Source organism: Vanellus vanellus (assembly GCF_965231255.1).
Source record: "Vanellus vanellus genome assembly, chromosome: 4".
NCBI lineage: Eukaryota > Metazoa > Chordata > Aves > Charadriiformes > Charadriidae > Vanellus > Vanellus vanellus.
This window is the reverse complement of record NC_138909.1, coordinates 18,219,528-18,291,616: the sequence shown is the minus strand read 5'-3', so window position 1 is coordinate 18,291,616 and position 72,089 is coordinate 18,219,528.

Genomic DNA, 72,089 nt, shown 5'->3' with positions numbered 1-72,089 from the left:
GACAGGCTGACTCACAACTTTTCAACCTGCACACAGGATGGGAGGGCAGAGAGGTAGGAAGGATTGTCCTCTTCAAGGTCTAGTCCAGTGCCCTGTTTCTTACACAGACAATGCCGTCTGTGGAGGAATCTGAGTAATGGGCACATAGTAAAAAAAAAAAATAAAAATCTGAGACTGAAAGGATTATACTCAGTGAAACGATCTTGTAAATGTGCTTCGTGGTTTTCTTACATTCATTTCACTGTGTGACTGCTATTGGTAGGCACCTTCCTCTTGAATAACCAGCAGGCTAACTCACGGCAATTCACCGTTTCCTGCCATGGGTTCAGCTGAGTGCAGTCGTGTCACTTCATTAAATGTTTGCAGCCAATGATGCCATTTTGACCAGTGGCCAGAAGTGCAATGAAAGTCTTTTGGGTTAATGCTGTATATGTTCCCTAAATGTTCCTGCACATTTGCAGGGCAGCTAGTGCCAAAAAAAACCCACCCCAAAACAGATAAATTGATTTTAAAAAGAAGAAACTTAAGATAGAGAACAATAACTGAATTATATACAAGATGTAATTAAGTTCCAAAAGCAGTCCTGGATTTCTTCATAAAAATTATATGAGAGAGGAATGCAAGATTTTAAGGATCATGGACATCACTGTGTCAGCTCTCTCACAGAAACTGGCAACGATTAAATAGACACTGCGTCCAGAAAGGTCCAAAAGGGCTGTAGTCTCTGATCGCCTATTGTGTTTCCTAGGTACTAAGCCAGATTGTATCTCATGATAACACAGTTCTTTTAAATACTGTCCTGCTAAAGACTTGGTCCTGAACAAGTCTGGAGGACTAGTACCAGTGTGTCTCACTTGGGCAGTTCGGTTATTCACTGGACACAGCTTGTTGTTTTAACTTGGTAGCATGGAGCTTTTCTGTGTGATCAGCTGATGGGAGCCTGAGGGTATTAAAGAGAAACAGAATACGGCAAAGCATGAGGAAAGGTGATGGGGCCTGAATCAATTTGTAACTTAGATATTTCTGCATGGGCATAATAAACATACTTCAGTACACAGGTCAGATGGGCTGTGCATATCCTGTTTTTCAGCACAGCTTCACCGTTTCAGTCATGTATTTTGTTGTGAGAGTAACACCGTCCCTTTTCATGACAACTGCATGCATGTTGTGCAGAAAATAAATGTCTGTTTTTCCTAGAGATTCTCTGTGTGTCTATCTGGCAGCATGGGAGATGCTGCACTGGTGTTATGGGTCAGGTGTATGGTATCATCTTTATAGAATCATAGAATTGTCTAGGTCAGAAGGAACCTTTAAGATCGTCGAGTCCAACCACCAACCTAACACTGCCAAACCCACCACTAAACCATGTCTCTCAGCATCACATCTACCTGTCTTTTAAATACCTCCAGGTAGGGTGATTCTACCACTTTCCTGGGCAGCCTGTTCCAATGCTTGATAACCCTTTCAGTGACAAAATTTTTCCTAATACTCAATCTAAACCTCCCCTGGCGTAACTTGAGGCTGTTTCCTCTTGTCCTATCACTAGTTACTCGGGAGAAGAGACCAACCACCACCTCTCTACACCCTCCTTTCAGGTAGCTGTAGAGAGCGATAAGGTCTCCCCTCAGCCTCCTTTTCTCCAGGCTAAGCAACCCCAGTTCCCTCAGTCGCTCCTCATAAGACTTGTGCTCTAGGTGGGGCCTCACCAGTGCCGAGTACAGGGGAATGATCACTTCTCTAGTCTTGCTCACCACACTATTCCTGATGCAGGCCTTGTTGGCCACCTGGGCACACTGCTGGTTCATATTCAGCCGGCTGTTGACCAACACCCTCAGGTCCTTTTCCACCAGGCAGCTTTCCAGCCACTCTTGCAAAGGAAGACAGGAAATGTTACAATATTGGAATAAGGGAATAACCCTTGGCTTAAAATGTTAAGACTGCTGGAATACCACAAGCAGTCAGGGTGACACTCTCCCACTGAACTAAACATGGGAAGAGAGATTACATATCCCTCTTCAGTGTCTGTGTGCTGGCTGCTGCATCCTTTCAGACCATCACCGACCCAGGTTGTCACTTGTAGAAATCCCAGGGTGGCACATAGGCCTCGCGTTGTTCTTTGTGCCTATTACTTTATTTCAGCCCTTTCTTCTTCAATTTTGGGATTGACATGTGGCTGTGGTGGCGATGTGTAGTGTCATAAATAGACACCCTGCATGCAGACAGTTAGTAGCTTGGGAAATCAGGGAGTCGGGTGTTGCCCTTCCACTCCTCCCTGCTTTGCCCTAGACTGTAAAGCTTAGAGAAAATGGTGCAAGTCCTAATAAGTGAAATTATTTATATATTTCATTATGCGTAAGAATATTATATGTAATCTAGGCTATTTTTTCTTTAAAGATCTTTAAGCAGAGTATCTAAATGGTAGCATTTCATCAACATCTGTTTTAGAGCGTTATGCAAAATGTTTGCAGAGTGAACATGGCTCCCTGAAAAAATACAGTGCTCCAGGCTCTGATGGGCCCCTTCCTGAAAGCCCATCAATAGACACCGAACTTCCCTGGGACTCTTCACTGGCCTTTTTGGAAGCTGCAAGCTAATTTCCCATTGCTTCACAACAGCAATTGGGCCATGCATTCTCCCAGGAGTGAGGAAAAATGCGATGGAGGGGGGCAGATAGAGGAGGACAGAGGTGGGCAGAAAAAAGTAGTGAAAGCAGCTCATCAAAGTCCACTCTTGGCCGCTACCTGTTGATAGTGGAGAGAAGATGAATCACCAGCTTAGATCTCTGACAGGTTTCCTGAGATGAGAAAAAAGGGACCTGGTAAATGCATGCAGCCTTCTCCCATCATCCCTTTAATAACCTGTAATATCGTAGCAGGATATTTTTGTCACACCGAATCTGATTGATGGTCTTGGCTATAAGACATTACAAGTGTAGAGTAAATTGACCGAACACCTAAACATACAAATTATTAAAAGGAGGAGGGAGCGGGCTTGGGCCTCCTGGGGAAAGCAGGCAGGCTTTAGTTAAGATGATCCCATTTCCAAGTGCAATTTATAGTCTATTGACTTGCAGCAGTGTCTTTTCAGATGTGAGGAAATTGTCATACATTGCAAATGAGAAGCTGTTTTGACATCAGGATCGCAGAGAGTGCCAGGAAGAAATGATATCAATGCCTGGTCTGTTAAGGTTAAATGAAGTTGCATTGTTGCCAGCAGATAGGCATTCATTTCCTTTTCTTCCCTGCCTGTCCCTGTGTACAATTACTGTGATTAGGATGAGTAACAACGTGCTTCTGACACCCATTGTATTGACAGCTCGCCTAGTTTTTTCCACTCAAGTGGCACTAGTCATTACTTAAACACTTGGGTATTTTGACAGGGAAGATCCATGCCTGCCAGTCAAGTGTATCAATGACAAGGCGGCCTTAGCCCCTGGACACGTACTGCTGAATTAAAGCAGTCAAAGCCATCGCTGCTGGAATATGATGAACCTTGTTAGAAACAGGGCTCTGGTAAGCCCATAGACGCACTGATGCACTTGGTCCATTCTTTCTGCCTTCTCCAAATATTACTGCTGTTCACGTGCTCGTTTTTTCACATGTACGTTTGTTGTGATCTTTCGGAGGAAAGCATGATTACAAATTGTTATAGAGGAGAAGGGAGTCAAAATGGTTGTGGGCTTTTACATTGGAGGATAGCTTTAATTTGGACTATCCTGGAAAAGAACATCAGTTAGCATAGGTGGGTCAGCCTGAGTGTTGAACAGGCTGATGAAATGGGAAGGTGCCTTGATTTGTTGCTGTGTACCCCCATGGCAGTTTTAGTGTTAGTGGCTGTTGTTTACTTCCTGCAGGCTGCATTTTAAGTGCTGTAGTACTTGGACCCGCTCTTGAAGGAATAAGAGTGCAAAAGAGCTGCATTGCATCTGTATGCCACACGGCTCCTATGGTGTTAATGGTGTACTGCCAGCAGTGGCAAGCAAGCCTTCATTAAGGCTACTTAATGAAGGGCTACTTCCTTGGCCAGCACTCTCCTTTACTAGAAAGGGGAAGGCTTGCATATCTAGATACTGTCAAAGAAATGATAATGTGGGCTCGTGCAAGTAGAAGGATGTATATGTGAGACCAGAAGTCAGCCAGTTGGCTCTTGATGACGCTTTGCAAAGATATCCAACATCGTGCAGGCTGATGTCACACCTAGCACCTTTCCTTTGATTTGGCAGACAGTCTCAAGTTCTCTCTGAATGCCTGGAGAAAGCAGCTGCCCTGAAAAGGCAGCAGGGTGAATGTACATCTTAGTGCCTTAAGTGAAAGCACTCGTGAAATAATAAATTCTGCAACCCGAATATATCAAGTCAGAGAAGAGATAGAGGTTTTTTTTTTTTTCAGTGTGACCTAAGTTATGATAAATATTATATGGGAAACTTTACATATGGTAGATGATCTAACTACAGGTGGGTGATACACTGCATACTGTATGTGGCGTTTGTTATATATGTTGGATTTTACATGCTACCTTCCTCTATTGTGTGCCTTGAGATCTTTTTTCGAATTACATCTTTCATATGTTTCAAAAGCAAATAAATATACCAAGGTTATATAGTTATAGATTTTTTGTATTTTATTTTTGTTACTGTTAGGAGGCTTTGATAGTTTGGGTTCAATTTGGAGAAAAACTTGGGAGGAATAAAAAAATAGCTTTGTGCAGAAGGATTCTGAAAACTGAAAAATATTTGTGCTGTAGTGAGATGACGAAGGGGAAAAACATACATAGAACAGAAAAAAAAAAAAAAAACCCAACAGCTGTGAGGTTTTACCAGGTCTCATTCCAGTGTCTTTGAATACTTGAATAATTGTTGGGTGCACATCCAGTTGCTTAAATACTATTGTGCTTTCAAAGGTCTTTAAGGCTTTGCAGATGTCATTGTTTATGTGAATATATAAGAGCGTGCACACGCACACACAAAGAATTTGACAGGTTATTCTCAGAGCTACTAAACTAGTACTCTGCAACGCTGCTGGATTTTCATAATCCGCTCCACCCCCTGCCCTCCTTGGTGCTGGATGATAATAATAAAGAAAATGGTTTGCAGATTTCTATTGGAATCAGAAAGGAGTCTAAGCTTTACTGGAAAATCAATTATGTAGTAGGCAAAGTACCCCATAATGTTCAGCAGAAAAATATGCTAACATCCAGGTCAGTACATTGAAAAACACATTTATCATGATTTCTGTGATAGCCTCAGCCTAGTGTGTCACAAGAGCAACCTCTGAACTTTCTTGAACCAAATAGTCAAATGGACAACTCTGCATACTTAGCATTTTAAAAATTTGCTTCTCTTCTGAGCCTTGAACTGGAAGCCTCATAAAATGTCAGTCTCCTCAAAGAGGTTTTAATGAACATCTCCTGTAGAGGAGATTTTTTGTTGCCTCACTTGTTTCTTTGACTCAGCTCTAAAAAGGGTCCACAAACTTCTTTTGCCAGTGATTTGCCTCAGGAAATACTGACTGTTAAATGTAATTAAATGTACAGAGCCTTAAATGTATATACTGTCAAATTACAGCTTCTGGTAGTCGCATATGTTTCCTTTAAATGCTTGCTTCTTTTACTCAGCTTGGTATTTCACATTTCTGTTACAGGTTATCACGGAGAAGCTAGCTATGGTCTTAGCAATATTGCGCTAGGTGCTCTACAAATACAGGGCTATAGATACTTAGAGACAGTCCTTTCTCTGAGCTATTTACAACCCAGAAAATATGTGTGTACACCCGATCAAGTTGTTGTGCAGTGATTGCGTGAGAAAACTATAAATGGCTGCACGTCAATCAAAACTAATCTTACCTTTGCCCTTCTGGCACTTCCGAGAGCTAACAGCTCTGCCACAGCTTTGGGACTTGGAGTGCAAAGCAAATTTCCAAATGAAAAAAACAGCAAAGCTCCTGTAGAGCCATCCATGAGGACAATGTATCACAACATGCAATACGGTGCATAGAACAGCTGAAATAACCAAGGTTACCTCCTCCAGTGAAACCAGCCTGTTCAGTCCTCTTCCTCTGAATGTGGCCTACTGAAAAGAGACCTGGGGTTTCACCTAGCTGCCTGTGTGCCAGGGTATATCCAATCATCCTGAGGTATGTCCATTACCCACTTGTCTTTTTCTGCATAGGTTCTAAGCAAAAATTGTCTTTGCTAAGTAGCTATAGTTTCCAGTAGAATACTTGAATACTAGGGGGAGCATTTGGCATCCAAATTTGAATGGCTTGTTCTCTCGACTTTAAAATAAAGTGTGAACGTTGTTAGGCCTTGCTAGACTTTATTTGTAGTGTTATTCCTCTACATAAAACAGGTGCAGTACTGGGACGCAGGTGCACTTGCAGATTCCTTCACTAAAAAGAGTGGAGGATTTACCCCTTTCACTGCCATGATTTTTACCCCAGGTACACTGCTGAACTGACCGGGGAAACTGTATTAAAACAGGGCAGAAGGCACCACTGAAAACAGTCTCACACATTCCTCTGCCCCAGGTGGGCTCAGCGATACTTCTGTCATTCCTGACAGACATCTCTTCAGTTGGAGTTTAAAGATGTCCCTTTCTGGAGGCTTCACAGCCTGCCCAGGTGATCTGTTGGAGGGTTTCATCATCCTTCCCATTAGAAAGCTCTTTCATGTCTAACCTTTTTTCTCTCCCTGCAGTTTATGACTGTTCTTTCTTGGCTTATCCACTGTGAATGTGGAGAACAAGTTGTTCCTTTCCTGTTTGCAGCAAAATTTTAATGTATTTTATGACTGTTAGGTCCCACATCCAATTTAGCCTCCTTCGGCTGAACAACCTCAACTGTTTTGCAGTTGATGGCTTTCTCTCTATCATCTCCCTATGTATCTTGTGAGGTTTATTGATTCATCCATGTGATATTCTTTTCTGCAACGATAAAATTGGTTTGATAGTATTTTTTATCCACTTTTAATGATGCTTAAGCATGCAGAGGATGCAGTGTATCTCTTTCCATAGTCAGAAAAGCCAGTCTCGCCAGCTTTCAATAAAGAACAGAGCTTAGCACAGCCTCATCAACGTGCTGATATCTTTCGCTAGTGGAATTTCGTGACTTTGTTCTCATTGATGGATGGAGACAGAGTATGCATAGATGAAAGGAAAATAACTCAGATCTCTTGTTACTAATTGTGATCTTGAGAATATTCTGTAGCTGCAGGGGGAAAAAAAAAAGGATTTGATGGAATTCTATACATTTTTCTTTTATTCATGACCTAGAATGGACTATTTCCTGTCCTGGCAGTGGAAGAAAACAGCATCAGTCTAGAAAGACAATCTACTTAGAATGACTTTGTAATGAATTTCAGTGTGTGTGGGGAATGGTGTTATTAAAATGTTGCTGCTGGTGTTTCTCTTGGACAGATGGGGTGGTTAACACATTTACCCAAAAGTGGGTCTAAGGCTTAGCATCCTCAGAGGAAAATGGGAACAGAAAAGTCCATCTCTCTTTGCTTTTTGCTTTTCAGTAAAAAGATGATCTCTGTTCAAAAATTATTTTAAGTGTTGGAAGAAACAACAGCATAGCACTTTGTATTGGTGTGAGATGCCTGAAAGGTGACACACACGTGTAAATGCACTTGCCATAAGACAAGCTAACCATGCGGTGAAAGGAGATCAGACTCATAAAATATGCCATATTTTCTTGATATCTAGTAAGAACACAGCTCTAAGGGACAGCCTTGAACTTATAGTCAAAGTTTATCTAAGGATATCATTCACCATGCTTTGAAGCTTGAAAAGAAGGCTGAGCAACAGGAACGGGTGAGAAATCTGGGTGGACTCTTTTGCATGTCAGTGTTAAGTTCTGGGTTAGAAGTGAAGAGACACTGTCTTGCTGAAGTTAAACTGTGGAGGTGATGCTCCTAGAATCTATTATGAAATTTATATATTTTTAATCTTGCAGTTTCTCATAGGGAGATAATTTTTTTGTGTTATGTTGCAGTGCGCTGCCCTTCAAATCTATCCAGACAGGTTTTGGTGTCTTTTCCTCCAAAATGTTATAATCCTCACATTGATTTGGTTGCTGATGTACTAAGTCCTGTAAAAAACTAGCAATGATCTGTGTTCATTGCTCTCTTTTATATGATTGTATAAAATGTGATTTTTTTTCAGCTTACATGTTGAGCTGAGACTTAAATCCTTCCCTGCTAGTCTGAAGGGAGAATGGATAAATAATTTTTTTTATAGTCAAGTTAAGTACCAGCCAGGTCTTTAGATTCTGCAACTACCTCTGAGTGATAGAGTTATTTCCCGGACAGCCGGTAAACAAAGCTGCCTGGCAACACCTAAGGGACATAAGCACTTTTAAGCATTCTTTACATGTCTAGGAAAAAGCTTGACTGTAGCAGTCAACAGTCTTGGGGGAAATGCTAAGCATGGATATCTTCATTACTTTTCAATTAAGCAGCAAGCTTATGGATTACAGGAAACTCTTGAGGGTTCAGCTCTGAATGTAGCTCTGAGGGATCACACTGGGGAGAGTTTATCCCTAGAACAGTATGTGTTTTGGGAAAGGATCCCAAAGATGCAATTTATTGTCTGGAAGGTGGCGAGAAATACCTTGACAATTAGTTTTATCTGACATTCTGTTGACTGATAGGAACAGAAGCAGCAGAGAAACCAACCCCCAGAACTGCTGGTTGTTATAATTTCTCTTACCATGAAAACATCAGTATTTCTTTGAGCTTGTGGTCCCATTAACTCATGTTGTAACTCAGGTTTCATAGTACCCAATATGATTTCATGGGTTTTAGAAACCTTTCACCTTCCCATCCTCCTTAAGAAGCAATTCCTTCATGGATGTGAGGCATTATAGTGGCAAGTTTTCCAGAAACAAAGCTGGATTCCGAAGTAGTTGTGGGGTGCCTCCCAATAAAGCTGGAAGTTGACAATGCTCTGAGTTGGTTAGGGAGAATGATCTGCTCATGGGGAAATATTTACTGTAACATCATTGTTTGTGGAAGGAGAGTGGGAAGAATGTTTCTGAACCCTAGTGTGGTCATTGCAAGGTATGGGGTGTTTTGGGGAGGCTCATTCGTAATGATTGGCTTTGGAGGACATCCTCCAAGTATTGGTGCAGCCACAGTAGAATAAAGTGGCATCTTGTAGAAAGCACTGAGAGATACACTCAGGCTGTCTAACCGCTAGTGAGCTGTTACCAAGACCTGAAAAACACCTGGAAGCCAATCTGACTACTTTCCTGTAAGGCACTGTTGCAACAGTTCAGGAAAGAGGCCCGTGGGTGATGCAACTGGCTGTCCGTGCTTTCCCAGCAAGCTAGAGGGCATGCTGAATAGAATAGCAGAAGTGGGTTGTAATCGCCACAGAGGCAAGATCAACAGTGTCATTATCCTGTTTTGTTCTAGTGTGATTCCTCTAGCTTGTAGCTGGTATTGGAATAAAGGTTTATATCATCTCTGTCAGTTCACAGTAGCCGATTTAGACAATTGTGCTGGTTTTGACTGGGATAGAGTTAATTTTCTTTAAAGTAGCTAGTGTGAGGTTGGTTTTGAATGCACCCATGTTTTAGGTACTGTGAGCAGTGTTTACACAGAGTCAAGGCCTTTTCTGCTCCTTACACCACCCCACCAGCAAGCACGCTGGGGGTGCACAAAAAGTTGGAAGGTGACAGAGCTGGGACAGCTGACCTCAATTGACCAAAGGGATATTTCATACCATATGATGTCATGCTCAGCTTATAAAGCAAGGGAAGAAGATGGAAGGTGGGGGCGTTCAGAGTTATGGCGTTTTGTCTTCCTAAGTAACCGTTACGCGTGATGGAGTCCTGCTTTCCTGGAAATGGCTGAATGATGGGAGCTGCCTGATGATAGGAAGTAGCAAATTAATTCCTTGTTTTGCTTTGCTTGTGCAAGTGGCTTTTGCTTTAACTTTTAAACTGTCTTCATTTCAACCCATGAATTTTCTCACTTTTACTCTTCTGATTCTCTCCCCCATCCCACTGGGATGAGAGTGAGCGAGCAGCTGTGTGGTGCTTAGTTGCTGGCTAGGGTTAAACCACTACAACAATGCTGTGGCATATGTTTGGATGAGACCACTGCATGTCATAGAATCATAGAATGGTTTAGGTTGGAAAGGACCTTGAAGATCATCCAGTTCCAACCCCCCTGCCATAGGCAGGGACACCTCTCATTAGACCAGGTTGCCCAAGGCCAGCCTGGCCTTGAACACCTCCAGGGATGGGGCATCCAGAACTTCTCTTGGCAACCTGTTCCAGTGCCTCACCACCCTCAGAGTGAAAAAATTCTTCCTAATGTTCAATCTGAACCTGCCCTACTCCAGTTTAAAGCCATTCCCCCTTGTCCTATCGCTGCATGCCTGAGTAAAAAGTCCCTCCCCAGCTCTCCTGTAGGCCCCCTTAAGGTACCAGGAAGGCCGCAATAAGATCTCCCCGGAGCCTTCACTTCTCCAGGCTGAATAGCCCCAACTCTTTCAGCCTCTCCTCACAGGGGAGGTGCTCCAGCCCTCAGATCATCCTCGTGGCTCTCCTCTGGACACGCTCCAGCAGGTCCATGTCCTTCTTATGTTGGGGCCTCCAGAGCTGGATGCAGTACTCCAGGTGGGGTCTCACGAGAGTGGAGTAGAGGGGCAGAATCACCTCCTGCTGTCCACACTTCTTTTGATGCAGCCCAGGATATGGTTGGCCTTCTGGGCTGCGATCGCACATTGCTGGCTCATGTTGAGCTTCTCATCAGTCAGCACCCCCAGGTCCTTCTCCTCAGAGCTACTCTCCAGCCATTCCCCGCTGAGCCTGTGTTTGTGCTTAGGATTGCCCCAACCCAGATGTAAGACCTTGCCCTTGGCCTTGTTGAACTGCATGAGTTTGGCTTGGGCCCACCTCTGCAGCCTGTCCAGGTCCCTCTGGATAGCATCCCTCCCCTCCAGCGTGTCTACCTCGCCACTGTCCTGGACCACTGAGTGGCAGTTGTCCTGCAGCTTCTATGAAAGGTTACTCTACACAAATTGAAAAAGGGAAAAATGGAGTAAACGGAGACCATACTTGGTACATCTGCTGACAGTCACAATGGGATGATATATGATAGATGTATGTGCGATATGGAAGCATCACACGGGGACAAATAGGGAAAAGTAAGAACACAAAACACTACACGTTCAGGTGCCTGATAAATAATATCTCAGCTAATGTCCTCTATGTAATAGAAGAAGGCTCACATTGACTTCATTGACCCCACAAAACTAAATGCCTTAAAGGTTAAGGAACAACTATTAAAAATGTGAGGTATCTTCAACTTATATTTCAGAACTTTATACCCATTATAAAACTGAAGATATTTTATAATTATGCCAACAACAATTAATTAACTTAACATCAAGAACTCCAGAATGATTGAATTAACAGTAAAATCATGATAAGGCTCCAGTTCGTCTTAGAGTTTTAGCAAATAATTTATTATCCAGTAAATGCTTAGAGTTAATCACATATTTTAAGAGTCACTATTTTTCTCTCTTGCTTTTCATGAGCTTCAGTCCCAGTCTTGCAGTCCAAGCTGAACTGCCATCTCCTATGCAGAGCTCTGCTGATTTCAGCAAAGCTCTGCTGGAGACTCAGTGTCAGCTTGGGTGGAGTCAATATTAAAACCGAGCCTGTGGGGAAAAAAACCCACATTTGTTTCTACATCACAAACTTTGTGCAATGCAATGCGTACTTGAAGTGATCCTGTGATAAACTACCTTGGACAAAATCAGTTCTGCAGTGACCCTGGTGGCCTTCTCCTTGCCATTGTGGCTTTTGGCACCTAATGCTTTGATCAAGTGGGTAGAACATGTCATTAATGTGATCGGGTAACTTCTGCTCAAATAGAGCCAGGAAAGCCAGAATGCACACAGTGAATTTTCTGTTGGATTATTCTGACTTTCATTTTTTCAGCTCCTTGACATCAACCTCAGTTTAAAAAAAACCAAAAAGTGCCTTGTAATGCAAATGGGCTTATCCTCAGTGCAGTGGAAACCACCCTAGCATTATATCACTTCCAGGTGAAAGTGGTTTGATCCCTCCACGTCCTCGCTTGTTTTCTGTAACTACAGTTCTTTGGGTGTAGAAGTCATTTGGGGTTACTACTGCCAGAACCACAGGGGTGGAACAAGCAGTTCCTTTAACAGGGGAGCTGATAAAGTCTGGCTCTGTGTGGGTCTGTCTCTCAAGAATGTGCTTCTGTGTGGAGTCTCTGAAAGGAGTCCAAGAGCATTTGCATCCCTGATGGTAAGTTTATGTTGCAGCTTTGATCTCTAATGGGGCACTGGCAGAGGCTTGTGCACGCTCTCTCTCTTGTCTTCTAGCCACCCATTTTCCTAAGGCTGTGGGAATTCTATATTGTGCAGAGCTCTGTCTGCCCATCGAAGCTGGTCAGAATGTGTTCCTGGGTTGAAAAGTTATTGGAGAGGGACATCAAGACGGACAGATAGCATGACTGCAAGTTTGGTTTCTTCAGGAAACAAGTTAATTAACAGTCATAACCAAAATAATAATTCTAGACAAAAAAGAGTGTATAGTGCAAGCTTTAATACAAGAAAGAATCAGGCTCAAAATTATTTGTGTGGTAGTCACACTTAAAAAGCCTTTTAAAATAGTAATACATTCAAAATTTAAGTGCAGAATGTAAAGCTACAATATCATCCTGATGTCTCCTTTTTTTGTTCTAGGATTTGTGCACCGACTTAAGATATGATTTACATATCCATAAATAAGGGATAAGTTTTTCCTTTAACTCTACAAAAGACTTTGTATCTCAGCATCAGGATCCTGCCATTCTTAGTCGCAGGAAAAGTTCTTATTCACTAAATCAGATGTGCAGTTTAATTGACTTGGAGTAGGGAATGTAGGGCTTATTACTGTTCAAACCAAATGTACCTTGACTGGGTAGTATTTCATACCTAGCTTGTTTCTTGCATTGGCTTTTACAACTATGCAGGACAATGAAAAATCAGGTTCATACTACTTTCTTAGGCAACTTTTGATAAAACTTCTAAAGATGAAATCTAAATTCTCATTAGCACAAGACTTTGCTACTTCCAAATCAGTTTGAAAAATTCCTTTTCTAAATGTGTGGGGTCAAATTTTGCTGTCTTCACTCATGTTGTTCCCACTTCCTTTCATTTTCTGTAGTCTTTCTCAAAATAAATATGCTGAACTTGAACTTCTGTCTGCACAGCCAACACAAATTTTCACAGACAATGAAAAACTTCTGTCAAGTTCATGGGACGTCTTCTGTTGATTAGCCTCGTTAACCAAGACTTCTAGTGCTCTTGCTTTCTTGGTTTTGAAAGAGGGAAAAGATCTTCATTCCAAAACAGACCACAAGATAAAAATAAGCAGCAGAATCACTGCATTATTAGTGTCCTTCCTTGTGGCTTTCTCTCCTTCAGATTTTTTCTAAGAATTGCTTATTTCTGTCTCCTGATAAATCTTCAGCACTTTAGCACGTTCCCGGTGATTCCTAGACAAATTAGCTTGTCTTTTCATGTCTATTTGTACTGACAGAAAAAGAAAGCATGAATAAAGTAAGCTTTCCACACACCATTCACCGTTTCCTTTTGCATGCAACTAACCTGTTATAGGCCTGTGAGAAGTCTGGCTATATAGAAATATATATATTTACATACTGTATATTTAAGTGCAACTCCCTGCAAACCTCTTTTACCCATTTTCATCCATCTCTTTATTTTTATTAAGTTGGCTCCTTCCAGCAGAGAAATAACACCAGGGTAATTGAACCAAATAGCTTGGATGGCAACAAAGGGACCATCTGAAGTTTAAATGACTACATTGAGAAAAGTAGCACTAAAAGACATGCTACAAATGAGCATGACACACGGCTGTTGTGTTTAAAAGCATCTTTCCTATGGAAGAACCCAAATGGTACTCACCATCAACAGTGACCAAAGGAAAGAGGAGGTGCTTTCTCCTATCTTGACATTAAGATCAGTCTACACCAGAAACAGAAGGTCAGATTGTTTATGGCCTTTACTGTATGAGAAAGGGAGGAGCCATCCCTTTATGAAGAACTAGGACTTTTTACTTGTTTACCACATTTTCTCACTTATACTGGTATAAATCCATTGAATCCTGTCCTAGAAATAGAAACAGTTTAGGTCCTTGCACTTGCAAGTTTTATATGCTGCATCTATTTACCCCGAATTTATACTGCCTGTTCCCCTTCGATGGCACTGTGAGTGGCCATCTCATATTAAATCGAATGTATCGCATTCAGTTCAATGTCTTATTTCAGAAGAGATTGGGTGATTATTGAATGGGTATTCACTGACAGCAGAGGTATGAATAACTCGAGATGAATACACATCTTGTTGAGGAAACAGTCAATATTGGTAAGGAGGGATTTCTGAAAGGACTGCACAGAAGGACATCCTGGGAGGTTGGCAAGTTTCTAGTTTCCACTGCTTGGGAATCAGTTGTATTTTTGGAACTGAGTTCAGACCGGAGTCCATAACAGCATCTTCTGCTGTTACCATTGCTGAAACTCAGTGAGGAAGCTCATCTAGATGAAAAAAACAAACCAGCAAAGAGTCTAGTCTGTTCCAAAATAGAGAGAAAGAGGAAGAGGGATAGGATTTTACAGAAGGGTGAAAATCTTAATAACGGGTATTCTGTGTACAGGGGTTGTGGGCAAGAAGCATTTAACGTGTCATGGGGCCTAGGCAATGTCCCTACATGGAACTTCATCCTCAAAGTGTGACTTGGTTGCTGGTGGTCCTGTACACTAGATGTGGAGAAGGCAAAGTGGCAGGTTGATGTATTCAGTAGACGCTAGACAACTGACACCCATCATCTTTCAGGCAGCACTGGCCAGCGGAGGTCATACAGTACGTTTTGAAATAGTTGAAAAATGTTCTGTGGTTTTCCCATCTCTCTGTTTCCCAAAGGTTGAAAATTGTCAGTTTCTGACCGACAGGAAACATGAGAGAGGTTGCAGTGCTACGGGCACGGGTGTACAGACTGGAACTACTCAGATGAGCGTGCAGCTTAGTGCATTGGGCAAGTGTTATCTTCATTCATCTGCTTAGAACCAACTTCAGGTACCCAGTAAGAGCAGGATTTGCCTCTCTGGATGGAGTAGGCTTACACAACCTTTGGAATAAGTGGCATGTAGCAGTGATGATTATTCTAATTTCAGGAAAAGAATGACTGCGGTGCGCTAGAAAGTTTTGGTTTGCTTTTTAAAAGGGGTGTGTGTGTGTGTGTGTTGCGGGGGGGGGGGGGGGGGAAAGGCTGCCTGTTGAAAACTAGAAGGAAGTGGCTGTTTTTCTCTAGGTGTTTGATCTGACTGACAGCCCCTGTCTGAACTTACTAGTGATTTGCCGTTTCATTAGCTGCCAGGTTTTCAATTTCTGCCTCTTGGAAGTTACACCGCTTTGAACAAGTCCCCACAGTAATTGAATTTGCCACAGAAATAGAACACTGGAAAATTTCATTTTCTTCCCCGCATGAAGGCAAGCAGGCAGACGCATATTCCTGCCGGACTGCTTCTCTTGCTACCCCTCTGCCTCCTCCTGCCCCTTTCCCCCCGCCCAGCGCAGCAATACACTCATGATGGCCCCCACCATCCACACACAGAGTTGCAAAAAAGACCTCCTTTTGAATCGGCTCTGAGTGCATCAGCCTGTCGCTTTGTAATTTTCTCCTAAATGCCTTCCACAAATAATGGTTTTCAAAATGAGCATTAACAGGCTTGATTACATGAAATTGTCCTTTTAATTTACACCAGGATTCTATTGATCACACAAGTGCAGATTAAAGTGTTCAATGAAGCCCATGATGAGGTATTAACCAGCTAAGGGTCCTCCAGGGGCCGCCAGGGACGGCCAGGAATATGCTAGAAGTGTACAGTTATTTCCCCATAATGAAGTGGCACTATGCGAAGGCATGAATCGCTGGCAGGAAGAATAGATCGGAGATGATGAGCTCTTCAAAGTCATTTCTCGCTCACTCATTCAGCCTCATGCCCAGATCCTCTTGCGATTCTTCTGCATTACTTGTCATGAAATGCCAGGATTTACTTAGCCAGCTGATGCAATTTTTATGACCTTATTGCTTTTTCACCATGGTAATAGTTTTGAATCAATTTATCAATCCAGCGGTGCCATCAGACATATTGCCCTGAAGATCAAGTCCAGGTCATTCCATCAATTCACTGCGGTTTACGAAGATAGAGAAAAAAGCCAGGCCGTGTGGGCTATCAACTTCAAATGGCTTAGTAAACATGCTGCTGCTACTTTAACTGCTTCACTTCTGACTCCAGACCTTTTTGCTTATAAAAATCAACCACCGCGCTCTCCTTCTCTCCCTGCATTTTAATTTCAAACATATTCGCCATGCTACAAATAAACTAGGGAAGAACTGGCAGAGGACTATATAGGGATTTCAAGCCTGCCACAAAAGCCTGGAAAAAAAAGCAGGTTTTTAATACGTCTCTCACTATTGCATTTCTAGCTTTGTTAGTTTGTCTGCTGCTTTTTGTGCCTTGTCAAGGAATGGCAACATCCCGTGTCAACAACAACAATAAGGGAACACTAGCAAGCAGAAGGAAAGCATAGCTTCAGGAACAGATAGTTGGATAGCCCTATTAAAAGTTTTGGTTACGGTGCCAGGAAGACATTACCACCCTGTGGAAGTTTGATAGACTAGAACCTACTGCACACTGCAGGAATCAGTGGAAGTTCTACTGGCAGGCAAAGAGTTAGGTTCTGGATGAAACTACTCAGCAAGCATGTCTAAATCACGGTAGAGAAAACCTGGCAAAGAGCTAGCAGGGAATTGTGTCAGGTTAGAGCCAATATTGGTCCTTGACAAAGATTTTAGGAGTAGGGAAATATTTTTACCTTTGTACATTTCCTTTAAGGTTTTGTAAAACCAGTTTCATCCAGTCTGCTCTGTGAACCAATGTCGTCTCCGTAATTTCTTGTCACATAGTTATCTAACTTCATTGTCTCTCTTATAACATAGAGCTACAGAGAATTACTGTAATTACTTATAAGGAATTCTACGTTTGGCCCCAGAATTCAGGGGGGTATTCTGTAAGTGCTGGGAAGAGATGCATCTTCCTTCATCATAGTAAGCAGGGTCTGAGATGTAAATACCATTTTTCCAGTATTTGCATACACAGACTCATGAGGAGAGTCACTGAAAGTCTTTCCCTGCCCTGCTGCAGCTGTCTAAACTCTACAAACACATGTGATTTGGGCACAATTAAAGCCTTTATAGGGAAGTGATGAAACCAGCCAGAAACCATTCACACAACAGCCACGCGTGGTTTCCATATGTCTGGTAATCTGTGGTATACCTTGTTTTCACAAATCTAAGCAATGCCCTACAATAGGAATAGTACGTGTGGAAACATTGCACCTATTGCACCTTGAGACACACGAGTACATATACAAATGAGGTCAAACACATGTGATCTGAGCTGCTTTGAAGCCTGAAAAATCCTTGGGGCCAGAGGACCTAAAGAATATCTTGAAATCTCATCTCCCTACTCCCCATTTATAGCTATTAACATTTATGTCTATTAACAGCTGTGACTCTTGCCTTGTTCTGCTAGAGCAGCACAGTTGCTATAACATTATAACCCAAATATCCTTCAGGTGTATGAAAAGAGCTAGTCAGTATGCATGAGGACATGAGCTGCCAGCTTGTGACTGACATGGCTATGAGATAGGTATGGCACAAATATATATATGTATGTGGTGAACATAGCTGATTGCTTCAGTGACTGTGGTGTTGCAATTTTAAATACAATGGACAGGAAACAAATTTTTTTGCTGGTAGTATGAAAAGCAAGGCCAAAAAGGAAGTGGAGGTGGTGGCTTCAACCGGATGAGTGCTTTCAAACTCAGTGTTTGTGGCCAGTGTCAGTGCCACCTACTGTATATAAACGTCTTATTTTGTTCTGCTTGTTTTAAGATAACTCCTCCTTGATACATGACCCTGATAAATCTAGAGAACTTAACAAGGACAGTGAACATCACCGAAATGCTGGCTTTTTGGTCCAGCAGGCTCCAAATGCCTTCCTCCACTCCACAACACACACTTTAGTGTGCAGAATGATCTTGCCATAAAGACATAGCCTTTTGGTCTCGATGCCAAACTTCCAGCTCAAGACTGCTGGGAGCTCTGCCTTGGCTATATGAGCCTAACAGCTGTTCACATTAGTAAAGCAGGTTCAAATTTATACTTGAAAAAAATAGTGGCTCATAAAAAAGAATATGGAACAATGACAACCATGGGGAAAAGGTAATAATTTAAGTCATGAAAAATTAATCAGGGAGCGATACATTATTTTTTTAAGCAAAATGTGTTGCAGTAAGAAAAAAAAAAAAAAGCCTGTGGCTTTAATTAATTCTGCTTAACATTAATAGAATAAGGTCAGGCACACCAAAAACTGTTGAATAAAGCAAAAACGTGTGAAAGATATATTCTCTGATGTTACTCATAATGAAGAAGGGTTATCTTGTGGTCAATACAGCACCATTATTTTTAAGTTAGAGGTACAACTGCTGAAAATATACAGTGGCCATAACAACTTACCTAACTAGATTGTGAAAAAGGGTTCACATAAAAAGCATTTTATGAAATGATACTCCCATTTAGATGATCACGATTCATGGCTATTTCTAGCACTTAAACAATGCCGATTTTGTTCAGCCCAAAATAGGGAGTTTTCCTAACATGAATGAACTGCACCGTGCATTTGAAATCGGGACAAAATGACAAGAATATACATTTTGGAACAATTTCTTGATAAATGCCCGTGCACCAAGAAATGGCTCTCAGCCCAGCTGTTTTGTAGGTCCGCAAAAGTAGAAACTCTGGGGCAACAACTGTAAACATGTTGCTTATGCTCAGAAACAACCTCGTGTGGTTTTCCTTAGGGCACTGTATGTGACCTGTGGAAACATCAGCTTCCTGAAAAAGGAAAATGCTTTTAAAAATGTAGAGAAACATGTAGGAAACAAACAGGTTCCCAGACAGTTCAAGTTCCATCTGTCTTCCTTGTTTGTTCCTGAGCCTGGACTAGGACTCTTTATAGTATATATGTCACTGGGAGGGAGTCACCTCTGCAAAATTTAGATGTCTGTGCATCTCCTAGCTGCCCAGCTTTAGTTCAAGTGTCTCTGGTAGTTAATCTATAAGTAAACTGATCTTTTCCAGTCATGCAGAGCAATTCTGGAGCAGTCATCCTGTTGTGAAGTTGCTGTAGGTTCCTTAGACCCATTACTGCAACTCCTTTTCTCTATTGAAACTGCCAACAGAGCTTCAGGTGGTGGTACAGATGCCATTTATTTATCCATGAAGTGGACTAACATTTTTGTTCATGTGACGCTTTTGAACAGTGTCTAAATGCCATTTTTATGCTGTGTGTGGTAATAGAAAGACTTCTTATTGCCTCAATTCAGTTGGACCCAGTATAGCCTATGTGTTTCATCACACCAGCACACAGTCTTCAGGCCCAATGGGAGCCGTGGGTAGGATCTCCTTTGCTCACAGTGTGTCATCTCCCAGAGAGCTCCACCTCTTGGCAAGGCTAGCTAGAAAATTCTGTCACTGCTTGTCTTCGTTGTGCTTGATTTCCAGTGCAGTTTGTGACTGTCCTAGGGGTCTGTTGCTTTGTCCAAGTTTCTGCTGCAAATGATAGGGCCTTCCTCACGTTTTATTGACTAGAGGTTATTTCTTTGGCAGAATTTCTGACTAGAAAAAGGAGCACTTGAATGTATGTAGGGACAGGGGAGGAGTGGATACAGCTGGTGTCCTGAGGCTTAAGAGGTTAGCCTGGAATCTTGTCAGGTTCGTGAGATGTGCATGCTCCTTTTATTTTGGGGTAAATAAGCAGAAACAGTTTTTAAAGAGGACAAATCCGACAACCCAGCTTTAGAGTAATTAACCCCCCTCGCCCCCAGGTAAACCTAAAGAAAAAAACAGCCTGAAAGGAAACTCTAAGGCTGTCCTAATGACAGCCTGAGAAGTGCCCTGGGCGCTGACTGTGTGTGCGCTCACCATGCGAGAGCCAGAGCCTGCCCAACCACTCTGTGCTCCAGCCACCGTCCTGCGATGCACCGGTCTTTATTTCTGCTGCCTGCTGCTCAGCCAGTGAGGACGATGACCACGACTTCCTCAGACTGAAATATCTGATGAAAGCTGTGTGCTAATAAACAGTACTCATTCTTAAGGCCTTCTTCTTAAAGCGTCCCATGTGGACTGCTTGCTTATTCCGTAAAGTAAGTATTTTCAGTGTTTCCCTACCATCTTACCCGTTTGATCAGGTTATGGTTCTTTACCTTGTAAATAAAATCTAATAGCAATGGTCTGCTTATTGATTTGCAGCTTGATATTTTTTGTATTTGAATATCCTAAGAGGCATTTCTCTCTAAGAATGGGAATGCACGCGCCCGTGATGCAAACAGGCAAGTAGGACTGTGCGTCATCCTTCTTGGCCGTGAAGGCTGTGACTCTTCAAGTTACTGAAAGAGCAGTTGGTTTTGGTATTACGAGATGGAGCAGTGGAAGCCACCCACTCCAATGGGAAAATGCCTGGTGGGTGGTTGGGATTTTTTTTGGTTGCTTGCTTTTTGGTTTGTTGTGGGTTTTTTTGTTGTTGTTTTGTTTTTTTGTCTTACTCCTGTAGCTTTGAGTTTTTCCTTCTGCTTAGGAAGATGACAAATAGTTACACATAGCGGGACCTTGCATAGGCAGAAATTGTGTTATACAGAGAAATTGTATCTAGGATTTTATTGCTTATACTGCTACTTATTTTGGATAAGTTTAATAGTGTATTAGGTAGGGTTCCTTCATAGTTCAGTTACAACTTCAAATCTGATTTTGAAAAAGTGATTTTTATTTTTTTTTTTAAATCCAGATGTTGCCAAGTATTGGTGTTTCTAATGCTGGATGTGTTCCATAATGCTGAAGTAAAAAGTGGATTTGAAAAGCAGTTTTAAACTTGGATTTCACTTTTCAAAAAGTGACAACCATGTGATTCTTGAGGAAAAGTTTCAAAGTTAAGAAATTGGGGTGTTTTTCTCTGTCTTGAAAAATAGAAGATGAGGAAAATAAACTGCTTTTCTACTGTTTTAAACACTCTTGCTTCCTCTTGGATAGACATTTGGTCTTTGAATGTTGCAGTTGAGTAATATTGAGAGCAATCTGAGACTGAATTATTAACTTCCATCTTTGAGTGACTTACTGGGAGTCAAACAGATTACCTCCCGTGGAATGGCTCATGAACCGATGGGGTCTATGGCACAGCTTATTTCCCCTTCAAATTCACTGCTTGGTTTTTTGGCTAACTTATGGTCAGGTAGAGATTTTGCTTGATGTACTTAAGGTACTGAAATGAATTTTCCAAGTGAGCTGTAACATGCTGGTTTTGCTCTTGCTGAATGTGCGTCCTAGACATTTCAAAGGGTGTTTAACAGTTATTAAGATAGTAGACTTCTACAGTTTTTGGACAAAGTAGAAAAGAAACTTCTCAGACTGTATGTTAGAGAAATTAGTTTATCTGTTGGTAAATATGATGACCGTGGCATCTTTGGAAAAGATAAGTATGATTGTGCACACAGGGGATATCACTGGAAAGCAACTATGCCAAGTGTCATAGACTTAACTCCTGTACTGAGTGCCATTAACGCTTCATTGCCATGAATTGTTTTGCATCTTTCTCTGTCCCTAAATTCCTGCATGTTAAATTGCTATGTGTTGTGTGGATCTCAAACCCAGTCTGCTCTGACACTGATGCAATGTCCTTTTCATGTCTACGTCTGAATAACTAACATGCTTATTCTCCAATGTATAAGGCAAGGTTACCTGTCCATCCAAGGGTATTTTTAATGCTTGCTAACTTTATAAAGCAGTTTAAATATTTAGTGAAGAGTCATTTGAGGCAGTAATACCAATTGAAAAAATTGTTACTGATCATAGGATAAGATATTAGAGAAACTTAATTATCTGCTCCATGAGAAAAATTCAACTCGTGATGGGATGATTGCTCTCCAAGGGGAGATGTGCCATCCTGATGCAGAAGGTGTACAAGCAGTGTGATTTGTGGAAACCCCGTGTTGCCACATGGGTTTTCTTGTGCTTTTTTATTCTTAACTGTCCCTTCCACCTCTGCCCTCTGGATGTAGCACTAGCTTGATTCTTGCTTACCACTGGTGAAATAAAGATTCATTACTGCTGAGCTGACCTCTTTCTACAATATCCTCTTCGTCAACAAAGTAGTGCCCTAGGCCTGCGTTCGCTGACTGCAACCATATTTATAATGAAGACACACTGAATAATTGTGTATTTACCAAGCTCTATTTAACCTCAAGGTTTGAGCCTTTCATCCTCACAATTTGACTGATTTTTCTCTGCAAAGTGAAGAATCACATGATTTTGCTGCTCCTCTAGTGTTTCATTAGCACTGCAACTGTTGCCTTGCTGAGGGCTCTTGTCTAACACTGACAGCCATTGGGAAGGAAGCTCAGTTCGGGGGGGGTGCGAGGGGGGGGGTGTCCAGTGTATTTCATGCTGACAATAGATGACTTTATGCAAAGAATAGAACAAGTGCATACACTTTTTATGGAGTCCCCTTCTCTGGAGATTTTCATGACCTGCCTGGATGCAGTAATGTGCTCTAGGCAATCCTGCTTTGGCAGGGGAGTTGGACTAGGCGACCTCTATAGGTCCCTTCCAACTCTGAAAATTCTGTGATTCCATGATTTTCTTACATGCCATTTCATAGTGTATATATTACCATTTTTTTTGTAGGGTTAATGGAAAGGGAGAAGACTTTTCCAGACAATGTTTTGTACCCAGATACAGTTCTCCAAGCTGGACTTTTTTGCCCTTTCAGTTAGGGAATGGACCTTAAGTGTTTGTGTTACAACTGGAGCGTCTTAAACCCATAGTGTTTTGCTCTTTAAATGGGGGCTGTATTAGACTTTCTTCTCTCCTTTTCTTCATCACTATGCTTTTCCACTGCTACTGCCTCAGGTAGAGAGAAGCTGAATCCACTTTACTCCTAATATTTCTACCTTTGAAGATCCATTAGTCCTGGCTTAGCTTTCCAAAGCAGGTGGTAACACTGATGTTTCTCTCCCAGCTTTCTCTCAGTAAGAAGCTGATAACTGAGACAACAAATCGAGGACTTTCAAGCTTATGGTTTTTTATTTCAGACTGTTAGAAATGAGCCTGGTGCTCGTGACTATTTTTATTTACAATTATCGGCTGCATCATCTTCAAATATATTTGTCTTCAGAAAGCAAAAGACCGTCTCCTGGGCACTGTGTATAGGTTTTGACCCTATTAGACTACAGGTGAACTGAACAAAACCTAATAGCTTCTCCCACTGGTCAGGAGATCCTACCCTATAAACACTGACGCAATGAACAGAAAGCAGCACTGTGTGTATAACTATGCTCTGTTTCTGCATCTTAAAGCAACAGCAAAATAACTTGTTCCCAAATTGTAAAATTAGTTTTACCAAACTCTGCTTAAAGTGAGGTCCTTATTTCATTCCATAGTAAATAGGTTGCCATTGGCTATATGAGTAGGGGCACTCTCAATGATATTCAATGTGGTGTCCGTCCCCCCTGTGTCCCCCCCCCTCCCATTTAATTCATTCACTAACGCCACAATTCAGTATTTCTGACGTCAGACTTAATTCCCATAGAGGCCATTGTGGCCTCAAAAGCATTGAACTGTGGCCTTACTGAATGAATCAGGCAGGAGAAATAGGGATAATCATCAAGGAGGAAAGTGTATATTTATACACGAATTGTCGTAATTGATAATAGCTGAAAGGCAAATGCAGGAGAAATACGTGTTTTAATGAGGATTTTGAGTAGCAGTTCTCTAACTACACTGGAGGAGCAATCACTCATCAGAGCTGTAACTCAGGGATTATCAGAATGCAGTTTTGTGAAAGTGAACGAGAACTCTTAAAAAAAACCAACAACCCGACTCCTTTAATCAGTGTTTCCCTTTGACAGCAGGTGCTTTAGCCTTGCCAAGACATTTTTACTATGAAGTCATTTCAGCATCAAAGATCTAAATGATGCATAGGATTTCATGGCTAGTTCTGTGGTTTAAATATTATGACTGATCAGGGCAGAAGAAATGCCTTTTCATTTCACTGTGATAGTACAGGAAAGTCTCATGTTGTGTGGAAAGAAACTGCCATTTTTTTTTCTATACCCTTTCCTCTTCACCACACATCTAAAGTTTTTCCCCCTACTGTTAAAACAGTTCAGTCTAAACAATAAAGCACCATGGGCAGGCTGTACAAAGATCAGTCCAGTTCCCATGTTTATTAGCCTGAGAGATCTGGGGTTTAATAGTGGCCAAAAGACAGTCTTTCCTTGCAGAGGAGGGGGGCATCAGCAGCCTTCAACCTTCAGGGGTCTGCCTACTCTAATAAATATCCCAGTGGTGGCATTGACCTGTGTGGTTTAAAACTTCACATGTCTTCTTGGACTAGCTGAAAGGAGCAGATGGCAGAAGTGCTTCTTTTCACATAACCTATGCCTCAACCCAAGCTAAAGCTTGAGCTTTAGACTGTGGGGCATTGTGCCCTTTGGGCATGCGGAGGGGATGTGGCCAAGCCTTTAAGTACCCAAGGAGTGTTATGAACATCTACGACAAGGAGAACTGCTCTAGGTACTCTTGAGAAATAATGAAACTAAATAGAACAGGGGAAAATTGGAGTTGCTTACCTGGCACAAAACATTCCTGTATGATATGTTAGATAAGAAGCTATCTCCTTAGCGATGTAGCTCATCACTTCCCTGACTGTGTAGGTATCCTGATCTGGCTGGCATAGGGTTAGTCTATGACAGAGGCCAGTAGAGCAATTAGATTACCATGGGAATTGATTTTTTTTTTTCATCTTTTATTTCTGTAACTTCTAATAGGAATGCATATGGTAGAACGTTGTTTATGTGTGGGGCCTACAGTAAGAGGGGTGTTTGTTTGAATTAGTCGAAGCGGGAAAGATTCATGTTTAAAATCAAACATCTGGGTATGACCGACATGACATTTTCTAACAGAAGATTCAGTGTTAAAGGTATATATTTATAAATACTGGTGAAACCGGGACACGTGTATATCTAGCTCTATTGGATATTTATGAAGTGTCATGGTTTTATTTGGACAGAGGTTTGGTAATTATCAACATTAGAGCCATTTATTAAGTTTGAAAGTAAATCAATAACAAATTGGAATTCCATTTATTTTGTTACCACTTTGCTGCTGCCTAACACGCCAACAAGGTGTAGCAGAACACACCTACAGGACTGTCACAGATACCAGATGTGAGGAGAGACATGCGTATGCACACTTTCCACTGTTAGTTGCTTTCATGAAATAGTCTGTGTTATAGTAAGGAATTTTCAGAGGAGAATGAGGAGGAAACTCCTGAGGTGAAGGAAAATCTGGTGCAAAGTGTACGGTTCAGCTGATGGATGCTCCATGGTAAGGTGCTTGTGTATTGTGCGGTCTGCTTAGTAGTTAAATGCCTTGAAGCTTTTGCCGGTGCCAGGAAAGGCATTTGCTTTTCGTCGTTTTCTTTTTTCTTTTTTTTTTTTTCCCAAGCTGCTAAGTATGCAGAGTGTAACCCCAAACCAAGAAAAGCATTCTGCTTTTGAACTGCTGTCAATGATCATGATAGTAATAAAAAGCAGATCATGAAAAATGACACCAAAAACTGAAACCTGTATGTCTTTACTGGCAACACCAGTTAAATTTCTGGTGATACAGGTGGAATGAAGAAAGTGATTAGAGAAGATAAACCTCTGAGAGCAGCTCTTGCTTGGGCACACTGTGCTTCTTTGAGAATGGCTTGCCCCCTGGTAGCATGTGTAAATTTTGTGGGACATTAATACTGTTGTATTCAGTACAGACATACCTATCTGTTCCTTTAGTTTCTTAGTATCCCCATGATGCTGTGGCAGGGAAGAGTTGACATTGTGGTTCCCCTGAAGATGGGAGCATGATCTTATTCCCTCCTATGGACTTGGCTTCAGCTAAGCTCATGGAATGCATTCTGTCCTTGTGAATGCATAAGAATTAACACTTTGTTACATACCAAAAAATGGAGAGAAAATAAAGCTATACTACCCGCAGCTTGCAAACTGCTTTAGTTTTTGTTGCAACAGTATGAATGAAGGTCTCGTGCACAGTGGAAGGATTCAGGATTCAGCAGTTGAAACCTACCATTGGGCTGATGCCTGAAGGGATTGAGCCAAAATCCGAGATCCTGATCTCTGCTAATACCAGTGTAGCATCCAAACACAAATCCCTTGGTGCAGATCCATCTCTGTGTGAGTGTGCACTGAGGAAGGTAGGAAATTTTTCATAGTCTTAATAATATCACTCTAATTAAAAACAAAATTGAGGGAAAGAGTCCAGACACAGAGAAAAGACTAATTGCTTGGAAGCTGTTAAGAAAGCATAATGATCCTAAAAGAATCAATCCAATCCACAAGAATTACTGTTTTTTAGATTCTCCTAAACGTTCTTCAACCTTTGATCATGCCTACTGCTGGTCAGCAGGTGGAACACAGTGTGCTGTATTCATGAGTTTTCTGGCCTGTCATTATGAACTAGGAGCTGCCCAGAAGAACTGTATTTTGTTGTACTGGGCTGCTTAAGGAGAGGTCTGGTATGCTGCATGTAGACCACTGCTAAGGTGACAATTCACCATGAGAAAAGGTTGTCTGCCTTCTGCCTTGAGGACTTATTGCATAGGAAGTGGAAACTGTGTCTGATGTCATCGGTGTGGTGACCCTTGTGCCTGATGGTCTGTCAGTGATACTGGATGAAGAGATCCAGATATTACCAGCTAGATGTAGCTCTTCTGTGGAAATGTATATGGCAGTGCCAATATACGTGTTCAGTGCCTGAACAGTCATGTTCAGATAGTGTGTGTATTCAGGTGCAATCTGAACCTCATTAGTTAAGCAGTGGTGTTACCCACATTATTCGTTTAATCTAAGTGGCTTTGTAACTGTACCATGATCACAAAGGGTTTAAATATATCTAGAATAATATTATTGGGTATGTGGAACAGCATATCTGATTTCCAGTGGAGAAGAAAATTCAGCACTATAACTTGGTGCCACAGCAAGCAGTGAGAACTGCCTTCAGGACTGATGCCATGATGTTTACTAACTTCTCTCTGCTCAGGGAGGCAGGCTTGCCCAAATCTTTACCTGGATGTAGAAAACAGCTTGGGGGGGGGGAGGTGTCAGGAAAGCAAACTAGCAACCTGTTACCCATGGATTTGTCTTTTGTGGTTGAGGTGCTGGCAAACTCTCTTGTGCCCAAGAATTGATCTGATGATTACATACCTCTTAAAAGCTGTGAACATTATTTGACAGAGGATGCTGTCAGTCACGTAAGCAACATACTTGGGTAACCTTAGCCTTGCGTGGCAAGGATTCTGTAGTTAAGCTTTGTATCAAAGCACCCTCCCAGGTCTAAAAGCTTTGCCTTAATAAGCATTGCCTGGTGTGCAGGAGAGTGACAGGCTCTAACTTTACCTGAGGAATAAGCCGATGTTTCTCAGCCAACGATTGCCAAGGCTTTAATGGGAATGTTGGCTCATTGAGAAGTATGTGACCAGGCGCTTTGCCATGAGAGCTGTGATGAGGTGCTCTGTTAGCCTCACCTTTTTGCAAACTGGAGTTGTATTTGTTAGAGGAGGAATGGGTAAAGGGTTCTCTTCTCTGCCAAAGTTGCCGTGTCGGAAGAGTACAGTGGATAGTGAAATATGAAAATACAAATAGCTTAGAGCCAACAAACCATTTAGTTGAAAATGAATGAAAGATAAATATTCTCCCATAGAGCAAGCAGGATGTGTTCTGGACCTGTCTTTCCTGTGACCTACAGGATTTTAAGAGAAGAGCTTCAGAATTTTATTGGCGTTGCCACTATTAGACGAACTTTTCTTTCTCTTCTCCCCAGACTGGGGTCAGCTTTAAAGAGAGCATTAAGGGAATGGCTAATGGAATTAAGGGTATAATAATAGAAGGATATAGTGAGACAATTGTATTAACAAGAAATAAATCATGTTGAGTGTAAGGTAAGTGTTTTTTAATTGATTGATGGGAAGGATGCTTCATAGGGTTTTTTTGAGGACTAACAGCCACTTGCCTTCCCATCTACAGTAAAAAGCCAAAAGGGAAAAAGAGATAAGAAAATTATGCAGTGGGGAGATAAATTATTCAGAGAAGATAGCCATTTTGTGCTGACATCACTAATGTGAAAAAGCATTAAATCTTTGACGCTAGCTGCATTCCTCAGAGGTTGTGGTGGCTGGAACGAGGTATTAGAGATTGCAGCTAGAACACTGCTTCAGCTTCCCTGGATGGCCTTAAGTGGCTTTCCAAGGTGATCTAGTAAGTAAAGACTCAGCAAGAGCTGTGAGTACCAAGCTGCTTGACTCTTTATATTATTCTGGTGACTTCATTTCTAGTGAAAACAGCTCCAATGTTCTATGTAGTATGGCCTGGAGATACAGACAGTGTATGCAGAGGTTGATGAAAGCTGGTGGCTATTTCAAGTGTGGAGCTTAAATCTTGTGTGTACATAACTCCACTTAGAAAAGGTAGACGGGAATGTTAAGTATGAAGTGAAGCTTTTAGGGCCAAATCTTCATGCTCTGTAAATCATCTGATTTTACAAATAGAAGCACAGTACTAACTTTGCACTTTTTCAGGAGTTGGTTTTCTTTGGTCGGGGGTGCAAAAATTAGGTCCTAGACAGAAGCCGATAAGAAACAACTGAAATGGAAACTTTGTGAAAAGGTAGTTAACTACTAAAGATCTATAGAGTATGAGAGGAAATCAAAGCAATGTGAAGGAAGCAAGTTCACTTCCTGGCGCTTTTTTGTTGAGAACTTTTAAGCACTGCAATTAAAGTGCCTTTCGTTACCAATAATTCAGCAGAACCCGCCGTGTCGTGCAAGACCTTACATCTAACCTCATTTGATTCCTCAAGACTTTAATCAGCTGGCCCCCCAACAATTCCTCCACCTATTCTGTGCCTCTGTGTGGCTTTTCCTGAGGTCAGGGTTGCAGCTGGCAGCCTGCACTAGGGGAGATGTCTGTGTGGAGGCACATCTCTGCTGGTGGGCAGCATGGGGCACCACTTCAGCAGCCTCATTTCTTATGTGGTGTGCTCTCGTACTTTTCCACCAGAGAGGTTGTAGTGGCAGAGAAGGCCACTCCATAGAGCGGTACTCGCTTCAGTAGAAAGAAAGAATTTAATAGGCTTTGAGAAAGATTTTTGAACCCTTAATGCTGTGGAAACAATAGGAAACCGATGCGAGTGCATCAGTCACTGAATTTAGGTTCACTGTATTTTCACAGAGGGGCTTAGGGGTGATGACCCACTGAACCTTTCAGAGACAGTCAGCATAAAACTTTTTTTTTACTTCAAATAGAGTAACCCCTGGCTTCTTGCACCACTTAGAGCACAGATTTCGCATACAGTCCTTTAGTGAATGTTAACAATTAGTTTAATGGGTCCCTTAGAGTTCAAAACGCTGGATCAACCTCACTGGGCAACTTGAATGTAACTGGGACGTTGCTGTTTGCAGCTGATCTGAATTACATATGAACATACACTATTTTCAAATGAAGGAACATAAGCTCATGTAGTTTTTTGATGTTTGTGTAGCTCTCCAATAAAGCATAACAAAAATGTTTCCAAACAGTTGGCTTAGTAAAATACAGTAAAAATAAAATTGAGAGCTCTAATTAAGTTGTTTTTTTTTTTTTTTGAAAGGTAGTGTTTTGTGCTATAGGTAATTTCCCAGCAAAATACACAAAACTTGCTAAGTACACAGCTTTGGATGTTGCTGTGGTCCCTGAAGAGGGATTGGCTGTGGTGTTGCTGTCCTGCAGCTTCAGAACTCTCTAAATGCTTGTCTTTGCATTAGTGGTGTCCTGTGGTCAGCCTGTCATTGACTTGTCAGTAGCTGATCGCACCAATTTTTGACCATACCGTGGTGTCATTTGCTGTAAATTTACTTTTACCATTAACTACAGACAGTATGCGGTCAATTCAATTTTGTCCATTAAAGACAATAACCCTAGCCAAGCTCTTTGATGCTATTCTTAGTTCACCCCTTGGGACTACTCTACTTACATCTCCAGAGGTACTGGTAAATTTATATTATCATTCCTTGTCTAATATCAGTGATTTGTTGGCTTTGCTTTAATACATGGACAGTTAAGTCTAAATGCAAAGAATCTTGCACAGAGTAATCTTGGGGATGTGAAAGTTCTGGGAGGAGAAAGCAGAGTGCAGTGGAAATGAAATTGCAGGGATATATCCTCTTCCATAAGGGAAGACTTAGCTAAGCCGTATACACGGAGTAGCAGATGTGCAAAGCTGGCCTGGGACTCCTGTCTATCGGTGTGCTGTGCAGTATTTCTTTTCTAGCCTAGTCTAGTTCAGCGAGTGGTTATCTTTGTTTCCTTGCTAGCAGGCTGACAGATATGACTAGTTTTACACCAGAAACCAGCAGGGTTGCTCGACACAGTCTTAGAATATCTCACAAGCTGTATATGTATTTAGGCGCTCTATTGGTGCAGGCCACCCTGCAAGTAACTTTGTAAACCCCTGAATTAAAGAGTAGTTATTATTAAAGGCATACAGGGAGATTGAAAGATGCATGTGTTTTCTGACTCTTCCAATGGCTTAATCCAATATGGGACAATCTTGGAACCTGTTTACTTCGATTCCTTTTGTATGCAAAGATGCCTGGCAAAAAGGAGAAGGAAATAAAGAAAAGGTTCCCTACATATCCAGATTCCCTACAAGTTGTTTCCTCGCTCTTCTGTGACATGATGAAAAAAGCTGTGTTACTGCTTGTGTAGAGCCAGAGATGCGAGTGTTGCATAGCTTTACTGTGTTTGTCCCTGACTTATCTTGAATAGCCAAGTGTTTGGTTTTGGTCTTACGAAGCAGTGTCAGTGCCTTTGGTATATTAGCTGTTGAGAGTGTGTGTATTATGTAGTAGCTACTGTCAGAGTTCCTGTGTTCCACATATTGAACAGTGCATAACTTCTTGTGGTAATGAGTTCACTTTTTCTTCTGCTTGTCCACTGTAATGAAGAAATAGTTTTGCTTTGGACCTCTTTGTAACAATGTTAGCTAGGTTTTTCTTTACAGGACCTTGTTATCTAAAAGCTAGATCACACACTGGCTTGCTTAATGAAAGAACCCGATTAAGTGGAAGGCATTTGTGACTTTACAGTCTGGCCCCTAAAAGGGAGGGAAATGCCCATGGAAGTAGCATCTGTACAGGACGCAGAGGAACCCTTTCCTCCAAGAGCGCACGTATTCTGCTCCATATGTGGTGTAGCAACACTTCTTCCAATACTTCATTGCTGTATTTTGTCTGTTTGTTTAGAATTAAAAGGTGGTCTGGGGTATTATGCATTGGTAGCGCTGTACACTTTTTGGACAGACTGAATGGAAAGATCGTGTTTTCCAGTTGTGAGCCTGCAGCACTCAAAGGGGTGGAGGAAAGCATCATAATCCTGGGGAACATGGCAAAGTCTGAACTATCAATCTCTGAAAAAGAGGAGAGCAAAACAGATTTATGTGATGCCTTGGCCAACCTGAGGAACAGAGGCTGCATGTTAATCGGAGAAACTTGAGCAAGCAGAAGGTGATTGGAAAAATATCTCCATTTCTTTGGGTTAATGCAGTATGCTAGCCTTTCACCCCTTGAGACAGTAAGATCAATTCAAGTTTGGGTCACAAGTGGAATGAGGTTAGCGAGCTCAGGCTAATCTCCAGTGGACATTAGTCTACATTACGAAGTCATTGTGTGATATGGTAGGAATGGCCAGTAGCGTTTTCAGAGAGGCTGGGGGTGCCGTGACTGCCTCAGCAGTTGTACTCAGAGAAAACATTATCTTCATTCTGCTTAAAGGTGCTTCCCAGGTATTTTTCTTGCCGATGTAAAAAAAAAAAAACAAACAAACACACACACGAACTTGCAACAGGGCCGACTGTAGTGCTGTCCAAAACAAAGCTTATTGAAATGACTGCTGTGGCTGAAATCTGACTTTTAATGTGTGCACTCTAGGTGCTTAAGCAAGTGATGGTGGATGGCAGTTCTGGCTCTCAAAATATTGTGACTTCTACCACTAATAGCACCTTCAAAGTATGGGGCTCTTGACAAATAGAAATGTGAAAACAATATTTTGTCCAGGAAACCAACACCTAGGGTATAAAACTGTAGTGGCAAGAGAGAAGTCATGATGTTAGGACTTGGCCTTGTCATGGTGGTTAAGGGGTATTGCTCTGAACTATATCAGCCACTGAGGTCGATGGTACCACTCACGGAGCTGTACAAAAAGAGTGGGCAGGAGCAAAATTACAGTGGGAAATCAAGTTTTCATGCAATATTGTGGCAAATGTGGGAGGTCATTTGAATAGTTGATACTTTTCAGTGAGTAGGGTGACCAAAATAAGAGGCTGTGGGAGATAAGAGGATAAATAAGAACTTTGAATTTTAAGGAGAGGAAGTAGAGGTATAAATATTGCAAAAATGGGAAAGGGATGGATCAGAAGATCACTAGGTGACAAAATTTGAGTGATGGACTCCAAAGGAGGGTGGCTGTTGATGATGGAGGGTCTGAGATGGAAAATAAATACCTTAGTTTTGCATTCTAGCAATTGCCAATTCAGGATGGAAGTTGCAGGCAGCTAAGGTAAACTCACAAGTTAGTAGCCTGCTTTTTTTTTTTTTTTACTTAAGAGGCTAAAGCAAAACTACATCAATGTTGCTGTCTCTCTTGCTCTTTGTTTGAAAGTGAACAAATGCAAAGTTGAAACTAAAAGAAGAATAAGAATGTCAATGTTGTGAAGAGCTGAAGCTGTTTAAATGTCTCTCACTGCAACCTGCTCCATTTCTAAGCTTTAAATTCACCCATCCCTTAATTTAGCTACAGGAATTGCTTCTTGCATCTTGCCTCAAAACCCACCTGCTGCTTTTGTGTCTTTTCTGGGGCCTTTTTCTTTGTTAACTACTTTGCAAACCTTAGAAAGCAGTTGTCCTCCCAGGCCTAAGAGCCGTGGTGCCTTGAAAATGTGTTTGCTGCTGTGTTAAATTGCATACTTCCTGCCCTTTTAATTTTTCCAGCATGGCCACTGAAGTGGGAGCACAGTGGGCTGCCCAGCAGCAGGAGAGGATGGGACAGTGTATGGTGGCTGTGCCTGTTTTTCTGCTAATGGCCTAGGGATTTTAAACGCTACGAGCTAGCCCACAGTTAGCCCTCAAGTCACGTAGCCAACTCACCACAGACTGACTCTGTAGGCACAACTGGTGTATGCAGCTGGCCAGTAGCTGTCTGGCCCCTGGGTGGGAGATAAAAATTAGGCTCAAAGTAATTTTCCTGCAGTATTTTGCACACTATTAATTTGTAAGAGTTTGGGTTTTTTTCTTAATCTCAGTAACTTTTCTTTCAGACTGATAACAGTGATTACCTCTGAGTGTAGAGCAAAGACTGGATCCCTCGTGTTAAACACTTAAGTGCCTGGAGCTGTGGGGAGCATTACCGCAATGGGTAAACGGGGCTCCTCTCGCTGGCAGGAGCCAGTGTTTCTGAGCCCTGGCTTTGCAGCTTGACAGTGTTTGGGGTTACTAGCTTAATTGCAGGGTGTGGTCTGTATTGGGATTTAACTGCTTGATATTTGTGCATCCTGATGAGGAAGATATGCAGACTGTAGGTTTAGGAAGATGAGCTGCAATTCATCACGCTCCTTTCAGATGGCGAGTGGGATAGAAGTAATGGAGATTTCGGATGCGGGGCATGCTCTGTGCAGCACAAGGGCATGCTGTGCACTCCTGTTGGGTGCTCGAGGCTCCTCTGTGCTGGCAAAATATGGGAAGCCATCGCTTTCTTCCACCGTTCTTTGCTCTCTTCCCACTTTGATATCAGCATATATTCTATCAGCTGACACCCACCGCCTCACTGCAGGCCTTGGTGAGCAAGGCAATTGTCTGTAAACACCGGTTTAAAAGCAGTTATAGAGATTCTCTTAGCTTCAGCCAATACATAGAATGAGTGTGAATGACAAGCATCATATCTCTAAACTGCTGAAGCTATCCAACAGAAAACAGTTAGCGCAAGGGATTGATATAATTTAAATAAATTTTTGTTACTGATGTGCATGTACAGGCTTTTGAATGGCCAAAATGGGATAAAACCCACTGATTTCCAATCCCAGGGAGAAAAGCCTGCCTCTCAAGAGTTCTTTCCTACATACCACAATAATGGTAACTAATTATCTAAATGCTAGGTCATAAGGGTTATGAAAATCGTTGGCTGGCAAATAACTTCCAGTAAGTACTTGTGTAAGATGTTTACTTGAAGTGTCTAAACCTCACTCCCTGGTAGTCCGTCCTATTAAACACGGAGTAACCACTCCTGGTCCAAGAAATGACTAATCCAAACACTACCAGAAGCTGAGAGACTATTCCGGGGAGAAGCCCCAGTATGCTTATACTTGTCATTTTCTTCATGCTATTACCAGACATCTCCTATGGACTATTATGGACATAGGATCCTGGGCTAGACAGGCCTGGATTGGATGCAGTAAGGCTGTTCTTACAGTCCCAGTGTATGTGCTATTTATACACCAGGCTGCTCAGAGAAGGCTTAACTGAGCAAAGCCTGCCAGGTAGCTCTCATGAGGTCTACCGCAATTCACTGAGGCTTTTGGTGATGTGGACTGTGGTCTGCTCACTGGAGTTCTTGCAGGCCATCTTCCCACAGTCAGCCCATGTACCCACACTAAAAGGAGCAGGCAACATCAAGAGCTTTGGGCTCTGCCTTGGAACTGCAGGAAGCATTGTGTCCCTTGGGGCCTGGGGAGGTCCAGCTAGTACAAGTCTGGGGCAGGGTTTGGACTGAAGTTTGCCATTTGAGTAGCCCTGTTAACCTACATGCTGCAGGGGCCCTTGCAAAGGCAGCAATGCCAGCGTGATCCCTACACCTTAAAAGTAAATGCTGGGGTCACACACTTTTTGCTCAAAACAATAGTATTTGAACACCGAGCATTTGTCCAAGGCATTCAATTATGCCACAAATCATGGGTTTTTTTGCACTTTCTTCATGATATAATGTTTTGGAAATTTGGGTTGTAGACATTGAGCTATGAAATGGCTTGAGTTTGTACATTAATATCCAACTCATGCTAATTGTAATGACATGTCTAGTCTAATGGCCCTTCTGGTTTTCTCAGAGGAGGAGGTATTTGCATTGAAAAGGAGCAGAGCTATTAATTGCATGGTTTGCTGCTCAAACTCAGAGCAAGCTTTCATCTAGACAACTAAGATAGATATGAGTCTACATCTATCTTCTGAGTGCACATTTATTTCTTTTTCACATATGTAGAGCCAAGAGCAAGAAAAAATATTCTTTTAAAAGCTGTGAAGTGCCATATTATGAATGAAGCATATGTTATGAAAAAATATGGGTTGGAAAGTAACATCACTGAGCTGAAAGGAAAGGGCACCCTGTTGAGAGGGAGATAGCAAGGGCATCTCACAGATGCAATAACCAAATTAAGAGACATTTAAACATATGTTGTCTCTCAAGCTGTCAGCAGAACATTGTCCTTCCTGCCTTTTCCCTTCTTCTCACGGCCATGTTGTGCAGTGGACTTGTGTGGAGATGCTGCTCTGTGTCCAAAGAGTTTCAGGTGCCATTTCCAGTAGCGGGAGGTGGTCTATCCATGCATGAAAGGCTGCGCTCTAAGTGATGGTAGCAACTAAATGCTCTGGAGTGTGCAGCTGGATGCCAGGTCAGTGAGTGCCGCTGCACTGTTGGGGACCCATGGGCAACTTCTGGGCTGGGTGTATCAGTTCTTACACTCAGGTGTTGTCTGCTTTTGTTGCTGGTCCTGCATGCATGAGTCCATTTACTGCTTGGTTTACTTTCTCTACCTATAAAGCAGAAGCGATAGTATGTATTTGATCCTATTTTCCTACAGTCTCAGAATCCACATGCATAGGTGAGGGATATGTAATTAAAAGATGAGATGAAAAGAAGACCTGTTCTCTAGAAAGTCACAAAACTGCCAATAAAAACTCTTGAAGAGAATTTTTATCACTATGCTGACCCAAAGCAAACCTTTACAGCCTTACCTGCAATTAATGGAAGTTCAGTTTAGACTTGGTCCTAATAGTATTTGGATACCTGAGACAAAATGAGAAACTCCTAGTCCAGTTGTGCAAATATTGCAGCCTGGATTCTGCTGATGCTCTTTTATAAGTTGGCAATGTTTTACCCGAAATACTGGGATGCTGGTCACAGACTCCCCGGTAATACAAAATTTTCTACCTGATGTTTCTTGGAAGCCTGCAGAGGAAAATCCAGGGACCAAGATTTCAGTATATTGCATTGATGGACTGCAAAAAGTGGGAAGAATATTTTTGGTTTTTTCCTGAATTTTTCCAGGTCCCTCCTGAGCTTTCCCCGGCCTCCTCGAAGCAAAGCAAATAACTATCAGCCTGTTGAGGCGCTAGAGCTAAAATGACCACAACTTTTGTTGCTCGGAAAGCTGCCAACATGAAGTTTTAAAATATTGCAGAGAAAACTAGATAATCAAAACTTGTTTAAAGAGTTATTCAAATCCAAGGTGAATGGTTTGACCAGATCAGTTGCAAGTCGATAGTTGTCTCCATTGCATTGCTGAATTGAGCTTTTGTATTGACCCCTTCCTAAATGTTTTCTTTGCCTTCTGTTGCAATCACATACTGGAAGTGCTGGGGAGAAGCACATATACCTTTGCCCTACTAGAGTCTTCAGTTTTACTTGGGCTGTGCCTGCTTTTGGAGGAATGGGACCTGCTCAGCTCCCTGCTGTTGCCAGCGAAAGCTGCTTCGTGCAAATGGTTGCGAGCTTTTGGCTGCCTGATCCTTCCCACAGGAGTAGCTGCTGCACAATGCCAAGGATAAGATGCTTGGTTCAGCAGAGGGGTGGATTATGAATTGCTTTCCCAATTCGAGCAAATCAGGCGAGCGGGCTCTGCCGCTTCTCTCACAAGCGGCTGGTTGGCTTGACTTGGATAAGTATATCCCATAAAAGGCAGCTGCTTGCATACCACCTGCTTCTACGTCACCGGCTTGAGCATCTGTTTGAATATGTAAATAAGTGTTTCTGGTAATTATTGTAAGGGATCCCTGCGTTAGAAGAGCTGGGGTGCTGCTAATGTGAAGTAGTTGTGGGTGAGCAAGAGAGATGAGTTGCCCCCCACACTTTGTTTTTCGAGTTCGTCTGTGGACCAGAGAGGCATGAGGGAGTAGCTGTCCTGAACTGAAACAGCAGGAGAACAGATCTGTGCTTTATAGAGATGCAGCACCCAAAATCATGGTATCTCAAGTGAACTTTTTTGGTCGGTGCCTCTCTCCAACTGGATTTGCTCCTCCCCTTGCACTCAGGCCGCCCCGTGCTCCCATGATAATCATCCACCCCCAGCTATTATAAGCAGTACAAACAAATGACAAATCTCTGGGTGCAGGAAGGTAACAAGAGGCTGATCAGTAGCTTTAGTTATCTTTCTTTCATGTTTATTGCAGTCTGCTGCAGTTATTTCAAAGGCACTGACATTGATCGACAGCTTCTATTAAGGCCCATCCAAGGCAGCTGGATTGAACAGATACATTAAATAAAGCAGTTATTGCTTTTCATTGCCTTTCCGTAAAATATCACTGCTAAATAGCTTCTGCCATCAGATGCAGTTAGGTACATGGTTTTAATTTGAGGGACTGCTTTATAACACTGCACAATTGACACTGGTCTTTGTTTCCCCTACAATAATGATTGTGTACATCCTGGAGAATTGATGAGCTGTCTTCTGAGGGGGGAGCGGGGAGCCCGGGGGGGGGGGCAGCCGCCTTTGTTGCTCTCGCTCTTTTTTTATACTTGCCATGCTTGTCAGTTGTTTGCAGCACAGACAGAAATAATGTCAAGCAGGGCCCCTTATCTCAGGATGTTGTAATGTAGCTGCTGTAAGCCCTCGCCTGGAGACGAGATAAGAGCAACCTTACAAGCTTGGGGGGGAGCGAGGAGGGGGGCCAGCAGTGCCATCGCTGGGACAACAATGGCAAAGCTGTCACTTGCACATTATGACTCTTTCTGGTGCCAAGGAAAGATATGTATGCTGAGTGGTGAATAACAAGCATGAAAATAAAAGTCCCGAATGTTCATCTAATAATGATGTATTTGTAACAGGATTATACTGCCCAATGATATTCTTTCTTTATCTCCTCACTAAATGGTGGGGCAGCTGTGTGCTTTGGCACGGCATGATGTCCTTTCTTTTGTGTGCTGCATATTAATCCTTTATTGAAGTAATTAAATGTGTGCTTAATGGCAATGAGCTGGCAGAATGAACGTACAATTGAATTAGCAGTTATGATGGGGACCATGCTACAAGATGAACTAAATGCAATTACTGTAGGCATTTTTCTCCAAGTCGAATCTGGCTACATGACATGACTTAATTACAGGTTGTTAGACACACTCTCTGATCTCGTAGCGGTGCATGAGGAGGCACAGCTTCAGCTCTGTAGTGTACCCGTAACATATGTACGGGCACCCATTTACTGAGAGATTTAGCCTGGTGGAAGGGTTGATGCAGATTCCTGACATTGCTGCAGGCAGCTCTCGGTTGTGGTGGGAAACACTGATTAAAAACCAGGCAAACAATGAAAGAGGAAGGCCAGTGCTCTGCTACTAGGAATCTGGCGTGGTCTTTGACCAGCTCCTCGTTGTCTGGTGATCACCCTCTTCTTGCTCTTCCTTGAGGACAAGGTGGACAACGAGCAGGTAGTAGAGTCTTCTGTGGAGTCCTTCTCTTAACTTGTGTGCCTCTGGTCAAACTCTGCTCTCAGCAGGACTATAGATCGACTTGTCTGACCCCAGCTGGCCATCTCTGGACTAGCAGAAGCAGAGTTTGGGAGTTGGCTTTTGAAAACATTTCAGAAACAAAAAAGAAAAAGGCAAAACCGTGTGGAGCTTAGAATTTGCAATGCTAACTAAGCTCTACAACATGACCTACAGTTGCATCAGGACAAAGGTAGCGCTGTAATTTAGGATGTGGTCAGTTGCTGAGATTTTGGACACTAGGGGGACTGTAACTATACTGTTGCAAGTATGGATTTGACAGCTCTTTAGTGATCTAAAATGTCAAATCCTGGGTTCCCAGAGGCGTTTTGTCACTGGTTTAAAATTGGTCTAAGCTTCAGCTGTCATCAAGGAAAGATTTAGTCTGTTTTGATAACTATTGAGTCTGGATCATGGTTAGCAGCACATAGATGTCTCCACTGTCAGGGCCTGCCTTGCGTTACTGACACGCAAAAGAAAAAGGCCTTGCCCCATGCTCCTCTGTCCTCTTAGGTGCTACGTGCCTGTTGTAGCCAGCGTTGCGTGCCTTTGAGGAAGGCAGGCTCTGAGGTATGAAAACTCTTGGAGATGGCCCTGAGACAGAAATGTGTTGTCCGGAGGCAGCACAAACCTTTCCTTACACCAGCAAAAGGCCCGCTGTCAAATCAGCGCATCCCAGAGCTTACCGAGTTTCAAACTGCCAATCTTGTGTGGCCCTAGAGGTGACTCAAAACCTTTCAGGGTGTCTCCCAGTTCCTGTGGAAAGGTGCAGGTGATCAGTGTTGCATTTGGATGTCCCACTCTCTTGTATTGCTTGTGCCCTATATTCATTTCTAAATCGGACACAGCACCACAGAGGGAGAGTATGGTGACAGAAGTGGTAGTGAAACTGATGGTACAATACGTAGCTGTTTATGAAACAAAAAATGCGGGGTTTTTTATTTTAACATAATAAGGCAAACCTTTGGGTCACCGGGGCTCCCAAGGTTTATTTTATAGCCTTCGTTCTCTTTGGGGCCATAAATGAAACCCTTTCAGCCCTAATGACCACAATGACTTTCCTCGATCATGTTATTGCTACTTTGGCACATTTATTGCTTTCACACGCACTAATGGATGAGTTTGGATATGTTAACAATTTATATATCATTTGATCCTAAAAAAGAGCCCTCTCCCACCAACCAAACTAACTTAGCCCTGAGGATTGAGTAGCTTTTAAGGAGTATAAATGAATTTAATGCTTTAGAAAGAGCTTCTGTAAATTATGAACATGACACCTATTACATTAAGCTGCATTAAGCATTAATACATCTTCATTACTGGCAGGTTGCCCAAACCTCCAAGGTTGAAAAAGCTGCCTGAAACGCCCAACGTGGTAGTCACCTAAGCTGAAATTTATGACCTCTTTTTGGGAGGGTGGGACACCCTGACTCTCAGCCTGCTGCATTCGCCCATGAAGAAATGTCCCCATAATACCTGTTGCACGATGGCTTTTTTCCTAGAGTTTTGCTGGCCTGTCTGCATTGGAGTGTCAGACTTTTAGGTAAAAAGGTGCAATAAATCTTGTGGAAGCCACTGCAGAAATAGAAACTAGTTTCGCTAACCTTTTTAAGCCACTGGTAGTGGATCACTTGATAGATTTTTCTAACCACTGGCCAAAAATTATCTCACTGAGCATGTAATAGTAATTTCTTATTGTAAATCCTCTCTGTGCTTTAGACACCAAAGGCTGGAATTGCTGAATAGGTGTTCCCAATGGTTGTAGAAGAAGAAAGTCTAAAAAATAATCACAGTACATTAATGAAAGCCTGCTCTACATGGTCAAAGAAAGAAATAAAAGTGATTTTAGTGTCTTAAAAAGCAATATCCATTAGACTCAGATTTGGCTAAAAGTGGACTGAAAGGCTCTTATTTCAACAAGATGTACAGGCTCAGGGAAAAAAAAACAAGCTAAATGCTTCTGACATTGTAATTGATTTTACGTGGTACATTTATGAGACTTTCAATTCATGTTCCATATGGGATTTAGCACCGAGGTGTTATTGCAACTTCCGAGATGGTTATGCTGTCATTCTTGAAGGAACAATTTGGCAGTTCCTCTGTTCCCAGAACAAGTACTGACTTGGGCTCAATGTTTACACCTTGCGATGGAGGAATACTTAAACTAGGGACTGTTTTTTCGCAGATGGGAATACATAGCACATCTTGGGAATGTGGGTGCCACAGGATGCTGTAATGAGTCTCACTCTGGCAGGGAGAGGGTAATCCACTGTCTTGGAGAGGCTGCAATATGAGACTGCAATCCAAGCATAAAGCGATGTGGTCACTATAAGAGATGGAGATTTAATGGATATTGTTCATGGTGTTGGAATATATGAAGCAATAAATTGCTTTTCTGGATGATTTAATGCTGAAGCAAGGTTGAAGACTTAGGTAACTGCACATGGTTTACTGCAAATACACTAGCTTACAGTGGTAGATGTATAACCTATTAGACAGCAGAGGAGGGAAGGAAAAACAAGCAAACCCCAAAGTCTTTTAATCAAAGCAATATTCCAAGGTTCAAAGTCAATCTCTCGGAAGTTGAGAAATACAATGTTTAAGGTAACCTAGCTTTCTAAATCGCATACTCTGTGACTGTGTGTGTGTATCTGTGCGTGCACATTTTGTTATGGGTTTCAATTATATAAAAGCATGTTTCTTCTTCCCAATACTACCAGCTTCAGTGCACAGCATAAACGGTGCACAGCATGCACCATGCACAAAGTGTGAAACAACTCCACAATATTTCTTCCTGTAGTGATGGCTCAGTGCCAGGGGTTATGTAAACTCTGCAATAAATATGCATTTAATAATTTCCCGATGTTGTTCTTTGTGGCAACCGTCACTGCTGCAGACAAATACTAATGAATTTATCTTTATTGCTTTCCTGTGAAACAGCCAACTAACATGCTTACATCATTGAGCATAATTTGCCAGGAGTCAGTGAGAAAGTTTGAGTGCTTCAGGTTAAGCACGTGCTTAAATCTCTGTGTGATCAGGGCCTCAAATGCTTTTACTGGATTAGTGGCAAGGTAAAAATGAAAATAAGTAGGAAATGACATCAGTGTGACTTCTTTGAAACTGTGAAGCTTACTAGTGTGTCCTGTAAAGCATATTAAGAGGAAATAATTAGACACGCACTTATGTCTAACTGGAGCTGTGCTTGCTGTTCCTTGAAGTGTTTGGGTTTTTGGTTGTTTGCAAGCAAACACAACAGGTGGTAGTATAGTCTGTTCTCTTAACTGAAACTTAATTTGAAAGGGATTTTTAGGGACATTATCCTGGTTCTATTGTGTTCATGGCAAAACTCCTGTAGTGAGAAATGTGTCCAGGGGGATGTCCCTGAAAATGATCTACCATAAAAAGTTCTCTTCGTGCTGTAAGGTGCCTTCAGAAAAGCTCCGTGCCTTTTGTCACCCTCTAAGAAGTTTGGTGCTTCTGAAGAATGCATTTGTTTTTTTTCGTTATCTTTTCTTCTGTAGATTGTCCAATTTACTGTGTGTTTCTCGAGAGAACAAATAAGATTCCTTTTTTTAACATTTTTCTAATTTTTACAGAAACTTCTTTCATAAACAAAGTCATGTTAATTATTTGCCCAGCCCTTGTTGTAGATTAAATATTTACCAGAAGAATTTGGTTTAAGTTTGCTTTATCATTTATCAATAGTTCCTACACGCTTTAAGCTGTACAAAGGAAAATGATGTTGAGCCTTTTTGGCTCTTATAAAATCCTGTCCAAAAGCTGGCAAAAACTATAGGTCACTATTAAACTTACGCCAAAATATTTGCATCTACTAGCTTCAAAGGAATTGAAGAAAACTATCCTTAGAGCTATCGAGCTTTTGAATCAACTGTAATATTTTAGCTAAGAATTTGCAAGTGTATCTAAGCATGGGAAGATCAAGTACTAGAGGTTTCTCTGGCAGTTGGAAGAGACTGTGTATGAGGTTAGGATCTCTTTTAATTGAAGGCTTGTATGATAATTGCATCCAAAGCCAAAAGATGGTTGGGTTTTTCTTGTACTAAGTGCTATCCTGACTCTAAAAGATCTCATGGTTTGTTACAGGAGGTAACGTTTCCTATCAGGCATAAGGAGAGAAAATACGGATGTACTTTAAAGCATGTGAACTGCTTCCTTCTTTGCATAAACCTTGTATTTCTATATGCTCCAGGCTACAGTAAAGAGCATAACCAATTGCTCTCTACTCTGCTTCACAGGAAAACTTGGTGAAGGTACAACACATTCCCTGACTTAGTAAGTGCACAGAAAGGGTTTTGCAGGTTTCAAGGCCTTGAAACCCTTTCTTGGGGAACAGGTATGAGATGGATAACTATTTGTAATGCTAGAAACATGTATGCTAAGTGTGTGTACACTTGTATTATTTTACATACATATAATTGTATATACACACACTCTAATAGAGTAGCATGGATTAGCATGGTAAACAGTTTTAATGTGACACTGTACCTTCTGTATAAATATACAAGCATTGTAATTAGCTTAATTTTCTACACCTGTCAGTGATTCATAGTAATATTATGTGGAAGAATTTCCTATATGTAAAAAGTACATGTTTTAGAAACTATGTAATTATCAACTATTTCTCAAACATAAAATATTGCACTTTGTGGACATGAAGTGCAAAAAGTGCATAGAAGTTGGGAATTCTAAAACCAGAAATTTATCCATATTTAAGTTTAAGGAATTCTGTTTTTTCTTGTCTCCCAAGTAAGTAGAAGAGACTATAAGAGTTAAGCATCTTAGCTGTTGCCTTTGTTAAGCCAAGCATCTGAATGCATTTTACTGTGTATCTAGAACAAATGCAGAGTGACCTCGAGCCCTTTGAGTGAGCTCACTTACATACTTAACTAAGTATAGATAAAGACATCTGAAAATGTTGGCTCATGTTGTTGCAGCTTCAGTCTTAACCAGTGGGATACCAAATGCGCTGAAACCAAATCATAGTTAAAACTGTATTATTTGATTATTTTAATGCTGCTAGAGCACATGTTTGCTGGGGCACGGACCAGCTTGATGTCTCTTTCACAGCTTGAAGTAGATATTGTTTTTCTGTTGAGTGAGTTAAGTAGGAAAATGCTCTGATACTATAGGTGAGAACTGCTTTGCCCCTGTTTGATGTACCTGATTGCTCCTTTATTATACAAAGGTAACCTAAATATCTGAGGTGAGATTAGTTTAATGTAGTAAGCTGCTTGTATGGCACATGGGACTCTTGGTTATAGTGCATCTCTTAATTACCTGCTCAGTGTGTGTCCCATTCAAAGCACAGGGCAGGCACTAATCTGATTACCAATTTCAGTGCTGTTTGATTGGAAATGGACTGAGAATTGGAAGGAAGGTGAACTCTTTGCGCAACTGGTTTTGTTGCTGATAATGCCCAAGCCACCACATCTTCAAGGAGATGCTTGCTTAAGCTGAGCTAGCAGAGAAAGGAATACTTTTCTCTTTTGCAGTTCAAGAATATTTGACCTTAGATTTATACACGTTAAAAATGTGCTTACAACACAAAGGATTGCTGCGTGTGTATTTTTGCCTGTGGTCAGCTAGACAAATACAGACATTCTATAGATGAACGTGCTTCAAGTAAGACCTTGGCATCTGAGGGCATGATCTCCACCAGTTCCCTTTCCCTCCCAGGTTTTAGGAGGGAGAGGAGTTTGGCACTGTGCTGTGTGTGGGATGCTTCTGCAGGCATGAGCTCTTAGAGGAGGTACTAGGGAATATGAAATGGTTGTAGGCAGAGCTCCAGCATGCTACGTGGATGTGTCTTAGAAAGCCTGTTGTGTTTGACCATTTCCAATGCTTTCCAACAGCAAGAAAAGTTTGAAGTCAGGAACGTCCTGCAGAGTCAGCTCCTTAGATTTGTAGCTGTATTTTAATGGTTCATCACACTCTAGGGTTAGAGACATTTGTTCTTTCAAACCCCAGTAAATACCAGAGGCCTTTTTGTTTGTCCCTGACTGAACTTAGCCAGAATCCACCCAGCTCAGGTATGTGGGATCCTCTTGCTGTTCCCATTAGACAATTTGTTGTCATGATTGCTATGAGCTTTCTGGATGATATGAATGCTGAAAGTTTTAATGAGACTAAGATTGCTTTTACAAATGAGCACTCAATATGCCATTAAAATTGTTCTCTCGCTGAAAGGTGTCATACTTGAGAGGCTGCTGTAACCACAGGGAAAAATGGCTCGGGCACCAGCCAATGAAGTCAGTCAATAAAAATAAATAAATGGAAATGCCAGGGGCTATGAGCGTGTACTTGATGCAGTTCAAAGCAATTGCTGTTACCTGAAAGGGGAGAATCCATCACAGAAGCAGCCCTACCTGTGGGTGGAAAACCTGCTCAGATCAGCATGGTTCCAGCAATGGCCTCTTGGCAGAAGGCATTTGCCTCCGAGGGCACAACTTAAAAGTTGAGCTTGACTTTTTTCAAGGACACAGTTATTTCTTGGCTTGCTATTTTTGCACAGGTATCTTTCTCCGACTAGAAAGTGATGATCCCAACTTCTGTCCAGGAGGGATGTCATTTTCGTTTGGACCCTTGAGCGCAAATGGATCTTGTAATGCTGCTCATTTGCAGTGGCCAAATATGTTTTGCATGTAAAAATGATCAGTGAATTTACGTGTGTTAGTGTAGGGTACCTAAACTCTGTGATGGTGGAGATTTTAAACACTGTTGTGAATTAAAGTGGGATTCCTCCATGTATTTCCTTGTTTGGAATAAATGGTGGTATGAAATTCAGCCTAATTTCCCCAGAAAGAAAATCAGTTGACCCTCACATTCCTAAAAGCTGAACTAAAAATTTGGAGGCTCACATCAAAGCTCTGTAAATAAAGTGAGTAACACTTTGGACGCTTCTGGTGGGGAACGGGGGAGGGGGAAATTCCCTCTGTAAAGAACACCCAAGTATTTAAAAAGAAATGGTTAGGTTTAAATATCTCACTGTTTTTCTTCTCCAGGGCTCCATGCTGAGGATTTTATTTTCCTTTGCAATGCTTATGCTGCTAAGCCCTTTTCTCAGAGGTAGGCTGACGTTAGCACACTGAAGCGGCTAGCAGGTTCACCAGAGCAAGTTTATTTGTAGTATGGCCTGAGTTGCGTTTGAGGGTGCCATTACGATTCAGAAGGCTCCACAAGGTTTGAATATCAATGGCACTTCAAAGGACTATAGCTGTGAATGAGCAGACGTGCTCCCTTGCGGGCCCCGGAACGGGGAGGGAGAGAGAGATGGGTTCGAAGGTAGGAAATGGGTAGCATTTGTCCAAGGGCTTGTCCAGTAGTCAAGTAGGCGCCCCACATCTTCATAAATGTGGTGGAGTGTCTCTGGGATCTGCACACTGTGAGGACTGTATAGAAACTACTCATAGCAGCCAGACTGCTCTCCCCTCTTTGCTGCCCCGTATGCCTCTTTAATCCAGCCAAGAATTGAGGAGAAAGAAATGCATTCTCTTTTCCCCTACAGAGATGCTTTTTTTTTTTTTTTTTTTTCCCTGAGAGAGATATAAATGGAAATCATGTAATTTATCTTAGATTTTCTCAGGTATCATTTTAGATTTTAGGATTCTTTCCTAAGCCACCCAAAGCTCCTTCTTTTGCTTGGTCTGTCTAAGCAAAACTTAAACTTGGAGTAGTTCCTTTTTCTTAATCTTGTATTTCAACTAAGCTAAGCACTTAATTTTATTACTGGGGCATGAGTGTCGAAGAGATCTATGGTATTTTCTGGTCTTAACTGCTGACGCATCATTAAAAATTATGTTAGAGATTAGCAAAGCTGGGTAAAATCTAGGACTTTTTCCTAGCATGATCAGAGGTACCTACTTCTCTAAGAAAATGGCATCCTTACCAATATAAGTCCGGTGGATATGGGAGAAGGCCTATATCCTTAATTTAAAGATGGGAAGATTGTGAACAGTGACTTGACCAACGTCATTCAAGCAAACACTGGCAGGAACAGGAAGCTGATGGCAAAACAATGTCCTTTCATGCTGTAGTAATGAGCTATAGCTAACAGCACGGCCTTGATACCTTTTAACTAAAGTAACTCTGCTCAGGCAAGTTGTTTTGATGTTTTTCCTGTCTGTTTTAATTTTTTCAACGGGATTTTACCTCCCTGCCTTTCTCTCTGGAAATGTGCTATATCGGAACGCATATTGTAAACTTCATGAGGTAGGCGAAACCACCTGTGTGTCCATATGGCAAGACATCAGCAAAACTTACTTATGAATTGGATCCAGACCAGAACAGGGTACGTCTGCTCTGTGTTGTGAGGTAGGCAGAATACTTTAACATCCACTGCCATGACCTCTTAGGAAATGGTTATGTTTCTCATGAGTGGTTAAAAAATCAATTGCCTCCTTTTCTGGTGGTGATGTAGATGATTTCTATGTAGAAGTGGTTGTCTCGTAACCGGTGACCCTGCTGTGGTAGGCACTATCACAGGACGTTATGGAGATGCTTTGTGTGATGTGCAGCGCTGTACTTAAGAGCCCTTTGCTGCTGAGAGACCATTTGTTGTGTTTATGCTATGAAAGGAAGGGCTGGAACTGGACTTTCTGCCCTAACTTTGGCTGTACCTGAATTGAATGTGCTTTAGGCTTTGGAGAACCTCAGCAGCATCCTAGCAGTGTTTTCATGGTAACTCTTGCAACTTCCAGACCTTGAATGCATGTGTGGATGGAGTGTGCTCTGGGTTTGGACTGGCTGCATCACTCACAAGTGCAGGGCTCTGGATGCATCGCCCAGGCAGATCTTGCCAAATGACTGCCAGTAACAGCTTCATACGTGCTAAGCTTGAAGATCGCTCATGATTTCATGCAAGGTAGGCAATGCACTGATTTACTTAGTTGATAAAATGCCGCGCCCTGGGTTCCACCAGGGAAGCTTTCTTCCCTTCGTGTTTATAAATATACTTAAATTGAACTTGAACATTTAAGCAGTTGGTTTACAGAAATCAGCACATAATTTTGAGCACTGCTAGTCCATCTGCTTATGAAATGTTAGACTAAGGATGATACCAAAGGATGTGTACAGAATAGTATTGAGCAATGCTTTAAAGGTACACTCAAAAATCTTTATTAATAAAATGTGCCACACATCTGTGTTTCCTGCTCTGCATACACACTGAGGGATTCTCTTTTTCTTTGACTAAACAAACCATAAGGCTCCAACTGGCTGTTTAAGATTGGTAGTTAAATTTTGCTAACTGGTTTTGTGTTAACCACAGTAGATGCCTGACAACCACAGGACGCCTGACCGAAAGGTACTTGCAGGCTGCATCTGCATCTAGACCCATGTCATAATTTTTTGTGAACCCTTCCAAGGATGAGATGACAATATGCTTTACATCTGAACCTGAACTGCTGGGGACAGGTCCCAGTTCACTCTTCTGCTGGAGGCTTTTTCTGTAGCCAGGAGTGACATTCTAGCTGACTACATTACCTAGGCTGATTTGGGGAGGGAAGGTATAATTCAATTTCAGCTAGACAAGTGTGTTTTAATTTTAGCTTGTTCTATGCTAGCAGAAGGCTGCCTAGTTATGTGTATTTCTGTATGTAATTATTTTTGGAACTTTTATTTTTATTCATCTGGCCTGAGGCATATTTTCCCCTTTAAACTGATGGGTTGCACTTGTTTTATTCACAAAGAAGTTATTCCGTCAGACCAAAGGCCATATTTTATGTTGATATTCCTAAACAGTTTACCTTCAAAATTGTTGGAGCATACTTCTGTGTTCTAACCTTTCTACATTTAATCCGACCTTGTTTGGTTTGGAGGAAATATCTTTGTTAGCCGTCGTTTGCTCAGGACTTCGAAAATGCAGGCATTTTGCTAGTGGTAAGTATTTGCTTTGTTAGTATTTGGGTTTTTATTACATCAGAGTAAGGCCCAAAGCACATTAGTCCTGGACAGCAGCCTACATAATACATAGGCATAGTCTTGCTATTGCTTTGGCTTCAGTGATAGATCCTGCGTGAGAATCATGGCTAGTTTTGGCAGCTCAGGAAGAGTTGCCAGTCCTAGCGGTGCTCAGGCTGCTCAGCGGGGTGCATAAGAGACTGGAAACACATGCAGCACTTGGGGTTTGGGCTTGCTCTGTGCTGAAATCTGAGGAGCACCCAGGGGAGGCTCTGCCCTATCTCAAACTTCACAGGGCAAATAAATATTCAGAGGACAGAGAAAGAGATGCTGGGGGTGGGTGGAAGAAAGCTGGTGGTAAAAGCAGTTATCGCAGCTGTTGGAGAGGCTGCAGACATGGAGCATGCCTCCAGTGTCAGTACAGGTTTCTTGTCCCCTCCTGTAAGCACACAGAGAACTGCCAAGAATTTGAGCATCACCAATGTGTTAAGATGGAAGAGAGTTCATATCTTTGGTACATGGGCAGTTGTTGTAGACAACAACAACAGAAGTTGTCCTTCCTCTGAAGACATCTCCTCCTGAATTTCTGCAGCATCTATTCACTTCTTTGTGGTGGAGGTGCAGAGAAGCTCTGAAGATGGAGCAGACATCTGCCACCCACTTGGTGGTGCCAAGCCAGAGTCAGTCCGAATGTGTGCTTTGTCACCTCAAGTATGCTCCTGTCTAGGAGCGAGGGCTGAGACCCTTCCAGCATGCCAGCCATGAAGCAGGAGTCTGTGACTTCACAGACTTTGTGCTGCACGTGCTTTGCTGATGGCGTGTTAGTGATTCAGCTGCCGTGCCAGCCTAATGACACAGTATTGCCATTTTGTGAACTCCGCTGTGCAGACAGCAGCTTATTAGTTTCTGCAAGGATTTACTTTTTTCCCAGACCCATCACTTGTTTTATAAAGCTATCACGTACCATTTAAATACTTACTGCTGTTCTACAGTCGTCTTACAGTACTTTTTGCTCTGATATATTGCAAAATGGTCTATGTTAAATCCAGGGCAATAATGATTCAGTATCAATCATTATTATAATTTTTTTCTTCAATGATATTTTGTAAGGTCTGACTAAGATAAAAGGAATTGGTCTTTTAGGGCAAGAGTCTTTTAGACAGAATCTTTTAGATTCTGCCACTATTTTTCATTGTTTACTTTATTCTTGGAATAGTCTCATTGATTTCTTTTTTTTTTTCTTCAGATCATTTGCAGTATTAGAATGAGTAAATAGGGTAGGAGTGAAAACATACTGTGTAGGAGAGCTCAAAGCTTGGAAAGCAAATCAAGTCTGATAAAATTTTTCACTGTTACAGTCTATTTTCTATGGCATGTTTTTACTGCTCTTAGGTGGTTCAGGTTTCTCCTTTGCTCCAAATGTACTTTTTACTCATATGCATTATGAGGGTGCATTCTAGACTCACTTGTTCATATTTTCTGCAGTGACAAGTGACTCTTTTTTTTGTCGTCCATAAACATTCTCAACTTAGGCTTCCATTTTTATAAATCTTAATTCTTTTTATTAAAATGTTCAGCACCTGTTCTCTAGTGGCCAAGTGATATGTTGCACTGCTTAGGATGAATGAACTTTAATAAACATGATTATATCTGTCTATAATATCTATTCTGTGAGTAGATGGCTGCATGCAGTTGTTTTTCCATACTTAGCCATTACTCTTGACAGCATAACTGAGGATATTTTCTGCAGAGGTTTCTTCAGCAGTCCAAGTGGCTGCACAGATTATATCTCATCAGTGACAGGATATAACAAGGAAACATTCAACACTTTTGAGTTTAACCCGTAACTCCAAGGTATTAAGCTATTAATTTGAAAACACGTCAATGAAAATTGATGTGTGACTTTCTGTCTGCAAAACAGGCCAGAAGGTATCATGGACTCTAGATCTTGAGCCACAGAAACTGCCTGTAAGCTGTGCAGTTTCCCCACTCAAGAGGAAGGGGCACTTGGTGCTAAGCCATGGTCGTATCTTTCTGTTGTAGTAGTTCTAGCGTTAGATGATAGCAGGGAGTAGGTGACCCCTGTTTACCAGGTTTCTTGCACTGGAGAAGCTTCCTGTGGAAGATGATTGTTATACTCGCTGGGGATCTGCCTGCCTGAGCGTTCCCATAGATGGAGGTAATCGCCATAGACAGAAGGAGCTGGGCACTGGTAACGCTTTGCAATGGCTGATTTTCCACATTATATGAAATCTTCTTCAAGGGACAAAAATTGTTTTGGTATCGGTTAAAATGCAGATGTTCCCCATTCGTAAGACAATGCTAAAAGAGAGCAGCCTTCGTATATTTTAGACTTAAAATGCCTGATCTCTGTATTTCTGAAAGGAGAGCGGGAATGCTCTAGAAAATAGAAATAGAAAAACAGAATCATCTACCAAACATGATGCCAAACCATGGGGCTGACCCACTGATAGGAGACTCTTCATGTGAAGTCACTGGGACCCAAGTGGGACTGCTTGTCTACTATATATCCTCTGAGACTGGAGTGGCAGAGTTGAGATATCTGGAACCACCTGCATTGGAAAGGGCCTGTAGGATGGCACTCATGTTGTATATGTGGCTAAAACAAGCAATCAATGAAAGGCAAAGCCCTTCTGGAGCTGATATTCCATTATGGCACTTGTATTGGCAGACTGATTTTAGGGGGGGGAGGGGGATTTTTCATAGTTCACTGTGGTGCAGGTAGGATCAAAATTGGGTTCCCTTTGCCTTGAAATGCTGCTGCGGGTACCAGCAGAAGTAGGATCAGGTGTGTGTGGTACAAAGGATGACCTCCTCTCCTTCATACTAATTTCGCACAGCTGCTTTGGCTGGGGTGAGCAGCAGGACGAGACCCAGGTGCTCAGTGTTAGCCTCAGAAGCTGCTGATCTGTGGAACCAACAGTGTGAAAGCGAGCAGTGGGCATGCTTGCTGGACTGAATGTGAAGCTTGAGTGAATAGCTTGCTGCAGCTATTTGCTTCAGACATACAGTCTACATAGCCTTATGTCTCAGAAAAACAAGCTCAGCAGAAAATAGGGTTTGTGTTCTAACTTTGTGAATATCGGATGGGGGAAGATGTGTTTAGTGCCAGAGACTAAGCAGCCAGCCCAGCCTTTTGTGCCAGAGATGACTGGAAAGTGCTTTGCCTCAAACCATGTCAGCAGAGAAGCTGCCTGGTGTGCCCAAGTTAGGTAAGTAACTGCCACTTCAAAATTACTGGGGGTAGGGGAAGGAGGAGAATGCTGCAAAGCGATCATTATTCAATATTATCAATGAACACTTTTTTAGCTTAATTATGGCTTTCATGTAATTAAGTTCCTGAGATTTTCTCAATTTTTTTTTTTTATTAGAGATGTGTGTACAAGTTCTGCAGACACATTTTTGCCAGGATAGTGATTAGAGTGTGAGACCTTCCAAACAAGGATAATGTATTCTGTAAGGGTGTGCAAAAAGGGGCAGCTTAAGGTGTGAGGCACTCATCTGCTGTAATAGAGGGGGATAAGTGAGTGGCTATAGAATAGAAAAGCAGTATAATCTGTATAATTAGGTGGCAAATAATAACACAACCGTGTGACACTGTTACACCTGACAGCTGCTGATGTTTTACTGGAGATGTTCTGAGCGTTTTGAAAGCTTTGCTTTCTTTCTCATGAGTCATCATAAATAGAAGCAAAATCTTTTAAATAAAGCTGGTAAAATTCCTTTTGACTTGAATAAAATCGGGACTCAATTCTGGGAGTTGAATATACAATGAAGCTAAAAGTAGGCCTATTCTAAAATACTTTTGTTTCTTAAGTTTTTAAGTCCTTTAGTCAAAAACTCTTTGAGAATTCCTCCACAAACAACACACCAGTTGATTAGGTATTTTTCTTACCATAAGCTTACCTTTCTCGTTGACAAAAAATTGCTGAACCTTCTACGTAGGTTCAATGCCAAGAACAGTAATAGGGAAAAAACCTTATAGTGTATTTATATGTTCACGTCATTCATTTGCGTAAATGGTTGTAGAAGCTTCTTTGATTTATATGGCCAGCAGATGTTGGAACTTAAAGCACCTGCTAAGAAAAGCAGATTCTTTACAGCTGTGGCCTAGCCCCGTCTCTATAGGTTTTTATTTTTCCCCTGGCCTCCTTGCTGTGGCCCAGCGGTATCTGTGCTATTAGTTCATCTGTGCAGGCAGCGTCTGTGGTGGGTCTTGGATGCTCTGTTCTGTGTATCTGCCAGGCCTGCTTTGATAATGCAGCCAAGCCACTGCTGGTTGAAATGTGAAAAATGCCAGAAGCTTCTTTTTCTGTGTGTACAAAATCAGCCCAGGAGGCCTGTGACATGAAGAAAGCATAACTCGTTCTACTATACTGCTTAAAGAAACAGAAAAAAAAACCAAAATAAATAAAGGAGGCTTACTAGCAACACCTAGGCAGCACCGCAGCTCGAAAGCAGGGGCTTGTATTGTGTCAACTTGGTACAATTGCCCTAGCTGGACAAAAAAAGTCCTATTAAGAAACTATGAAGGAACTAAATTAATCCTAAACATTCAGACTGTTTACTCTGTTGTTTTTCTTGCACCCATCAGTGTGTCTGGAAATGTCTTGCCTGCTCTTTCTAGGAGCTGATGTTCCAGCAGCACTGCCTAGAATTTCAGTCAAATCACACTGGTTTAGCCCACATATATTTGGATACACGGTAGTAAAAACAATCTATTGTTTGTAGCTGTTCTCCTCCCATCATAACCTCTATTGATCTTTCCTGTGCCATCCCTGGCTTTCAAAATAGATGCACAGCAGATGTGGAGCAAGCAGGCCAGAATTTCAAGTCTGATGCTCGGCATCAGTGAGCCTTTGTCTGGCCAGCAGTGACCTCTGTCTCTTTTTAGTGTAACTCTGCTGTACATGAAACTGAGAACGGGGCATGTATGCCTCATCAATAGATGACCTGTTGTTGGGGAATTCATAGGATAGGGGGTGAGGCTGATGTAGAAAATACACCCATGATGGAAACAGCTGAAAACCTCAGATATCTGCACCAAGACCCACAAAGAAGGGTAATGTTCTCTTCCTTAAGTGAAGAGCAAGCTGTACTCCTTAAAGGGAAAAAGCAAACACTGTAGACATGGCACTCCTGGCAGACAGGCTGGTGGAGCCGGCCGTCATCGCTGTGAGATGAGATTAATGGGTTTGGGTGCATTAGGGTAGCTGACTAGCAGGTGACTCTTGGAACAACAGTGAGATGTTCGCAGCAACTGTGTTGCAACTCCCATGCAGAAGCACATGCTTGCTGATCTTCAGTGTGCAGTGAAGAGCTGTGCCTCATTGGAGATTGTTCACCCTGGAGAAGAGAAGGCTCCAGGGAGGCCTTATTGTGGCCTTCCAGTACCTAAAGAGGACCTACAGGAAAGATGGGAAGGGACTTTTTACTAAGGCATGTAGTGATAGGATGAGTGGGAATGGCTTCAATCTGGAAGAGGGGAGATTTAGATTAGATACTAGGAAGAAATTTTTCACTTTGAGGGTGGTGGGGCACTGGAACAGGTTGCCCAGAGAAGTTGTGGAAGCTCCATCCCTGGAGGTGTTTAAGGCCAGGTTGGATGGGGCTTTGAGCAACCTGGTCTAGTGGGAGGTGTCCCTGCCCATGGCACAGGGGTTGGAACTCGATGATCTTTAAGGTCCCTTCCAGCCTAAATCATTCTATGATTGTATAAAGGACTATAACTTAAGTGTGTGTGGATTATGTACCTGAAAATGAGGCTTGCTTACCTTAAAAAAAAAAAAAAAAAAAAAAAAAAAAAAAAATCCAGCAACGATAAGGCTTTTAATTCAGTTATACATCTCTAAATTATATTTAGGTCAAAGTTACTGCTGTTATAACAGTTTTTTGTAATGCTATGAATATTCTGCCAAGCACAGAAGCTTGAGTGTTAAAGGAATACATCATACCAATTAGTTAATGATGTAGTTTTGTCTAGCCAAGTATTGTTAAAAAAAAAAAGTTGGAGAGCACTAAAGGAAGTGACATAGTTTGGCATCTTGACTGATACTGCATGATCCTTGACCTCATTTATTTGAAGTAGTAACTGATCTTAAATACAGTATTTCTTTTAGCTCCTAATGACTTTTGTAATATCTGCTTCTCGAGTCAGTCCTCTGCCACGGCTGTTTATCGCTTGCTTTTCAGTTCTCGGTAACTCTTGACTTCTGCCCAATCCTCTGTTACTGAAGTTGAAGCCTTGGGAGTTACTCCGGCAGGTCCAGAATTAGCCCCTAGCATAGGAGGTACCCTCTTTAAATGTTACTCTGCCCTGCTGTGATGAGTTTAAGTCATTCCCCCAGAGATGGGGCAGTTATCGCTAACTCAGCCAATGCAGCCCTCCAGCTATCCGTAGCAACAGAGTTTTTTCAGGTAGTCTGAAACCGAGTCCCTTCTAGTTGAGAGAGCAGTTTCTCTCAGCCTTCACCTTGATCTGACATGCTTTACAATTGTTACCTCCCATCTCCTCTAGACAGCCTGCAAGCTAGAACTGAGGACTGCTGATGTTTGTTTGTCAGAACAGAACTTTGTTGTTTTTCCTGTTGTCTGGCCTGCCAGATAGGAAGAAGTAGCAAAGTCAGATTGTGAGTTACAGGGTGGAAATGAGAACAGGGCATTTGTATTTTTCAGCAAGCTGGCACGCTATCCTGGTAGCAGGCGGCCCTTCAGAAGGTGTTCTTTGGCTTCGCTGCATCTCATTCACTAAAGTACTCTCCTTTGAACACTGACAGAACCTGATTCTTAGAGCTAAGCATTTAATCTTGTGTTTGGCATTAAATTGCAGCTTTACTCTGAGAAGTGTCAGAGAATAGCCTGGTATAATGGACTCTACTGGTGAGTTGGGGTGGACTGCCGTCAGAGAGAGTTTCCAAGTGTGTTGAATGATTGCAAAGAAAATGAAGGAAGAAGTTGGATCTGTGGTGTGTAAATATAGTCAGATGAAACATCTTCTTAATTGTATGTGACAGTCATCTATGCTGCTGTAGTTTATTAGTGATAAACTAATATAGGCTATCCATAGCTGATGGAATTGGCATATCGTTCCTCATTGAAGTCATTCCTAATTTAAGGCAAAGGTATCTACTCCTTGGTTGAATGAAAGCCTTGCTGACATGAAGCAAGAGGCTTTCTGGGTTCAGGGTTGCATGTACAAACAGGCCTGCTTGTGAATGACAAACTCAGCTTGAGAAGGCAGCCTCAGGAATATGAAAAAGGCAGAAGTGACTTGGGCATCAGCAGAACTCAAAATTGGTGTTCTGTATCATGATGTAAAAAGAAAAATCCCTTAACAGTAGAAACAGTAAATATACAGTACTGGCACAAACATTTGCAGGGAGAGGCCAGTGCATCACATACAAATCACCACGCTGAACTGGAGAAACAGACCCATTGGCTCAGCTGGCAGAGGGGACCAACACGCAGTGAGCATCTCTGAGGCACCTTGTCTGGTAGAAGAACGCGTGCCTGTGTTCTTCTGCTGTGCCTCTGCTGAGGGCAGAAGATACAGATGACTGAAGTATACGGGATCCTGTGAAGATGAGGGAAGCGAGTTGGGTCACCTCTGTGAAGAAATGATCCTATTGACTGGCCCTGTTTTGTTTCACCCAGATGGCTACTGAAGCAGAACACAAAAGTAACCAGGGAAACTTAGGTTGGAGAGGCTCTGGCATCCTGGTGGAGTCTTAGAAATATCTTATGGCCTCTTTCTGCTTGAAAGGGGGAGAAGACATAGGGCTTGATGAATAGAGGACGACTTCTCTCTAGAAGAAATCATTAGTTATACTTAAAATTATAAGGTTGGAAATTCAAATCTTATCCCCTTAAAAAAAATGAGAAGAGGTGAAGGGTGATCAGACGTGAAACAGTAAGGTGAATTTAATCACGTATATACAATACAGCTCTAAGGGACAAAATGCTGAGGAAGAAGGTTTAAGATATTATTTAACTTCTTTAATGATCTTGAAAGGTACTAGGCAGTACATTAATGAACTGATAATAAATTAGGAGGATCTTTGGATAGATAAATGATAAAAAAGCAGCATTGATTTCTTAATACAGAAAGAATAGCAAAATGATTTTCAAGCAATTGCCACTGAAGACAGCTGTGAATGCCAGAAATCTCTAATATTAAAGAATTACTTATATAAAATAGTGGGTATTCCAGCTGCATGATGTTTGAAGCTAAAATTTTTGCTCAAGCTTGCTCTTCTCTCAAGTGACAGAAACAACTCTTCTATACTTCATAAATATTTACATTTTGGTAGCTTATCCTTATTAACAGGTGTTCCAAAGCTATTTAACTGTGAACCAGCAATACATTGCTAGTGTGATATTGTAAGTATGTTTCCAAAATATTCTTGAAAAATTAACCATCCTTTCCCAATTCACGTCTATATGTTCCCCTGCAGCTGGGCCATCAAACTAAGGGAAAAGTTATCAATGACTCTTCAGAATTTTGCCCACTGCCTCTTTGCAGCTGAAAAATATTGGGGCAGCATTGCACAAGATGGTCTATAATTCCCCCTCTGCTCCCAAACAATGACAAGAAAAATAGTAGCGTCTTCAGTTAAATATGAAATGTACCTTAAAATTAGGTGGCTAGCAGCATAACCCTCTTGGCCAGGCCAGTTGCAAGAGATGGTCCCTGAACTCTAAGGCAGTTTACGTAAAGTTGAATCACAGCAAAGGAATGTGAGCACCCCAGCTTCTGAGTGCATGCTGCGCCGTGGAGAAATTGCATGGCTTCTTTCAGGCTGCTTAGGTTGAGGGTGGTGTGAAGTGTTCCCTTTGCTCAAAGACAAGATGTTTTGATTACAGGCTTAGAGATGAAGACAGTTATCTATTGATAATGTTAAGAATTATTTTTTTTTTATATTCTTAACCTGCTGTGTAGGGATCCTGGCAATCATTTTGGTCAGAGAGGGAGCAGTAAATATTTGCTGAAGCTCTAGACAAGCTAAAAACACATGACAAAACCATCATTTTATTACGTGTTTATTGAAAAATAAGGTACTTTTTACTAAGTACCATAGAAACAAGGTTGTTAATCAATAGCAACAGGAAATACAACTGATTTTTAATGTGTCTACTTCAGCAAGACCCAAGGAAGGCTTGAAAAGATGTGTTGTGTTTTGAGGCTTGCTGTGTAGGTATCATCTAGTGGAACAAAACAGGGCCTGGACAGTTTTTGTGTCAAGAACTTGGCTTCCTCAAACTGCTAGAAGCAGCAGTCCATAGCTCATACGGTGTGTCTTATAGGTATTCCATCCTCTGTCTCCTACATATAGGACTGTAATTTTGCATTTTTTCACCCATCGTGTTCTCTTGAACTTGCTTTATATGAGAAGAAAACTTTCCTAGCAGTGTAAGCAGGAGAGGTTTCCAGTGAGGAGCTCTTGATGATCCTGTAGAGCTGGGTATTGCTTAGTGCTGGTCCTCCTCCCTCACTCTGCAGACTGTGGCTTTCCACTCGCTGAGATGCCAGGTACAAAACCAAACTGTCGGCACGTAACCCAGGCAAATGTTCTCATATTCTCACTGAAGCATAGACAAAGGGCTCACAGAAGAAGCTGTGTTTCTTAGAGGCCTCAGCTGCAGTTGTGGTTTCTGAAGATAACATTTGACTAAATGAAAGCTGCTGCTCAGCACAGCCTGTGAAGCCACAGTACCATCCCCTGCTCTTTATGCTCACAGCTCCCCTTGATCGTGCTGGAGTAAGGAATCTCTGGTAGAGAGACGCAGCTGTCATGGTGCTGCATGGCCACGCAGTGCTGTATTAACTTGGGCAGGATCAAGCCTTGCCCACCCTGAGCAGCCTCCCCGGCCCTTGGGGGGTCCTGCTACCGGCTGGCCTGCCCCCCGCTGCCTCCAGGGGGACCCTGGTCCTGCCTTGTCCCCTTGTGCTGCTCAGGGGTAGCATGAGGGCACTCACCTGTGCCTCCCAGCAGTGCTGCAACAACAGCTCCCTGGAAGTGCTGCTTGTTGTGTAGAAACCCCTGTGGTGCTGCTGTTAGGAAGACACCTATAAGGAAGTTCCTCAGGAAACAAAGGTGTTGCTGGTAACATGGTCATCTTTGGGAGCCTTCAGCTGCCAAAATACCGGAGCTGTCTCTCAGCTTTGTGCTGGGACCTCACAGACAGACCTTGGAAAGCATCCTTCCCGTTAGCTAAAGACATATCTTCACTATCAAGCGCATACAGCCTTCCTGTTTTATAGTAGAAAAAATTATTCTACTGAAATGAAGGTGACTGGGTAGGCCTGCTCTTGAGGGGAAGAGGCAGCAAAGCCCCACTCCAGGTGCCAAGTGCTAGGGAGGGGCGCCATCGGAGGTGTTCTCTACCTCCTTGCTAGGTATTGCTGAAATACAGTAAGGAAAAAAAGTTGTGGGAAGCTTCTTGGGTAGAAACTATTGTAATTGCATTAAGTATTTCATTTTCATACGGTTTTTCATTTTGCCTAAAAATGTGTGCATGTTTAGGTTCTTTAGATTCAGTAACTTCAGCTTAGTGAAATTTCCAATGTCCCGAAAAAGGGACCTTTTTTTTTTTTTTTAAATGGAAACAAAACTTAGAGCTAACAGAAAAGAAAGGACAAAGTATCAAGTTGTTTTGGGGTTTTTTTTTCTTGCTGTGCAACAGAAATGACTTTATACAGAGTTAAACAATATTATCTGCTTGGATTTTAGGTATAGTTGTATGTGTGTGTAATCCTGTTGTAAAAGTTCACCTATTTATGAAGACAAGAAATCTTGCCAGTTAAACAACAAATACCAGATGGCAGGTGTATCTGCTGATGTCTGTGATGAGTGAGCGTTTAGAGGACTGAACCAGGACTGGTAGCCAGGAGTTGGTGCATCTGAATCTCATCTTCCATATTCATTTCTACTAGGGCAAAATAAGCGTTAAAAAAAAAAAAAAACAAAAAACAACAAACCAAAACCCAAACACACATGATTCAGTTGAAGAGCAGTGTTAAACTCATTTTTCCCAAGCTTCCCTGCAGTGAAAGTGGATTGCTTCTCACTGGTGCTTGTTAGTTGGTCCCGGGGAAGTTCTATCAACATAATTATTTTTTTAAATCCTTTGAGGTGGAGATGCCTAATTTTGTACAGTTGGTGTCCCTTGGACATAGCCACTTACCAATTAACAACACAGATATAATGCCTGTAATGCGCAATACATAGATATTACATAGATACATTACAATACATACATATGCGCAGTACATAGATATTGATATCAAAAGCTGCAACTGTCAAGAGACAACATGGCTTAAGACCATGGTTACCAGGGTCTATTTAGACATCACTGGCATCCGCACCTACTAGGTCAGGTGTTCAGTGAAAGATTTGGTTCTGAGTGCTTGTGCCTTATGAAGCTGTAATTTTTTTAATCCAGGCTTAATACTCTCCCTTCTGAATAAATAGGTTAAATGTGCCATGTTAATTTGAGAGAGAATGTAGCAGTAAGAGGCAATCACGTACAATTGGAAAGAAATATTTACGGTCAGTTTAGCAGGATCAGCTATCAGATGACCTCTGACATCCACCATCATCTACTAGAGAGCTAATTAGCTGTAAAAGTAGATGACAAGTCAATTGCATCAGCACAAAGGATGAATTTGTCTTTTTGGATTTTGCTGATAATAAAGTCTGCTGGACAAAGATAGGCATAGAGCCACCTGTGTGTGAAATGCAAACTTTCCTGAAAGAAGGTTAAAAAAAGATGCAGCTGTAAACAGAAGCATAAAGGCAAGGTAAAGGTACAGGATGAGGGGATGTTTGTTGAAATGGGTGAAGGGTCTTATAGCTACAATGAGGTAATGAAGCACAGGAGAAAATTCACTCTGTGGACACTAGCATGTGCTAATTCAGATTGTCCTGATTTTTAAAAAGCTGCTCATCATCAGTGCAGCTCTTGAGGATGATGCTGGCTATGTTCAATGGCATGGTAGTCTGGGAATGAAGTAAAGGTGGCTTTCTCTCATGCTTGAATAGCTGCTTCTCAGCACACAGCCTTGTGCTTTCAAATACACAGCCTACTTATTTTTGTGCACTGGTTTCCAGTGGGACTTGCTTCAGGCTCATGATTCTTCCCCTCTTCTCTGCTCTGGTGAGACCTCACCCTGAGTACTGCATCCAGCTCTGGAGGCCCCAATGTAAGAAAGACATGGACCTGTTGGAGCAGGTCTAGAGGAGAGCCACAAAGATGATCAGAGGGCTGGAGCACCTCTCCTATGAGGAGAGGCTGAGAGAGTTGGGATTGTTCAGCCTGGAGAAGAGAAGGCTCTGGGTAGACCTTATAGCAGCTTTCCAGTACTTAAAGAGGGCGTACAGGAAAGATGGGAAGGGACTTTTTACTCAGGCATGTAGTGATAGGATGAGGGGGAATGGCTTCAAACTGGAAGAGGGGAGATTTAGATTAGATACTAGGAAGAAATTTTTCACTCTGAGGGTGGTAGGGCACTGGAACAGGTTGCCCAGAGAAGTTGTGGAAGCTCCATCTCTGGAGGTGTTTAAGGCCAGGTTGGATGGGGCTTTGAGCAACCTGGTCTAGTGGGAGGTGTCCCTGCCTATGGCAGGAGGCTTAGAACTCGATGATCTTTAAGGTCCCTTCCAACCTAAACCATTCTATGATTTCTTTGTTTGTAGCCTTGAGACAATTGAAAGTTTCCTTCACATTGGCATAAATTGGAATTCATTGTTCTGTAGCTTTGAAATTTGATCCAGATAACTGGAGAGAATGCTTGACTTGGTCAAGTGAAATTCCCTGTTGTGCCTTCTTGGCTTTGTCTGCTCCGTGACATGTTTCTAACTGCTGCAAGCAGATATGGGGTGGTGGAGCCTGTCTGTCATGGAAGTCTTTATGGAGCTAATGCTAGAGGAGTTGAGACCTTATCAGCAGGTTTGTGAAGATCCTATGTGAGGGATGCTGCAGAGAGCTGTTTGGCCCTACACCGCACAGAAGACCTTCTAGACCATGTTCATCCTTTTTTCCTTTTCTGTTCCTCTGTTTCCTACAAAATTCCTTTCTGTGATTTAGTCAGATTTTCTTTGGTCAGTCCTGTACCATGCTGTTCTCTACGTACCTGCATAACGTGATGCACTGGTGGGTTTACCCAGTAACAAGTCGGGGTTACTCCTTCCCTCTTGCTGCTTCTGAAATGCTGGTTGTCATTGTCAATGTGGTTTATGGCACAAAGACATTTTATGACTGGGTCTACTAAGAGAATTCTCTAGGGGCTTAAAAAATACTAGTTACTTAAAAAATACAGTGAGGGGAAAAACAGAAGTAACTGCACTTTCTGGTGTATAAGATGGGCTCTAGTATGGATATAGTAAAACTAGTTAGCAAAACTGATTCCCATTTCTACAGTAGCACAATTAACTACATTGACTATAATACCAGCTAATTTAGAGAAGTGGAAAAGATGAGAAAAGGGGACTTGAAGGGAACCTGCAGGGAGTTACACTTGCATGCAGAATATAGTTGGTGTTTTATGCTGGTCTGGGCCTGGTGAATGCTTCATCCATGTTAGCAAGCGGGTAAGGGATGGCTGCCACTATAATTTTTGTAGAGAAGAGAGCTGTGTAAGTGGCAGGCAGCCGCTGAGTGTCTGGAGCGCTAGTCCTAGCCCAGACCAGGTTGTTCTCAATTGTCTTCTGGTGTTGAAACACTCTGACAGCTGTTACAATTGTGGCAGCTGTTTTGTCTTCATTATGCAATTAAAAAAAAAAAAAAAAAGACAACTCAGGCCAATTTGTAAGGTTCATAACTGAGCACAAATCTTGACTGAAGCTGAGGGGAGTTTGTTTGATTGTTCCACTAAACTGGCTCAGTTTGTAAACTGTAGCTGTTGCAAAGTCTCAAAACCCCTGAAAGCCCTTATGCTAGGATTCTTTAGCCCCACTGAATTTGGTGACTTCTACAGCACTGCGGACTCCAGTCAACTAGTGTACCTTTAAAAAGACTTCCCGAGTTAACAGAAGCCACTGGGAGCTTTGCCTAGCCTTCTTGCCCCTGTTGTCTCATAGCTGAGCTACTTTGGGCATGACATTAGCCCATTGTAATTACGCATCCTGCGACATATTTCTAAGCCATGAGGAAGACAACATGGCCTACTTGGTTAAGGAGCAGCTTGAGATGCAAAGCTCTGAGTCTGGTTTCCATTGGTACTGCTCATTTTCTGTGAGGCCTTCGCTGAGCCTCAGTTCCACAATCTGCAGAAGGAAGATAATTACGCTTGGAATTTATCAGGGAAATTGGTTAACAAGCTAGTTACTAGATAAATTTCCATTGGCGATGTTGAGATGTGATGAGATCAGAGTTTGTTTTGGTTGAAATGATGTCCTGGTAGCGTTGTGCTTCCCTTACTCATTCCCTACCTTCATGTTTTCTCTTCACTTGATGCACATGTTGTACGTGTGTTGGAAAGTGAGTCTCTCCTCCTCCAAATGAAGTCCCAAGCAGTCCTGGCTGAGGGACAGATTCAGGTTTGGACAAAATGAGATGCTGTTGTGAAATGAACTGCATTGCTTTCTGGTAAAGCAATCCTGAGCTTTTCATGTAGGTTTTGACAAGTAACTGTTGTCAGCAGCATGTTGTGTGTTGATGTTGCTGTACTGATGTATAGTGGATAGCTGAGGGTTCCAAAAGCCAGGCAAAATTTCAACTTCTACCTATTTCAACTATGATGAAGAGTGTAAGCTGGTTTTTAGATACCCATGTTGTTTTGTTTTCTTTTCCTCCACCATGTGTCCTAACGATCCAGGTGATAAATTCAAGGTAGTGATTTGAAGGGAAGGATGAATCTCCTGCCTAGGCACATGGTGAACAGCAGCATCCCTGAGGCATTCAGCCAGGGACTCACAGTGCAAGTGTGTTGTGGCAGAAAGTAGTACTCTAGTACTGTATTACGTTCTTTAATTTTTTGGTAGAAATGCTTCAGCAATAAAAAGAAATCCATATGAAATCAAACTACAGTCCAGAGCAGACTGTATTTTTATAAATATGAATAATGCAAGTTTGGTTAGATTGTTTTATTTTAGTTTGAAGTCATTTGAGGATGTGGGGTACGGTAAAGATCATCTATCAAAGTCTGTAATAGTCAACCATTTCTGTTGGTTTTCATATTTTTAACTGACATTATCTTTTTAAACTATTGTTTTAAATGATTTATTAAAAAGGAAAACATATTCTTCTGCTGTTGTCCCCTGTCCTGGTTTGAGAGACACAGGACTAATTTCTCTTCTAATGCTTGGGAAAACTGCACTTTCAGAAGACTCCAGTGTCTGAATTTGTGAAAATATTTACTTTACAGCCAGCTATGGTGTGTGGGTCTCAAGGTCTCAGTGTTTTTGAGCTAGCCAGGTGCAGGGATAAGGAGGAGCGAGACCCGGGCACTTGACCCAAGCTGGCCAACAGGATTATTTCATACCATCAACGTCACACTCATTATAAATTAGAAAGTTTGCTGCGAAGTCGCTCTCTCCCTTGATGGCTGCCATCCTGAGAACTTCGTGCCCTGGTGTCGGAGCCCTGAGGCCTTCCCTTCCTCCTGAAGCCGTAGCGCTCGCAGTGTCCGACATTTGCTGTCCACTGCTGGGAGTGCACAGCTTCCTACTGATATAACTGGCTGAGTATAATCTTTGCATATTCCGTATTGGTGTCGGGATCGATATCAGTTCTTTAGTGCTGTTAATGTTAATTATCTAATCTTATTTTATTAAATCTGTTTATACTTCAGCTCTCGGGTTTTCTTGTTTTTCCCGATTTCCCTTTCCCAGGTGGGGAGGGGTCATCGGGTGATAGAATGATTGTCTAAATGACAACAAATTGTTATGGGTCTCTCAAACCATAACATCCCCTTATATTTTATTTGGACTCTTCTATCATGCCCGCTTCTGTGGTGCATAAATGCTTAGCTGCCACTGCACTACAGCAGACCTGCATGAAATAATGTAAAAACTATCACATCAGTGAGTAAGCATGATTGAAGATTTTTAAAGGGCTGTATAGGTCAGGGAGAGCACCTCGAAGCTAATGTTAAATTTGACTGGCAACCAGTGGATGATGGAGACAGAAGTGGAATTATGTGCTCATTCCATCTGGTGCCAGTCAAAATCCCAGCAGCAACATTCGGTACCAGCTGCAGTCTGTTAATTGTGTGTTTAGGGGGACTGGCAAAAAGGGCATTACAGAGGTTCAAATTGAATGAAACAAAAGCAGGAGCAAATACCTCTGCTTCTGTAAGGGCAAGCTGCTGGCACTGACAGGTAGTGTTTCTGAAAGATGATGCATTGCTCAACAGAGAGCTGCAGCTGCATGTGTTTAATTCCAGACGCAAGGAAAAGTCTGTCTCCTAAATTTCGTACTAAGGGAACAAATTGCAGTGATGCTTTCAAAATACATAAATAAACGTAAGAGATTGAAGGAAGCGCATGTAGATGACTTTTGCATTACTTATTTTTAAGTTTTAACCAAAGAACACTTCAGATACTTAGTCCAGGCTTTGGTATGGCAAGAAGGCAGCCTAGTTGGAAAAGAGGGTGTAATTTGGTAATAAGTATGACCTTATGAACATAATGTCACAGTGGTGATAGTTCAGTTTGACTTGGGAATTTATGTAAAAACGGATACCTAGGAAAAGTATCAGAGTTTATGGATCTACATCTCAGTAGTGGCCAAATGGAGAAAAAATAAGTGAAACAGATCTGGACCTTTTTATACTGGATAATGTGTCAGAGGAGAGAAGCGAAGAAGGCTGAATTGGGCCCACTGACCTTACCTTCCCATGTAAGTGAGATACTTGTGCACCAGGAACACAGAGTTAGAATCTAAGCTTTTCTAAAACAAACGAGTTTCAGAAAGCAGTGTGTGATGAAGGCACACAAATCTTAAATGCCTGAGGCACAGCATATAATATCAAAATACCAGGAGGGCCATAAGAGATGAGTTTTAGCTGCACCTTCCTGTCCTGCTCATCACAAAGGAGGTAAGATAGTTGGATGCTCTCTATATCATATACTGACAAAGATCATGCACTTGGCTGAACGCTCGATGTACCTTCCTGGAATGCTTTGCCTTTCAAATCTTCAAGCAAACAGCTGACTCTGCATTGCAGTGTTTGCTCTACCTGTCCTCATCAGGTCTGTACAAGCTAGAGGAAAGATGTTGACGAAAGTAATCGATAGAGTAAAGAATGATGAACCAATGAAAAGAATCTGACTGAAAGGCCATGATGGAGACCACAACAGTCATGACAGTATCATAATTATCATTTTTGGGGAGGGTAAATTAAAGTGCTAGCACAGAAATAACAGGATCAATAATTTAAACCTTGGCAAGTGTAAGGTTATAGAAGAAAAGGCCAAGAGCAGTAACTGTTGTGCACAAAAGAACACTTTCTCTGCTCTTTAGTTTGGCAGCATAATCATCAGTCGTGATGCGATGCTAGGCCTGTTTGCAGACTCCTTCAAAGAGTGATAATGCACCACAGAACTGGAGGGTGTAGGGGAGAGGATATTTTTTATATGTAGCAATTACAGAAGTCTGGTTTCTCCTGGGTCGTATTGCTATCAGCTTCTTGTGTGACCTTGAGCACAAGACAGTTTACTTCCTAATAACTCCTTTCTTAACTGAAAAAGGACTGTGCCTTTTAAATTTGTATTTTGAGAGTACTTTGCTGTACTTGCATGGAAGGCAACTGTAGACGTTCATGCGCAACTTTCAGCTTTGCGTTAGAATGATGCGAGTTACTGTCAACTGTAGTAAAGCTGTGGCTTCAGATCTTGATTCACAAATTCTCCTAATGTTAATATCTGCCACGCTTGGCATTTAGAGCAAGAACATGACTGAAGGATTACAAGACTTGTGTAACCATGCGGGACAGCGTTATTGTGGATAAGCAAATTAGCTCTGTTTTAAATCTATGACAATAGTCCTGTGCGTAGAAGCTGATTTTTAATTTGCATGAGTTGAAAGCTCTGCTGCTATTTGCGAGAAAAAGAAGGGGGAGGAAAAGCCCAAAGTTGAACAGCAAGAAGGAAAGTGAAAGACAAATACTGGAGGTGAAAAGGAAGTAAAAAGAAAAATTGGGAAAGACATGAAATAACTATATTAGGTGCTTTGAAGAACTGTATTTGTTAATATGTAAAATCAGAGTGATTGAGGCTGGCAGGCACCTCCAGGAACAGTCACTCCACTCCCTGCTCAAGCAGGGTCAGAGAACAGCTTGCTCAAGAACGTGTCCAGTTGGGTTTTCGGTATCTGCATGGGTGGAGACTTTACAACTTCTCTGGGCAAGGTGTTACACTGTTCAACCACCCTCAGGCTTAAAAATATGTTTCTTGCCTTAAAAAGAAGTTTTCTTCTATGTTAGTACCAGCTGAATCTTGTCCTGTCACTGAGCACCACTCAGAGCAGCCTGGTTGCCTCTGCTTTACATCCTTTCCTCCTCCCCAGCTGAACAGCCCAGCTCTCAGAATCTTTTTGTGTTCTCTTCATCACCTTTGTGAGTCTTTGCTGGACTCACCACGGTAAGTGAATGTCTTGTACTGGGAGCCCAGCACTGAACCCAACACTCGAGATGCCTCTCATGGGGGCTGAGTCAGGGGGAGTCATGTCTCTTGACCTGCTGGCAACCCTCTTCCTGATGCAACAGTTTTCAGGGACTAATCTTTGCAAAATATCGGCTCTTAAAAGATAAATGAAGAAATAATTTTTTTGTGAGTGTGCCAACAGAGATTCCCAAGAGCACTGTGTGATCTTGAAAATGTGATCACCAGTATGCTGATCCCTTAGTGGGTGCAGTCCCACTACCCACACTGTTTGGTGCCTGAATGATTTAAATTAAGACTTGCATTTCTGAAGAGAGTGTTTATATTGCATCTAAATGTTAAGGTGCAGTTCTAAATATTTTTCACACACGTGGGTTTTTTCCAGCTTGTGTATTACATTGTGCAAGAGCAATTGTACTAGCTCGGCTCAGCGCATGTTACAAGCTCTGAAGGTGGAAAGGAACGCTGTTTAGTCCTAAACCTAAAGTTATAGTTGGTGAGCAGGTTCTGGCTGCAGTCTTAATTTGTCATCATGCACAATCAAGGAAATTAAATTTTAAAACAAAATCTAAAAGCAATTCTTTCAAGGCTAACTGTGATCAAATCCTGCAGTTGTTCAGTCCCTCCAGCAAACTTCGTATGATCGTTGTTATTGAAACTGTTTCTGAAAAAATCAATAGTTGAATGTTACGCAAAAATTTCAGTGAGTGTTCTTCCGATGCAAACCTTAATTCTGTTGCTAGTTTGCTGTGTCTGAGCTTGTCTTCACCTAACATTTCTGCGACTGAAGAACTTGCAAAGAGCTAGGGAAAATGAACTTCAGAAGGATCTCATTGGTATTACAGAAGGATTGGATTCAACCTCTTGCATGTACATATATGTATGAGAAAAAACATTGGATAAACAACTACCACAAAGACTGATCACAAACGTATTAAGGGAGAGTTCATTATTACTAACCCCAAATGCCAAAACTTGTTCCCAGGAATTAGTTTTTTATAAGTCTGCATTTGCCACGAAAGGAACAAGCTTGTGTTCTTAAGTTCTTCTTATTTTCTTAGCTGATACTATACTTAAGCTGCATCTTATCTCAGGATTTCCTACAATTTAGATTTTTCTGTACTCTTCTGCTTTGCCTGAATTAAACTCACCTTATCCAAGGCTGAGTAATACTATGTGACATGCACCAACAGCTTTTTCAGATGCATTCTGCCTTAATTACCATGCATCAAATGTTTCCAACCAGCTTGTGGTCTGCAGAACAATTTAAACATCTCTGTAAAGCGGTTAAAAAAATTATCCAAAACTATACTAAACTTGAACCATGAATATATTAATGAAAATCTCAATCTGTTCATGGACATTTTGTGAGCAACGAAAAGCAGCATTAATCAAGTCAATTACTTGCTTTGTGGTTTTCACTTGACGGTAGGGAATGTCACAGCATTTGGCCCTCTAAATTCTGGTAGTAACGCAAGCAAGGGAACTTTATTTTCAGTTTTCTCTTCAATATATCTATTTCTTATAACTTTTACTTGAGCATAGACTTTTCTATGTCTGTAGGTTATAAAGAAGAAAGTGTCTTTGTTAGCTTGGGCAGCTTTGTTAGCTTGGAAAAAGCAGCCTGGCCAGTCAGTTAGAAGGCACATTTCCCTGCTCCTTCTGGATGAAAACAAAGCCTGACTCTGAAGCCTGTGTCCTGCCTATAATTCATGCTGAGGTTGTCAATCAGTAAGCTAAAATGTCTACAGGTATCTGTGTCGGTGTGTATAAGATAATATTGCTTTTCATTTTCTAGCTAGGGGCGTTATTCCAGTAATGGCACCATTCCCAGTATCCTAGTGAGCTTGCCTAGGAGTATAGTGTAGCTCCTGAATATAGGTCAGAAAAGGACATTGTTATAACTAGTGTCCTTGATGGAAACTGATATGTGCTGAATTTGCAAAAAGTCTGAGTTTAGTGTCATCCGTTTTCAGTATTTCCCGAACAATTGATTTATTTCACATTATTAATGAACTTTGCAGCAGTTCCACTTGTCAGGCCTACTCTGCAGGGGTCAATAATGAGAGGAAACCTGATGTTAGTGGATCCAGCTTAAGTGATTCTGTCATGCTAACGATTCAATATATCAGGACAAATGTCAGCTCCTTCCAATATGTTAATTCCTCTGATCCTATTTGCATAAACTACAGTCAATGAAATACAAGTTCCCCCTCTAGGATAGTTAATGGAGATTTGTAACGGATTTTTTATTATTTTTTTTTCTGAGTTTCTAAGAAGGCTGAGGAGAATGGGACCTTGTTCCTGAGCTCCATATGTAACCTGGAAGCAAAGATGTGGCTTTACTTGAACACAAGCTCTTCAAGGAGTAGGTTTAGCTACCTGATTAGGTGATAGCAGAGATGAGGACTGGACAACCACTGTACCTGACTTGGTGGGTATCAGAAGGGATTACTCATGAACCAGGCAAGCAGAGTGGTTGACTTCTGGTGTCCTGTGGTCAGAATAAAGGATTTACCCTTCAGGTTAGTGTAGATGTGAGACTGTATTTTCCCAGCCTTTCGGGCAAAAACGTTGCCCAATTCTGTGTCCTCATAGAATGAAACTTGTTGTCAACAAAGTACCCTCAGTAGCCCTGCACGGCAAGCTTTCAGAGCGTGCGCTTCTGCCTCTGATGTCTTGCCTGAGTTCTCAGTTGCGTAAGCTGAAAGTTTTTCTGCATTTAGTGCTTACCTGTGGCTCATCCCACGTTCCTCAGCATGGCTGAAGTAGGGGTCCTGAATGTAGGATCCTGAGTTTGCCACAGGAATGACCTTGTTTTCTCCTTATAGTGCTGTGTTTTGTGCACCAATTTGCCTTTAGGAGTGAAACAATAATTTATGAACGTTAGAAGTAGAAAAAAATTTCCCTAGATATTTGTGGAATAGATGTTACTTCTCATGCACTTTCCTGTGGCCCACATACTGCCTTCCTTGGTACCTGAAGATGCTACATTTTAGGAACTTAAACGTTTGTTTCCACACTCAACTTAAAAGCATGTATTTGAAACAAGGTTTCACTGAGATTCTCTGTCACTACTTTGCTTCTACCAAGATTAAATTAAAAATTAGGGGGTTTGTATGACAATTCCACTCTTCCCTAGATTTTTGAGATGATGCTCCAATGTTTAGCAAGAGCAGTAAAAGCGTGGAATACTGATGGTTGTAAACACCATGAGGGGAAGCAGTCTTTTCCACAGTGTTAAAGTTTCCCAGGACAAAAAAAAAGGATAAGTAGCTACTGCTTTGTTTTCTTCTACTTCCTCTGTGTATGAAATCACTTTGATAGATCTGCAGGAAGAGATTTAGTTGCAGATGGCAGAGGTCAGTGTATTGTGTATTCAATGTAGTCAATAATAAAGTCAGGACTTATGCTAACTGAATGTTAATAAGGAATCACAAGGACCTTGGAAAGTCATTATGTCTGGTCATTTGCTTCGCAATATTGCTCCAAACAGGCTCTGGAGGCCAATGCAAGGGGATTTTTTTAAAAAAAGTCTGAAGGAATAAGGGAAAGCAGAAACGCTAAAAATAGAAGCTCGTGTAATGCGCAGCACACCATTGTAAAGACAATTTCAGAGTACAGTTGTTACACAGTGAAGAAAACCATATTACTTCATCAAATGACTTCAACATTTAGCCTCATCCTAGTCATCCTTTCTTCCCCCGAGATTGCTGTCCTGTTGGCCTAGGAGATCATGATGAATCTACACGTTTCTCTTGTACGAACAGTAATCTTAGCTATCATTATAAAGTAGAAATGATGCAAACTACATTCAATTGTCAAGATTACAGAAGAAATAGACACAAAACAGAAGTGGGTTAATTCCTGTAGCTCTAGGTACTGGGGCAAAATTTTTGTTTGCTGGGATTTTCATGTCTGAACAACTCAAGATTTATCCTGGGACCTCTGTTTTTAAGTTTGGCTCAAAGAAAAAAACATTAGGTTATAGCAATGCTCAAGCCAATAGTCTTTCCTTCCTACAAACCAAATGTTTATTATCCCTTACATTAAGTCATTACTACTTTGCTCCCCCACCTTGAAATGACCAAAACTGGAACAAAAACTTCAAACCCTAAATTGAATCGTTTAATCTTGCCCAGACAAAGCTAGCTTTGGAGGAGTAATGTCACTGTACTTAATGTAGGGTCTTAGCCTTGCTCCTCACCTTTATTTCCTGAGGCTGTTAATGAAGGAAATATCTTTCATGGCATTATCAATGTAGTCAGTGAGCACCCAGCAGATGTTGCTGCCTTGTGACATGTGGTTGCCCTACTTCTTGCTAGTTGTTCAGTTGAAGCTCCAGCCCTTTATCATTTCAGTGACTGATGACTAGTCCTGCAATATACCCAGTTCTACTACTTGGCTATGCGTGATACTGTCTCTGTGCCACTGAGCTGGCCTCCACTAGTTAATTTATTGCAAATGCCTATAAAATGCATGTAGAAGGCAGATAGGTCTGTCATAAATCTCCAAGAATTAGCTTAATGCTCTTATTGTTTGCAGGCTGGGTC